Source organism: Enhydra lutris, unplaced genomic scaffold (genome assembly GCF_002288905.1).
Source record: "Enhydra lutris kenyoni isolate GAN:26980312 unplaced genomic scaffold, ASM228890v2 scaffoldscaffold31, whole genome shotgun sequence".
Classification (NCBI taxonomy): domain Eukaryota; kingdom Metazoa; phylum Chordata; class Mammalia; order Carnivora; family Mustelidae; genus Enhydra; species Enhydra lutris.
Genome location: NW_019154115.1, coordinates 5,855,078 through 5,924,486, shown reverse-complemented (window position 1 = coordinate 5,924,486; position 69,409 = coordinate 5,855,078). Strand labels below are relative to the sequence as shown.

Genomic DNA, 69,409 nt, shown 5'->3' with positions numbered 1-69,409 from the left:
AGAGGAAGTGAGCAGAACTGGAAGTGGAACTCCTACCCTCCCATCCCCATACTCTGTCAGGAGCCTACGCAGGCACAGAGGGTGGAGACAGAGAGCTGTGGAAGGGGGTACTCTCAGGCTTACAGAAAGCCATCTCTGCATTTTTTGCAAAATCTCTACTTTATTGCCATGAATCCAGCACTTAATGAGCTCCTACTGTGTGCCCAGCCACTGAGCTGGGTGTAGTTTGTATGTAGGGTTAGAAGGCCAGCCTCTGGTGGAAACAGCCCTGGCATTCGACTAGGAAGATCAGGATCACTGAGTCCTGTTCTGCACTTCTTAATGACCTGACTACCAGCACCCCAGGAAACACTCCAGGCCTCCAAGCATCAACTTTAAAATAGGGTCAGTGGAACGTATTCAAGAGAGCTATAACGTGAAAAGGCCTTGATAAACACTGAGCAAAGGTCAAAGGCTAGAGGGACAGACCCATACATGCCCAGCTAATCATAGGGCAGGACACTCTGGGGTGAGGGCGTCAGACACAATAAGGATGTCACCAGAGCCCAGGTGTGTGTGTGTTTGGTGGTGGTGGGGGGGGGGCTGCTGTCATTCTGACCTAACTGGCTGACAGGAAGGGCTTCGCAGAAGAAAGGACCTTGGAGAACAGGTGGGATTCTATTAGCTCAAACAGAGAAAAAAGGGCATTCCAGGTACTAGGACTCCATGGGCAAAGGCTAGGGGTGTGAAAATATGCTGCCTAGGGCTGCAGGGAGCTATGGAAGGGTATTGAGCAGGGCAGTGGCAGAACCTGATTTGTCTTTGAGGTCACCCTGGCTCCCAGACAGGACTGGAGTGGCCCAGCTGACCAACACACAGAGACTTGAGCCAGCTGCACTCTCCAGAAGAGGGGAACACAGGGCACTGGTCCCCCCCAAGTCCAGTCCAGATCTGGCGGGAAAGGCAGATGGCATGGGAAGTAGTTGGGGAGGGGAGGAGAGGCGGGGAGCCTGGGCCAGGCTAAGTCAGCTGGCTGCCCCTGCCCCTCCCCCCATCCCCCATTCCTCCTCTGTCCCAGCCCAGCCCACCCCCTCCCCCTGGGAGCCCAGAGACCTGTTTGTTTTCCTTGCAAAGAGGGGAGCCCTGCCCTTTTGAGATTTCTGCTGGGGAAGGAGCGAAATGTCTGCTTGTGCTGCTGCCTGGATTTCCAGCTATTGACACAGACTCTGACGAGGAAAGCAAAGGCCTAGAGAGGCCGTGACAAGGTGGCTGATGAAAATGTTCTTCCCGGGGTGCCTCAGCCCTGCCCTGCGGAGGCTGGCTGGAAAACCCGGGCAGGAGCCCGTTCCACCGCCGGAACTGCTGGCCCGGAGAGAGGAGGGACTTTGGATATGGTTGGGGAGGTTCTGAACCCCTTCCCTGGCCCGCTCATCCCCGCACCTAAACCCACTGCTGCTCTGGTTTGATCCTCCCTTAATAACTGGGGCCACTTACACGACTGTTAACTTCTGGGAGACCCAGCTTTATTTCTAAAACAGGACAACGGTAGTGCTCCCTTCCTGGGGCTCCTTATAGGTCACATTCCCCAAAGAAGAGAATCTGAGATGAAGGCCGGTTACAAGATAAGATATAGGACACCCAGTTCGATTTGAATTTTGGATAAACAATGAAGGATTTTTTTTTTTTTTTTAGGAGAAGTATGTCCCAAATATTATATGGGACATAGTTCTCCTAAAAAAAAAAATTATCTATTGTTTAACCAAAATTCAAATTTATTTTTTTAATTTTTTTTAAAGATTTTATTTATTTATTTGACAGACAGAGATCAGAAGTAGGCAGAGAAGCAGGCAGAGAGACAGAGGAGGAAGCAGGCTCCTTGCTGAGTAGAGAGCCCGATGTGGGGCTCTATCCCAGGGTCCTGGGATCATGACCTGAGCTGAAGGCAGAGGCTTTAACCCACTGAGCCACCCAGGCACCCCCAAAATTCAAATTTAAATGGGTGTTCCACGTCTTTACTTGAGACTCTAAAGGGGAGAATGTTCCAGAGTGGTGTGTGTGTGTGTGTGTGTGGACTGAGGACTTCTCTCAGTGTCAAGGAAGCAGGATGGGGCAGAGGGAGAAGGCAGGGTGTGATGCTGTCACATGGAGGTCTCAGCTGACCCGGGGAGTGGGGGAGCGGGACGCCCACTCTGGAGCTTGCCTGGCTTTCAGAGCAGCTCCAGACTGAGGCCAGGTGGGGCTCCAGGCCTTTATACTCCCACTTCCCACTTGTCACTGGATCCCTGCTTTCCTGGAGGGGGTGTGACTCTTGGCCGGCCAGGTGGCTCTAATCTGCTCAGAGGAGGACTCAGCTCAGAGGTGGGGGTACCTGAGCTCTAGGCCTGAGGGGGCATCCGGGCAGCAGCCTATCACCACAATGGTGACCTGGTTGTTACCCAGTTCCAGGAGATGGTTGTGTAAAACAGCTTAGTCTGAACCTGACACTTAGTAGTGACTTCAGGATCCTCTGAATTGAGGGCAGGTCACTTAGCAGGGGCCTTGGAGCCCATTAACCAACCATTCCTGTCCAAATTCCCTGCTGCATCCATCTCCCTCCTTTTAGGACAGTCTTCCCAAATCCAGTCTGTTGATTTAGCATCTGGGGGGAGTGGGGGGGCACACTCACAGTCCCCCCTCGTGGATCCGATGGCCAGATCTGCTCCTGCCCTGAATTCTGCAGATGCCAACCCACGGCATTCACCTCCTATCTCCCTTTCCAAGGATTCCAAGGGCTGTCTGATTACCAATGACCTCTGCCATTCCGGCCCCTGGGCTCCAGCCGCCCTTCTTTCCTTGCCTCCCACTAACATGAGACATATTTCAGTTCTGGGAGCAGAGAATCTGGCTCTAGGAAGAAAGGCGGCTAAGCTTGGAAGTCGGTAAAGAGGCTGGGGCTTCTGAACACATGGAGACACAGTGGCGCACATACCCTCATTCATCGCGAATCACTAAGCAGTCCGGGAAAGCATGCTGCCAACCCTAGTGATCCCACTTAATTTCCACAACCACCCCGCAGAGAGGCATGACTCAGCCCCATTTGACAGATAAGGAAACGGAAGCTTAGCAAAGTGTCTGGCCCAAGGTTCCACAACAACACACACACACAAAAAAAAAAAAAAAAAAAAGAAAAGAAAGAAAGAAAAGAAAAGAAAAGAAGACCAAAAAACCCCCCAAACAACAACAACAACAAAACCAGGAGACTCCGGATACGAACCCAGCTCTGTCTACCACCAACAGCACTTGAGCTCTGAGCAGTAGAGTGTGTTCTTAAGTGTAGTCTGCACAGTCACCTGCTTGTGGTCAGGCTGGATGGCCACGAGTCACTGGATTTTCAGTCACCATTCTCGTGCAACAGGTCAACAGCAAAGAAAGACAAAACACCCCAAAATCCCAAGCCAGCCTGAGATTGGCACCGCCGGGGAAGTTTGCAGGAAGAAGCAGGAGCATACTAGCCAGCAGCGTTCAGGAACAGAAGTCCCTCAAGCTCTGTGACACTGACAACATTCAGTGGAAAGAATGAGCATGGGAGACGCCATTGGGAGACGCCATTGGGAGGGCCAGGGGATAGTGTTGGGGGCTGACTGGTAAGAACCATACCCACAAGTCTCCAGAACTCACTTGCTGGAAGGGCTGCCTCTTTTTTATTTCCACTGTGGTAAAAATCATAGAACATGAACTTTACTGTCAACCATATTGAAGTGTACAGTCAGTAGTGTTAACTACATCCACATTGTTGCACAATGGGCCTCTAGAACTTTCTTATCTTACAAAACTGAAACTCTATACCTATTGAACAACTCTTCATTCCTTCCCCTCCCCACAACCAGCCTCCGGTAGCCACCATTCTTTCTGTTTCTGTGATTTTGACTACTTTACATACCTCCCATAAGTGGAATCCTACGGTATTGTCTTTTTGTGATGGACTTATTTCACTTCGTATAACGTCCTCCAGTTTCCTCTCTATTGTAGCGTATGACAGGATTTCCTTCTTTCTTAAACCCGAGTAATATTCCATTGTATGTATAGTCCCCTTTTTCTCTTTTTCTTTTTTTTTTTTTTTAAGATTTATTTATTTATTTTAGAGAGAGGGCACATGCGTGTTGGTGGGGAAGGAGCAGAGGGAGAGGGAGAGAGAAACTCAAGCCGACTCCACGCCTAGCGTGGACCCTGACCTGGGGCTCGATCCCACGATCCGGAGATCATGACCTGGGCTGAAAACCAAGAGCTGGATGCTTAACCAACTGAGCCACCCAGGTGCCCCAAGACCACATTTTCTTTATCCATTCATCCACAAATAGATACTTGGGTTGCTTCTATCTCTTGGCTGTTGTGAACAATGCTGCAGTGAACATGGGGCAGGGGGCAAATATCTCAAGATCCTGCTTTCAACGTTTTTTGGTGTATGCCCAGACATGAAATCGCCGGATGATACAGAAATTCTATTTTTAATTTCTATCTTTAATTTTTTGGGCAACCTCCACACCGTTTTCCAGACTGGCTTCACCATGTTGCGCTCTCACCAACAGTGCACAAGGGTTCAACTTTTTCCACATCACCACCAACACTTATTTCCTTCATTTTTTTTTTTTTATAATGGCCATCCTAATGGGGTTGAGGTGATATCTTATTGTGGTTTTGATTTCCATTTCTTTAATGATTAATGATATTGAGTATCATTTTATATGCCTGTTAGCCATGTGTGCATCTTCTCTGGAGAAACATTTATTCAATGTTTTTTAATCCAGTTACTTGCTTTTTTTGTTGTTGAGTGGTAGGAGTTCTTTATATAGCTTGGATATTATCCAGTTATCAAATGTGTGATTTTTTTAAAAAGATTTTATTTACTTACTGGAGAGAGAGAGAGCGGGGCGGGGGGGGCGGAAAGCAGAGGAAGAGGGATAAGCAGACTCTGTGCTGAGCACGGAGCCAGAGCCCAGAGCCTGATGTGGGGTTCAATCCCAGGATCCCTCATGACATGAGCCAAAACCAACAATCAGACACTTAACCCTTAACTGACTGCGCTCCTTCCCCACCCTGTACCCCTCCAGATTTAGGATTTACAAATGTTTTCCACCATTCCACAGGATGCCTTTTCACTCTGTTGATTGTTTCCTTTGAAGCGCAGGAGTTTTTAGGTTCGATATGATCCCATTTGTCTATTTTTATTTTTATTGCCTGTACTCTTGGGGTCCTGTCCAATAAATCATTGCCAGATCCAATGTCATGAAGCTTTTCCCCTCCGTTTTCTTCTAGGGGTCTTGGGGAGAGGGCTGCCGTTCTGGCACAGTTAGGAAGATGGGGAAATGACTAACATCAAGAAAACCTGATGTCACCGAGATTCAGAGCTTAGAAAGCGGCACCACCGCACCTTCCCGCCCCGACCACCACAATTTACCCTTGACGTTTATGAAGTCAGTGACTAGACACCGGAACCTGGGTGCAGAGAAACCCACCATGCCTGCAGACACGTCAGCAGTGAGAAGTAACTGGGGTGGGGGGGTGGTCTCTACCATACGTTTGCTTCCCAGTCCTGCTTGGAAGCATCTAATCCTGGAGCCATATTTTTGTTCAGCAGCCAAGGAATCTAAAAGGGTGATGTTGGGCTGTCAGCCTCTGCACTGAAAGCAGAGGCCCAGTAAGGAGGTTGGAACTGTTGAATGGATGATTAACGCCCGGGGGGGGGGGGGGAAGGTAATAAATTAGATGATACAGCGCCAGGCTCCCACTTAGCAGAGAGTGGAGTGTTAGTCTGTACTGCGACTTTCCAGGCGTGAAGGCGCGGTGGGGTTGATGAGGCAGGCTGGTGCTGGGTAGGGCGGCCCCACGGCCCTGGGCACTGATTCTGCACCTGGACAGGGCTGGAGAAGAGTCCCACTTCTATCACGCATGAGCTGGGTGACGCGAGCAGGTCACTGGGTTTTTCTGGATCTCCTTGTTCTCCCCCCTTCTCTGTAAAAGGAGTAGCCCAGAATAACTTGCAGCTCTCTCCTGGGTTGCTGGGCCATTTCTCACTCAGGTCAGCAAGACCTGACTTTTAAGTCTTCCTCCTTGGCCAACCTGCTCTTGGAAGTGAGTGTAGCCCTGGGTCTCTGGCTCCCCTTTTCCCTCTGCGACATCTCTCAAGAGCCAAGGAGACACTGGCTCAGAGCTGCAGGGCCTCCTGAGTGCGATGATGGCATGAGGCCTTCTGCTCTCCGACATTGTCAGGTCTCTCTAGGCCTCCCCTCAGAGCAAGAGAGAATTTTGCAGTCACAGCTGAGAATGGATGGATGGATGCTACGTCATTTAGTAATTCCAAGACTTCTTTCTTGGCCCAAGAACCTCCCCCTCTGGTTCCCCCAAACAAAATATTTTATATAATCTAAACTACAAAACAGATTTAAAAAATTGGAGCCGGTCTGAGTAAAGTGGTGGAGAGGATCCCTGCGGCCCTGTGGAAAGAGCGAACGCCTATGCCAAAAGGCCTAATTCTCTCCCAAACTCGCCGTTATCGGCTTGGGTGGTGGGGCTGGACAAAACCACTTAACTCTCTTTGGTCCTCAGCTCCTTCATATATCAAATGGGGATAATTTCCCTGCTCTCTGTGCTGTCCCTTGTCTCTGAGTCCATAGATAGGAAAGTACTTTAAGCTGAAAACACAGAAGTAAGGGCATGTTGGGTTTTGTTTATAACTTGCTTTGTTCTGCAATTTTTTTTTTTTTTTTTTTTTTTTTTTTTTTTTTTTTTTTTTTTTTTGCAGTGGGGGTTAGTAGTGGCAGAATCAGTTAGACTTCCGGGCTTTCAAGATGAGTCTCTCTTGTAATTCTACTCCAACCTCAAAATCTGAAATGGTCTATCTGCTTGATCTCCTCCTTTCTTACAATGGAAGCCCCCTTCTTCCCCGTCTCTCCATGTTCCCAGAATTCCAGGGTCTACCCGCAGCCTGGACCTCTAGAGTGTCCGATTTCCCCTTCTCCCAGCCCCTTCTTCCCTGCCACCACCCACACTTCTTTGGTTGCCTCAGTCTCCCTCTGGCGGAATCCCCTTTCCAGAAAGGGCACTCCCAAAGAAGCCAAAACATATGCCATTTCTGGGCCACTGAGAACAGAGAAAAAAGAAGAAAAGGACCTGACTACCCTGATAAAAGGGTTGGAGAGAGAGGGGCCGAGCTCCACAGCCCCTCCCTCCCTTCCTGCACACGGGAGATTTTCCTTCTTGTATCTTAGGTTTGCTCGTCTGCAAATGGGGAGGTAGGGAGCCACCATAGTTCTTCAGATTCAAAGACAGTGTTGTCTGCCATCCTCAACCCCAGCACCAGGGACATTTGGAACCAGAGAATTCTCTGCTATGGGAGCTGCTGTGTACACTGTAGGATGTTTGAGAGAGTCCCTGGAGTGTACCCACTAGGTGCCAGGAGTCCCCTGACCCTGAGTTGGGACAGCCAAAAGTGTTTCCAGACAGTGTCCAATGTCCGTCCCCTTGGAAGCAAACCTCCTCTCAGCTGAGAACCACTGGTATAAGTTGAACACACTGGAAAAAAGACACCCTTCATAATACCACCTATATTGTGACCAACACACATTTATAAATTCATCCGCCGAAAGACATAAATCTGAGAGGAGATGTGGAAATGAGCATCAAAGCTGTCAGGCAAAACCCTTCTCTCCTCTTCCCACCCCCACCAGCAAAGACCCAGTATGCTCGGTGTGCTCTGGTGAGAGTCCTACCTTCATCATCCTGGCTGACCCTGAGAACTCCCCTCCATGGGCCCAGATCATTCCCGCAGCATGGACCTCACCCTTGTGAAGTCGAACGCATTAGTACCAGCAAAATATTTCTTAATCTCCTAAACCTCAGCTTTGAATCCTTAAAAAGGAAAGAAAGAAACAGCACAAATCTCTTAATTAGGACGCCCAATCACTTCGATAAATATTTACCCGGTTCCAGCATGAGGCTGGAAACTCCGAGCTGTTAGTCAATAGCACAGTGCACCCTGGGAGCCACCGGATATGGTCCAGCCTGGCTTTGGATGGCGGTTTGGAGGATGCCTCTTTCAGCGACAGGTGAGCAAATACATTCCATGCCTACTCTGCACACCTGCCCCCTGACAAAGCCCCAGGTGGGCATGGGGGGCTCATCATAAATCATTGCCTGGCTTCCTTGGCTTTCTGGAGCGAGGCGGTGGCCTCCTGTGCCAGCTGGGCCACCAAGCCAACCAAACCATCCCCTGCATTCTGTCACGTGTCCTGGCTGAGCACCTTTGCCCCTATCTGGAACTCTCCTCTTCTCCTCCACTTAGCCATGCTACGGGCCACGCTCTACCGGTAACTTCCCTGATTGTCTCCTCCATCCTTTTACCTTCTATCTTCTACCTTCTACCTTCTATCCTCTTTTCCTCCATAGACTCTTTATAGCTGTTAGGGCCTGTACCCAGCCTTGAAGTAAGTAGGAGCTATCCGGCCTTGCTACACTCCAAAGGCGAGGGCTCCCCTTAAATTTTGGTACCTCCAAAGGGGTCTTGCGTAAAGTAGGTTTTCTGTCCATTCTCATCAGGTGAGCAATCAGATGTCACTATTCCGTTCCCATTTTATAGATGTGGAAACTGAGACCCTGAGAGTTTCAGGTCTTGCAGATCCTCAGGCCTCCTGACACAGGTGGGAGCCTTCAGTTGCCACTGGAGCCTGAGATGGAAGTAGGGACTAGGGAGGAGGTCTTCGGGAAGCAATCTTTTAGCTCCCTTCCTTGGAGAGCAAAGACACCTTGTCAGGTGGCAAAACAGAAAGGATCCAAGGAAGGTTCATATTGGACCTTTCCACTCACTGGAACTTCTGTCCATCCTTCTGGACTGAGTTCAAGGTCCACCCTTCCCGGAAGTCCTCTGAGAATCACAGAACCAGACTGCACGTTTATATGCAGGTACTTTTCTCTGAGGCTTGTCTTCTCAGAAAGCTAAAGACTCCACTGCTGTTGCAATAAGACCTCTCTGCCTGGATTCCCCCCAACCCACACACATCTCCCCCCACCCGCCCCGCCCAAGGCGTGGCTTTGAATTGCTCTCCTTGTCCCTCCCTCACAGACCTACCCCTCAGGGGTCCTTGGGCAGTAGGGGTCTCCAAAGTCATCCCAGGGCCTAGATAAAGAATGGGAATTCCAGAGAGGGAGGGGACCACCCACAGATGTCAGGGGAAGGGAACTAGGTGTTCCCACTTGAGTGCGGTTACTGCCTGGTTTACTCCCCCCAGAAGCCCTGACACTAGATCTTCCTGTCTCTGCAGACACCCAGAAAATGCACAAGAACTTGAATCACTCCTGGTTCTGCATCACCATCATGGCCACCATAGCTGACTGTGATTGATTGCTTCACATGCCAGGTTCTGGACTAAGTACATCGCGTGCACGATCTCCATCGAGCCTCAGAACAATCCTTGAGCCTCAGAACAATCTTCCGCAGTAGACAGGATTGTAATCTCCACTTTACAGATGAGGAAATGGAGGCTTAGCAAGATGAAATAAGTCCCCAATATCACAGAACTGGGGACAGCCAGAGAATTAGAAGAGGGGTTGGGAGACCCTGGGAAGTACCCCCCCCCACACACACCTCTCAGAGCTTGGTCCCCTTCCCTGATAAGAAGTGGCTCCCTGATATGCTCTCTAGGGGCTCCCTTTGGGACTTCCTGGGGCCCTCCAGTTTCCTGTGGTGTGTCCTGAAGCCTGATCTGCATTCCCGGGGAAAGCCAAGCTCTCCTAGTGGTGAAGACCTTGGAGCCGAATTGCCTGGGTTCAAGTCTAGCAGCCTGCAGAGTGACCTTAGGCAAGTCACTTTACCACAGTGTGTCAATTGGTCCCCTGTAAGACAGGAGTGACCCTGATAGCACCCACTCCATTCACTGTGAAAGGATTAAGTGTGTTAATATTTGTCAAGTGCTTAGAACGGTGTCTGGCAAAGTAAGCACTATGTAAGAGTTTGTTAAATAAATAAAAATTCTCTTTCCTCTTGCTCTATGGCCAGGTGCTTGCATTCAGAGGAAGGCCTAGAATGACTAGTAGGGGGCGGGGGGGCGGGGGGCGGGCAGGATAGCCTTAGCAGTGGAGCCAAAGGCCAATCATTAGAGGAGCCTTACAGAATCAACCAAAGGGAGAGGGATGAAGATTTCTCTTCCCTCCGGGCAGTCCAAAGGAGAGGTCTTTAAAAAAAAAAAAAAAAAAAATCAAAGTCAGTTGAGGCAGAAGAAGGGATGACAGGGAGAGGTTCAAAACTCCACCCGAAGCACTGGGATTGGTTCCTCAAACAGGAGGCCACAGCCTGGTGGCTGACCTGAGCCAGACCCTTTAATTTCTGAGAAAGGGAGAAAACATATATTAAAACTCTCTCTGAAGTGTTTGGCAATTATTTTGAAAGAAACAGAGCAGCAGCTCTTGGAGCTGGCAAACAGCTGCCCATCAACCACCCTGCACCCCAAATGAGGGGCTGGGGAGACTCGGTTTGGGAAATCCAGGCCGGGCTTTCTGTCTCACCCGGGTGACTTTTTTTTTTTTTTTAATGTGCCAGGAATTCCTCTCCCACGTGGGGTGGACTCCGAGGTACTCAATTAAGCAGCCAATGAAAAGTCAGCTCTCCGGTAGCAAATGACCCTGACACTTCTTGTAACATAAACAGTTGAAACGTTTCCAATTAGAACTGGAGACAGAGACGTTTGAACTCTTTCTCTCCACTCCCCTCCTTCTTTAAAAATAATTGTCAAGCGCTTTGGACATGGTGTTGTATACATGTTTTTTTATTTTCTTTTCTCTTTCTCGAGTATAAAAGAAATGTATATTTCTCCTTGTTCTTTTTTAATTTGTAGGGTGTCGCGCGGGTTAGAGTGGTGGTAAGCCTAAGGGGGTGCTGGCCTGGTTACTTACCTCCGGCCCCTCTTCCTGTTCTGGACTCGGGAGAGTAGGGAGTGATGCTGGGTGTGCATCGAGTAGGATTCCGGAGGCGGGCGAGAGGGGCCTGTGACCCTACAGCTTGACCCTCGGAAAAGGCTGCTAATGAATGAAAGAGTGAATGAATAGGAAAGAATCAATGCCTTTCCTTCAGCAAATGCTTGCACAGATCCTCCCGCAGGCAAAGGAGAGACTGAGGTTGGTTCTTGAGCTGGCTGCCCCCCCCCCCCATTCTAATCTTAACACTTCTGCCCAGCTTGGGGCAAATTGGGAGCTTTCTCTGCCTCTCTTTTATACTCTGTTAAATGGGGCTACCAGCCGGGCAGCTTTCCAGGGGCGTGAGGTGAGGACGGAGAGAGTTCTCGCTTGGGTAACAGCGGCCTGCCTGGTGCATAGTAAGCGCTCTAGGGCCCTAACCATTCTTGACTGCGTGGCGGGCCCTCCAGCTGCGCCCTACAGGAGGCGGCGCTCTGCAAAACCAGGTCGGTCTATGCAGCCGCGCACTCCTTCAAGGTGCTGCGTCCCGCGCGGGGGCTGGTGTTCACAGGTGAACTGGACGGGAGTCCTCCCTGTGGGAGTGTCCAGGCTCCTGGGTTCCCGGAGATCGCGGAGGTCGGGGCAAGAGCCGTGCCTACGCCGGGGACAGAGCTGCTGGGCTCTTCTGTCCGCAATCCGAGTAGACCTGACCTGGGGGCTGGGACTAGTCGGCTGACTGCGGGCGGGCGCCGTCGGAGTCAGTCCGGAATAAGATCGAGAAAGGGAGGCCGGACGAGGCGCATCTTGAAGGCATTGTGTTTAATAAATCCAGGCGAGATGCACACCCGCTACTCCCCCTCCTCTTGGCTCCCAAATCGAGACCTGCTGTGGGATCCCCAGTTTACGGGGTCTTAAAATCCCCTCCACTTTGATTAGCAGCTTCAAAGGGCTCCCTTTAAAGTTTGCCCCCTCCCTGCCCCCACCTTTCCTTTTACAGGCCACCCCTCCCCCATCTCTCCTTTCTAGACTTCTGGACGACAACAACAAAACACAACGCAAGTTTGGGGCGGGATGGGAGGGGAGGGAGAAATCTTCAGGTTTTCTCCTAAACGTGGGCTGTAGAAATTACCTGTTTCGGGCGTGCGCAGGAGTCAGAGAACCGTGGAGTTTAGGGGTTTTTTTTCCTTTCTTTTTCCTTTTTTTTTTTTCTTCCTTTTTTTTTCTTTTTTGGTGTGTGTGTGTGTGTGTTTTACCTTTTATTATTTAAATTGATACGTTTCATTACTAGGGAGAAAAATAAAATATTCCTTTGATACACAAAATCAAATTGATATTTAGCCTCTGCTTACTTTTTTATGCATGGCTCCTTTATACCACATGGTAGTGACAGATTGTTTGAGCTGGAAGGAAAAGCCATTCAAAGCTAATTAAGCAGCCATTCCAAGCACTATTTGCAAGCGGGAGGCTCAGAAGCCTCGGCATTTGTCAGCGCTCCCCCACCCCTCGTGGTTTTGACTGACAGCTCTGGCCGCGGACTGACAGCTCCCTGCAGTTCCGCCAATCAGGAACAAGGAGCCCCCTCGGAGGTCTCTGATTGGTCTTCAGGGTCCTGCTCGGGGGCGGGGTCGACGGCTCCCACGTGGGGGGCTGGAGCGAGAAAGGGGCGGGGCGGTTAGGAAGCGGGTGCGCCCACCCGTGACGTAAGGGGGAGGGCAGAGAAGGGGGAGGGGAAAAGGAAGCTCCAAAGAGGAGCCATTTTGTGTCTAATGAATGCTGCGGCCAGATGCTCGCATCTGTCGAGCTGGGCTTCTCCCTACCCACCCCCTTCGGTGCGCGCCGTAACGATTTATGTTTTTATTTAGGAAAATAAATAAATGAAGAGAGGAGCGCGGTTCAGGGCCAGCGGCCGGAGCGGGCGCTGGAGGTTCAACTCCGAGGCGGGCGCTCACGTGTAACTCCCTGCGCACCGGCCTCCGAGAGCCCGCTCGCTCTCAGCTCCTCATTAAGATGCAAGAGCGAACTCCAGATCCTAATGAGGGGAAAATATAGATCCGGGGGCGCGCGGCCCGCTCGCTCGCGCCCGCCACCGGCCCCGGGGTACGTGCGGTCTCATGGAGATGCCGGGGAGGGACCCGGACCCCCCCTCCCCCCACCGGGGCCGGTCCACCTGGCGGTGCCCGAAGGGGTCCGGGGCAGGGCCGCTTCCCCCCACCCCCTTGGCCCGTCTTCCCTGACGTAACCCCGAGCCGCAGATCGAGGCTACCGGTTTGCGGGCAAACTGGTGCCCGCAGTCTGAGTGGCCTGTGCGACCCCGCGGGGAGTCCCGGGGGCGCGGCGATGGGGGTGCGAGAGGGGCTCACGGGGGCGGGAGAACGTCTGCTCCTCCCGGGGCGTCGAGGCTGGCGGCCGAGACACCCACGGGCCGGCACGCGCGCCCCTCCAGAGGCTTCCGCCGACGCGGTGACACTGCCGCGAGCAGGCCGGCTAAAGCGGGTGGGAACGGGGAGCTCCCGGGCCCGTGCAGGGCAGGGCCGCCTCCCCATCGCCTCCGCCGCTCCCCGGGCCCGGGTGCGCGGTGAGGAGCCGCGAGAAGGAGCCCCGAGTGGGGAAAGCGCTATTGGGCGGGTTGTCCGCCGGCAGCCGGCCCTTCCATCGGCGCTGCCCGCCGAGCATGAGTTCCTCGGACTTCTCGCAGGCAGCCCGCAGCACATCAAAGACGCCGTTTATTTGGCTTTCCGAAAAGAAGGAGGAATGAACAAAGAAGAAAAGCTGGGGGCCCGTGGGGGGGCGGGAGGGGGTGGGCAGGAGAAGGGGTAAAGAAAGGGGCACCCTCAGTTCCCAGCAAATTTTTTAAGGTGGGAGGCAACTTTGGGACCCACCATTTTATCAGTCTTAAATCTTGCGAAGTGAAAACATTAAAGTGACAAAGTGATTCTGTTTGTTTTATAGTATCTAATTGGGCTGCTTTGCAGACCTAATGAGATTCGAGGGAGGAATCGTTCGCCGCCACTGCAGAATAAACTGATACATTACTACCAGCCACAGGTTTTGAGGACCGTACAGCTTGTCTTTTTTTCTTTTGTTGTTATTCCTCTGTTTCCTTTCTTTCCCCCTCCCGCCAAATAATTATTTGCTAGTAGATCGTGGGGGGAGGGGAGGAAAGAGAAGCCGGGGGAGGGGGAGAGTCTAGCAGCCCGGGACTATAATATATATCTATTTATTATATGTCTTTCGGTTAATTCCTGATCTGAGGAGCGCTGTTTTTCACTCCCATGCGAAAGTCACCAGCGGGTAGGGCCTGATTGCTACTTTTCATGCATAGTTTTAGACACAAGAGGGCATTGTGACGTCGCGCCCGGCGGCGCCCAGTCGCAGGCCGAGTCCGGTAGCCCCACGTGGGGACCCCGCACTCCCATTGGCCAGCGCCGGGCGAAGCTGCCACATTATTTTGTTACTTTTCAGTCCCTATTTGGAACTGCTCTCGCGGCAGTTCAGACCTCGTGCTCGTCCCCCTAGCCTGTCTGTGTGTGGTATCCGCAGGTCCGGGGCACTTTTTTGGGTGTGTGTGTGTGTGTGTTTGGGAGTGTGTGTTTGGGGGGTTTGTCGGGGCGCGGAGAGGAGAGCCGGGCCGAGGGGAAGGAAGGAAGCCGCAGAGCTCCCGGGTCTCCGGCTGCGCTCTCCTGCCTGTGCGCTCGGAGGCGGCCGCGGTGGCGGCGCCGAGCGCTCCTCGCCGAGGACGCGGCGCTGGAGCTGGGAACAGCGAGGACCCCTTTGCGGAGGCTTCCTGTGCCCGCTGGAGTTAGGATGCCAGGGCGGCTGATTTGCACCTACTGAGCCTGGAGTTTCTTCCTCGGCCCTGGGAAGGGCTTGCAGCGGCGGCGGCGGCGGCGGCAGTAGCAGACGGAACAGCAGGCTCTCCTCTCCGAGGGGGGGCGTCGAAGCGCCCGCGCCGGGCTCCCGCCCTCACCCTCCGGCGCTCCTGCGGCCCCCAGCCACCACATCGGTGCTTGCCTCCTTCCTCTTCTCCCCGAGCGCCGCCTCTGGGATCGGACCCGCGCGCCCCGGATGCTGGGGCAGCCTCGGCGCGCCCCCCTCGCGGTGCGAGGCGCTGAGTGATCCAGAGGGGGCCCGCAGTCGCCCCAGGAGGGGACCCCGGCCTCGGGACCCCGCGCCGGAGCCACCGGGGAGACGACGATGTCCGCACGGCACTCGGCTCTGAAGCGCTCCACGCAGCTGGGGGAAGGCGGCCGGCCGCAGCCCGCCGAGCCCTAGGCGCACAAAGCCCGCGCCCGCCGCCCGGCCTCGGCGCCCGCAGACGACTTTGCCGCCTGCTCCGCAGCTCTTTGTCTCCACTTGGGGCGAGCGCCCGACTCTGGGATTTCGCTGCGAGAGCGGGCTGGGGGGGCCGGGGGCGAGCTCTCGGTTTCTCGGCCGCCCCCCGCTGGGGCTTGGCTCCCCCCTCCCCCGCACCTCCCCGGCCCGAGCTCTCGGCGCTTCCACGCTCTCGGAATCACGACCCCTCCCTGCCATGTATCCGCAAGGCAGACATCCGGTGAGTAATTGCAACTCGGTTTATTTAAGCATCTATCATGGCAGGGTAAACGAGGCAGTTTATCTGGCACCTCCATTTTGCTTGTTGCTACCTTTATGGGGTGTGTGTGTGTGTGTGTGTGTGTGTGTGCGTGCGCGCGCGCGCGCGCGCGCTCACACAAAGGGGATAGGGATGGGGGGGCGCCGTTGAGAGAGGAGGTTAATTCCGCCCGAGTGGCGTGGGGGGCTGCCCGTGTTCTAGCGGCACTGTTTGTTTTCACGCTGCCCCCCGCCCCCTCTCCCAACTCACCCAGCTGTCTCCCAGTCCCTGTCTTACTTGGCAATGGGAGCCCGTTCGTGCAGGGGATGCGAGCCCCGGCCGCCAATGGGGAGGGATTTGGGGCGTCCACCGCCGCCCCCCACCCCCCCGCCTCGACGGGCAGCTGAGAAACTTGCTAGGAACGTTCTGGCTGTGAGGGTGGCCTCCCGGGTTGGGCGGGGGGAACCGGCAGAAGCCGCCAAGGGGCAGGGGCAGCCCGGAACCCCGTCTGACTCCCCCGCCCCCTCCCCTGTCTTGTCCTCGCGGGCTCCAGGCTCCCCATCAACCCGGGCAGCCGGGATTTAAATTCACGGTGGCTGAGTCTTGTGACAGGATCAAAGACGAATTCCAGTTCCTGCAAGCTCAATATCACAGGTAAGGCGGGTGGGGGCCTCCCCGGGGCCGGCGGGGAGGGTCGTCCCCGCCACGGCTCCTGCCACCCCCCGCGGGGACGGTGGGGGCTCCCGACCCGGGGCGGCGGGGCAGCCCGGGCCTCCGCCTTTTGTTTCCCCTTTCCGAGAGCGCGGCGCCTTAACCCTTTGCTGCCCGCAGCCTCCCGGCTTTCCCGGCCGCCCGCGGGGCCCGCGCGAGGTGAGGATCTGTGTCGCGGGGGGCTCATTCCGGGCTCCAGGGGTCGCGAGCCGGTCCCCCCGCCCCCGTCCCCCGCGGCCTGAAGAAGTCCACGCGCTCGGCCGCGGGAAGTTTCAAGTTGTTCACTCCCCTCCCGGCGGCGGGGAGCAGAGCCCCCTCCGCCCAGAGGCTGCGGGATGATCGGGGTACCCCCGGGGGCGTCAGGAAGTAGGAAAGTGGCTCGCGGAGGCCCTGGCGCTGGAGCCTCGGAGGAGGCTGCGCGGGCTCCAGGCCTGAGCCGGCTCCTCCTGCCCTCGCAGCCTCAAAGTGGAGTACGACAAGCTGGCGAACGAGAAGACGGAGATGCAGCGCCATTACGTGATGGTGAGAGGCGGCCGCGGGCCTGGGCCAGGACCGGGGCGGGCTGGGGGCGGGGGTCCGGGGACCCTGCAGCGGGGTCCCCAGCACGCGGTGGCCAGCCAGCCGCAGGGTAGCTCTGGGAGCCGGGGTCAGCCGCAGTGTACCTCGACCCTCCACTCCTGCCGCCCCCTCCCACCCCCCCCCCCCCCGCCCTTAGCCCGGGCCACTTGCAGGAGGGTGGGTGAGAGGAGGGGCAGAAAGAGAAACCCCACTCCACGCGGGGCGCTTGGACACTACCTCTATGCCCCTTTCATTTGTGTTTTCAAGGTTTCCCAGAGGGCTGCTTGCCCTGTCTTGGCTAGTGAGATAGCATTGGATCAGCCCACGTCGGGATTGGAGGAATCTCTCTTAGAGACCTCCTGGGAGTGTTTGGAAACTTTGCTGCTTTGCAGCCCTGGGATCTGGCCAGAGTGGGACAGAAGCCCTCTCCACCTCCCCCTTGCCTCCCCCTGGGTTTTGTGAGCCTGGAGGAGACTTTGAAAGAGCCCTTTGCCTCCATTCCCCTCCCTCCTCAGGGATACCCCAACTGGAGAATCTGGTCAGCCTTGGGGCAGGAGATTGATTCTCACCCGTTTTCTCACCCGTTTCCCAGTGTCTGTTTCAGTGAGTTTCAATCTTCCGTTTGTGAGAGGACATGGAAGGCACTTAAGTGGCCTCCCTGCACTGCTTTCCACATAAGAGGCCTTCGACACATTGCTAAATAACTCTCAGAGGACAAGAGGGTCCCAGTGTACACACGATTCCCTGTTGAACCCGAACCTTGTATAAACAGGATATATGGCACATGGGATGCTTGTGGGAGGGGTTGGGCTCTGCTCTTCGCACTACTGCATATATAATGTCCTGTAGAGGAGAGAACAGCACTCGCCCACTGTCAGCTCTTAAACCCCTCTCTGTAGCTGGCTTCGGATTTGGACTGAACCCCTTTAGCTGACATATCATAAAAGTATGACTTGGCCAGAAATCTGCCCCAAAAGCTGAGTTTGGAAAGTGAGCAGATCAATGTGTTGCCTGTTAACGGCGATTCTTTTCACTTTTAGTACTACGAGATGTCCTACGGCCTGAACATTGAAATGCACAAGCAGGTAAGTGCTTTTCTTTCTAAAAAATCTGATGATGGTTAAAAACATATAATCCATGGGTTTCTGATAGCCCCTCCTGTTTGAAAATGAGTCTAGTCTTTGTGTTCCTCCTACTTCCCCTTGAAGAGTGAGCGGATCCAGGCGTCGCTGATTTCTTGGACATGCTGAGGTTTTTAGCAATCAAGTTTGTGAAATTAGTCCCAGTCTTGGATCTTGGTGGACGATAAAGGAGCAAAGGGAAAGTTGTACCTTCAGGATCTGCTTTACAAACTCCTGAAACCCAGAGTGGGGATGGCCGGCTGCTTTGAAATGTTTTAATGTAAAATTCTGGAGGGGAAACGCAGGAGGGGTATGTCTGTGTGTGTTTGTGTGCGAAAATTTGATGTTCTACCTTGATAAGATTAAACTTCAAGAGTCTCAAAAGCCAGGCTGAGCTGTCAGAATTTGTGGGCACAAGCCACTAACTGCTGAGAAATAGGAATCCAGGATGAACTACAGCTAAAATGCCTTGCAGTTCCAAGGCCGCTTTCTCCTCTCCATCTTCATTGGAAGGCGGCTGGGTTCCCATTTTACAGAGAAGGAAGCTGAAGCAGAGAGGTGAAGTAACTTGCCCTGGGGCACCCTTGCTGGGGCTGTTGAGATGGCTGGTCCTTGAGCTCAGCTTTGAAATCCTAAAGTCAAACCAGTTTTGCTAGTGTGCTGCTGTTTGATGGATATGTAAACTACCTCGAATTGTCACTCTTCTAATAACAGTATACCTCAAACCTAGCAAATACAAACAGCCTTTATCTCCGTGCATATCAGTAACTAGTCCCCGGCGCTAGGCTGGGCTGTGGGAGAGGCCTGTTTGTGTATTTGTGTTCCAAGGAGAGGCTGCCTGTAATTTGGCTTGGCCAGAGATAAGAAGTGACTTGGCACAAATAAATGGCCCAGGCTGGTTGTTCTTTTTAACAATTGGTGTTCTTGAAATCTCAGAAGGCTGTTGACTCATTCTAGCCTTTGGTGACCGTGACTTGAATGGATTTTCTGCTTCAAATGAACAGTCATTTACAAGGTCTAAATTTTGTTCTTTCTGGGGAGGGGCGCACAGGGACCCAGGCAGGTGAGAAGGGCAGGTGACCCAGGAACGCTTGTAAATTGCCACCTGCTCTAGCGGCTTCCTGTAGAGCTTTTTGAATCTGTGGTTTCCTTTCGGTACTGGAGGAGCCCCAGTGTTGGGTAGAGGGCAGCCAGAAAGGGGCTCGAGTTTCTGGAGCAAGGTGGGAAGCCACTCTGTGGCTTCCTGAGGGATTATGAGCTCCTTAGGAAGGCGCAGGAAGGCTACCAGGGTCTTACTTCTTGAGCCACGGAAATGATAAGCAGACACGGCTTGGTACGTAAGGATATTTCTCTTCAGAAGAATGAGCTGGAGACAGGTTCTATCCAAATTTTAGGTGGGACCAACGGGATCTGACTCGTCCAGTCCGAATGCTTGCAGCAGCCCTGGGTTCTCAGGAGTTCAAGGATCTTGGGGTTTCAGGCAAGGTGCCACCTCCTTCCTTTACTCCACCCCCCTTCTTTTTTCCCCCTCAGTGCTTAGTATCTTGGGTGTGTTTAAAGAGGGTAATTGCACCCAGGTTTAAAATTTATAGCAGCAGTTATTCTAAGAGCTTCGTAATTAAGATGTAATGCGTTGTTGCATGTCGAGGTCTGCATGGGTGGTGTTCCCCAAGTCTGTGAGTGGATGGTTCTTTGGCACAAAGAATCCACCTTGGCCGGTGGAGCAAAGGTGTTCCCGGAGTCCTGGGGAGACTCTGAACTCCGGAAGAGTTAACTGTCAGATCGCCTTCGGTGGTGGGGTTTGCCCCAAGAGCAGCTGTGTGCGTCTGGGACCTCTGGACATTCCCCAGACTGGGCTCTTAGGGAGAGAATGCCTGGGGTTTGGCAACATAGTCTCACAGTCCTCCCAGCTGCTTGAGGCAGACAGATGGGATTCCTTGCGCCCTTTGTAGAGGCCAGGAAACTGAGGCTTCAGGGAGGTCAGTGGGGCAGAGCTGGGACTCCAGGCCACACCTCTGGATTGCCCCACTGAGCACTTTGACCGCACTCCCCGCTCCCCTTTGCCTTCCAGCCCGTTCCCCTTGGCTTCCGAGCATGGACGAGTGTACTCTGAGCGCCGGGGCCTTTGCAGGGTTTAGGGCACAGTCTCGTGGTGGGTGTAATCGCCCTGTGGCTGTGGAGGAGCAAAGAGGCAAGGAGGTGAAGAAACTGGGGCTGAGGAAGGCAGCCCTGACCTAATGAGGCCGGCCACTCCCTAGGCTTGTGAAGGTTCTGCAGAAGAAAGCCCAGCCACTAATTGTAGTGTGGGTCTTGGGTGCATTTGGTGGATGGTGGTTAGGCCTGAGCAAACAAGTTTATCAGCTGACCTGTTCAGCGGTTGACTGGTGTTTTATCTGCACACACAATCGAGTGACTGGGGTGCTTGAATTATTCATGCAGTGTCCTGCCCTCTAGACTTGACTGTTCGTGTGATTACATCTGCCTGGAACAAACACACCGGATTCTTCATCTTCAAGCTCAGCAGTGGGGGCGGGGACTGGGTGTACCTTTACGTAATAGGTGAGGTCTAGAGCCAGCATCTTGGGAAGTGGGGGGGGTCCTCAGCCTGCTCGCTCGCAGCGCCACACCCCCTCTTTCCACCAACCGCCACCCCCCCCCACACGCTTTATTTTTTTTAAAGCTCTCCTTTGCTGTCTCTATGGGAAATGCCTATTGGGGCGCCTGGGTGGCTCAGTTGGTTAAGCGACTGCCTTTGGCTCAGGTCATGATGCCGGAGTCCCGGGATTGAGTCCTGCATCGGGCTCCTAGCTCCACGGGGAGTCTGCTTCTCCCTCTGACCTTCTCCCCTCTCAAATAAATAGATAAAAATCTTAAAAAAAAAAAAAAGAAATGCCTATTAGTTGGGAACTCAGGTTCCGCCAGCTGGGCCGCAGTTATTGACGGAGGGCAGCTAACAAGGTGTGTCCAGCCCATTTTTATTTTACTGAGAGGTAAAACTCACTGGGGCTGGCTCCTTTTCCTGGCTGTTTCTCTGTCTCCTTCTCGCTGTTTCTCCAAGCTGTCAGATCCCAGAGAAGTAATAAATGGGTTTTCCGCCTACTCCTCTGCCTACCTCCCTGAGTATGGCAGAGCAAAGATTACAGAACCACGGGCCAGGCCTCAGGCTTTGAGGGGGTCACCCACCTCCTCCAAGATCCTGCTTCCAGGCAGAATGTCAAGGGTGATAGAGCGAGGCCAGGGAGGCGATGGTGGCTGTCGAGCTCATCGGCTCCCATCCTGTTCCTGCTGAGGCTCTCAGTGCCGGCCACCATTCCCAAAGCCAGCTTAGAAAGCAGCACCCCAGAGCACCTGTTGGGCGCTGGGTTTGAGACCGGAGAAGCTGGGTCAGGCTGTCTTTAACTTCCCCACTCAGCACTGAGGTTTTAAAAGAGGACTTGAGGCATTTGGAACTCTGGGGCAGCTCCATGCCGACACTTAACAGTCTCCTTTTTTCTGTAAGCCCAGAGGAGGAACCCTTCCTCCGAGTTTCTTTTGGCATCCCAGAACTGGGAGAGCCCTTTGGCTTCTCATCCGAACCTTCCATGTTATAGATGAGGAAACTGAGGCACGGGAGGGGAGCTGAGCTTGACCCAGTCACCTAGTCCCGAGTTAGTGCTGGGGCTGCTTCTGCAGCCTTCTGTCCCGTTCCCCGGGTCTCTGTTTAGCAGGACTCGAGAAGTGAAGCATATTTGTTTACTAAGCCATTGCCCTCTGTGGCTGAGTATTTCTGCTTTTCTCTGCCTTATAATCTCAAGAGGCTAAGGCTCAAAGCTGGGTGTACGAAAGTACAAAGTACCCCATTTTGGGTTGTATAACCTTATCAGCTGAACACTTTTTCCCACAGTCCTCTTCCGAATTGCCCACTGTTTGCACAACCAATGACTTGATGTGCGTAATAATAAACCCAGCGCATAACTAGCAGCCCCAGAGGGAAGGTTCGCTGGCAAGGTAAAGTGGTACAACCTGTGAACTTTTTACTGGAGGATACAGAAAACCATGAACACCGGGCTGAAGAAGGAGATGGCAAATCTCCGTCCCCTCCCCTCTCCATCCCCCCAGTAATTAGGGCCTTGGCTGGAAGGTCTCCAGGTACAAGTTGAAGTTCTGTGACCCTCACTTTAGCAGGTGCGGGTGGCCAGAGGGAACCAGCACGTGGCGAGGTTACAGAGTCCTTGCCCAGGAGTGCCAGTCTCTGTGGCATCAGGATTGAGCTAAGAAGAGATCTGGACTAGTGTTTTCTTTTGGCATCCAGGCACCCCTCCTAGGCCCTGGTTTCCACCTAACCTTTCCCGGCTGGTCACTGTCACCTAGGACAGTCTTCTCGAGTCCCACAGGTCCTCTCACTGCCCCGGGGGCCTGCCTTGGTCGGCTTTGGGGTCTGCTGAGCTCCAGCCCCAGAATGCCTTCTACTCCAGTCTTCTCTGGACTCCTGGTCTTCACTGCCGAATGAGCTGTCTGAGCAGGGTTGGTGTGGTTCTCTGGCTCTTTCCCTTCTCATTCTTTTGATCACTGGGATGACCCAGGAGATGGGCACATGGATGGCTCCCCCTCTTACTCAAGGACACTGAGCCTGGGTTAGAAACCTGGCTTCTTAATAAGACTCCTTCAGTGAGCCAGTGGCCCCCGGAGGGCACAGAGCTCTTCTTTCTCTCTTTGGATTCTTCCTCCTCCACTTAGTATAGGAAGGGTCTGATCTGTGTGGAAGGCTCTTCATTGCCATTTTATCCTAGGAGTGTGCCGGTCAAGGAATGAATTCCCTTTTCCCTCCTGCACGGGAAAGTGTTTTTAATCCTAATCTGTTTGTACAATATACTGGGACACGTGGGGCGAAAAGGTAGTCAAGGCCAAATCTCAGTGGGGTTTCCCCCTCTGCTGTGGCACACTCGGGCTGTCCTTTCTCACACTTCATCATCTTGTTTCTGTAGCCATGGAGGAAGCCCCTGGGCTGGGGTCTGTTAACGCGCACTTAGCACGAAATCGGTGCTCAGGAAACACGTTGGTTTTCCTTTACTCCGAATTCTTCGGCTTGTCAGAGGGTGGGATTCCAGATTCCCTGAGCCCCGGCGGGAGGAAGTGAGGGTTTTAATTGTGGGTTGGCCCCCCAGCTCTGCAGGCTTCCTCCTATAGCTCAGCATCCAGTTTCTTCATCAGGAAAATGAGGGGGTTGGATGCCTGCCAGAGCGGTTATTAGGGGCTGGGATGTGCTGGGTTTGAGCTGGGGCCTGTTACACAGCCGAATAAGACACCATCCCCTCGCTTGGGGAGTTGGCATCTCAGGAAGTCATGGAGCGCAGTGAGGGAAGTGCTACTAATATGGCCTAGTGTCCCCGAGGAGCACCCAGGACAGGAGCATCCAGAACCGAACGGAGCACCCCAGGACAGAATGGCTTATTCATTCCCGGAAAGGGGAGTCAAGTCGGGTCCGGGAAGACTACACCGAAGGGCTGTTACCTGAGCCTTAAAGGGGGGGCAGGGGTTAGGAGGAGGCTTCTCGGCTTCTCTCTCTCTCTGTCTCTCTCGGTGACAGCCGCTCTTGGAAAGGCCAGCGGAAGCACAGTCCACAAGTTGGAATGGCGGTGGGGGGGGTGGGTGGGCGTGGGGCTCCACTTGGGGAGTGAGGCGAGGTGGTGACATTTTGCAGCAAAGTGATCTCCCAGGCCTCTCTGCTCTCACACTCCCGCCTCAGCGGCTCCCTCTGTCCCCATATGGCTCTGCAGGGCTGGCCCACGTCCATCTGCCTGGGGCCCACTCAGGGAGGCGGGGAGGCGGTGGGGGGCAGACGCCTAGGGCTGGCGGAGGCCTCTGGGCCCTGCTTCTCCACCCCTGTGTGCCGCTTTGACCTTTCTTCCCCAAAGTGGCATTGCCTCCTTCCCCCGTGTGGGTAATTCTGTAATGACTGGTTCTGACCCGCCCCTCCCCCATATTTAATTCTCATCAGCCAGCTCTCTCCACTTTGCTATTAATGATAGCAGCCAGCGAAATAGCTTTCAACATGCCATTGACAGTCTGGTTTAAGAGAGCACTTGAAGTAGTGCTAGACAGCTGAAAGCACCCATAATTGTGTACCAGAGTGAGAACTGCGTGCTCGAGGGCCTTGTTTTTATATGCTTAAAGGGACAATATCTTGTTTTCAACAAATGCTCTCGCAGACTCCCGGCCAAGATGCTGGCTCCTCTTCGCGCGCCTCCTGTCCCCTGGCTTTTTCTTTCCTCTCTCTCACGACATGTTCCCCCTCAGGTTGGGGGTTGAGGAGAAACTTGGGGAAGGGGTTTTTTTTCCGGAAGGGCTGTTCTCCCCTATTTATGGATATGGAGTTCTTTTGTTGGCTAAGGATGTCACAGCCTGAGGAAGTGGGGGTAGGCTTCCAGGGGGCCCTTTGTGTCCCCAGGATGGGGGGGGACCCCTGTGGGGGCAGGCTCCACTCATTGGAGAAGCACATCAGGGACCGTGGAGGCCTTGGCCCCTTTCAAATCAGATTCAGGGAGGCTGTTCATTGTGCAGAGGCCCCTCTAGAAAGCTCGAAGGTCCGCAGGGCAGGGACTCTTAAGTGGAAGTTCATGCAGGGCTTGGGGGCTTAACCAGGGGTCCCATCTTCTCAGCCCTGGGGATTTTGCCTGAAAACAAAACCTCCCTCCCCTCCACTCCAGCCGACTTCATAACTGTGAAGATGCCACTCAGCCCTTTGGGCAGAAATCCCCCTCACCCCAAAGCTCCCCTTCACCAGTGGCATCCTTGACGGGTGAAGAAAGAGCCAGGTTCCCAGGGGTGGGGCCTAGAGTCTGGCTGTGGCAAAGGCCAGGACTGTGTGTGGATGGGCTTGCCTTGTATGTCCAAAGGGGCGTCCTCCTTCCACCCACCATGTGAGTGACACCACCAGGGGCCTGGGGTCCCGCGGCAGCTTGCCACCACCACCACCAGGTAATTCCAGCCGAGGGCCTTTGTGGAGGACAGAGAGTTTGAAAGTTGTGATCTTCCAAATACTGTAATACTATCGACTCTTGGTATTTCTGTTGCACTTGGTCATTTGCAAAGCAGAGTAGACCTTTTCATCTTAGAGCCCCCGAATAAGAGGCATTCGGGAGCAGGACAAACACACGCTGGGAGGAGAGCATCAGAGTGTGGGGTGTGAGGATGACCTGGGTATATCCGGGGCACTAGAGGGCTGTGTTCTTAAACTGGTTGGGGCAGCAGGGGCTGGGGGGGGGGGGGGGGGGGTGTGCGGAATGCCGTCTTTGTGAGTTCCCTGAGGGGTAGGACCATTTTGTATTCACTGGGGCTCCTGAGCCCTGCGTGATTCTGGGCCCATACTGGGTGCGCAACGTAGGTTTTGTGGGGGACTCAGTGGAGGGCAACGTTCTAGTTAGGGGTTCTCCCCTGACTCTGTAGAGCATTCTGGGAAGGATATAGGTTTTCTCCGGCTTCTAAGAGAGATCTGTTGGCCGCAAAGTTGTCATTGGAGAAAAGAAGCATGAAAGTGTCCTGTTGAGCTTTTGTGTTAATGCATCTTTAATACAGTTTAAGGGTTTTGTCTTGTTTCTGTGTTTTGTCTTGGTCTGTGGGCAGTTCAGTTGTACAAAGGGAAGATAGGAGGTGGTGAGGAAAGAGATAGTGGGGAAGAAGATGATAAAGCAGAGATGGGGGAGGAAGGAATGAGGAAGAGAAAACATGCTGAATTGGGATTCCGAGAAAGAACCGAGTGGCAGGAAGGCGAGAGTCAGTGGCTTGGAGGTAAATGGGTAAACCGTGCCTGGCATGCCTTGGACATCTCTTTGGCCAGGGAGTTCCACGTGCCACGGCCTTATCCTACTGCCCTTTAAATCCTTGCTGAGCACTGTTCACACTCTTCAACTGTTTGTTGTTGTTGTTGTCATTCTTTTAAAAAACGGAACGACATCTAGTCTAGCCCAGTGGCAGAAGTTCCTTTTTTGTTTGCTCCCAAAAGTGACATCTTCCCTCGCAAGGAGACTCAAACGAGCAAGAGTCCTTCCCACAGTCCTGCAGCACTGGGGGTGCCAGGAGCGCCTTGGGGATAGGGGAGGGGTGGGGAAGGGGTCTCCTCCTGGTTGGTTGTGAAGGCTTTGGTTCTGGACTCCTACACCACCCAGCCAGTCTCCGACCGGAAGGTTGGAGGAGGAGGGAGGAGGCCTTCTACCCAGTACCCAAATACTTGCCTAAGGAGAGCCCTCAACAGGTCCCTCCGGACCCTGAGTGTCAAACTGATTGTCGGGTCAAGGGCATGCTTGGTGAACCTGTGGCGATTTCTGCTGGGAAGAGCCGGGCAGTCGGGGAGACCAGTGGGTGAAGGATGGGAGTCCTTGGTCTAGGGTGGGGGGCAGGAAGTCTCCAACTTCCTGTGCAGGAAGAGGTAGGGCAGACTTGGCGAGCCCAAGAGCACAGGTGGTCCCAAGAGGTCTGGAGCAAGGGGCTTGGTGGCCAATGGGAACAGAGTGAGAGCACGAGACCCAGCAGGTGGAGGCCGTGAGTGGGCTGATGGGCCCAAAGGAGCTTTAGCTTCTCCTTAAACCCTTCCCCGTTGCTTTTCCTGGAAGCAGTGCCTTCCTCTGAGCCCCCTCACTCTTGGAGAGAGCAGCAGTCCAGTACTTACCTGGCTTTGCCTCAGGGCAGAAGTCCTAACGGAGCGGTTGGTGTTGCCCGGTACCCTGTGTCCCACCCTCCTCAACCCTGAGGCCCTCGGAGAGCAGGTCTGCCCCTGCTGGAGTCCTCTCACTCTTGGCTTGATGCCAGCCTCTTGTGTGCAGTACACAGCCTGTAGGGACTACTTAAAGGGAGTGGGTACAGTGCTTTCTAGACACCATTCTCTCTCACACTGTTTGAGTTTCTCTGTTCTCTCACCTGTGTCAGACCACATTTCCGCAGGGACCTCCTCTACGTGACCTTCCCTCACTTTCCCCCTGTCCAGGCTCCCCAGTGGGGACTGGGGCCTATCCCTGTTAAGACTTTCTCCTGACATCTTTGTGCCGGTTCTAGATTCCGAGTTTCTCCGTCAGAAGCCACTGGTTTTCAGAGGGGTGTCCTGGCAGTCCTGTGCTGATCACCAGCTGCCAGGAGGTGGTCAGTCCTGGTGGCAAAGCAACAGGCCTACGAGTCAGACAGCCTTGGGTTTGAGTCCCCCATCAAGACCCCCTGGCCGTGTGACCTGGGGCTGACCGTGGGAGCTCTGTGAACTTCAGTTTGTATTGGGGGGAGAACGGGAACCCCTGCCTGCCAGAACAGGGCCGTCCGAGACATGGCTACCGTGCCTGAGGAGCTGAGTTTGACCTTGAGTTGTAACTAACGTCCGCTAGCCCCACATGGCTCATGGCCTCCTCTGTCTGACCCTGCAGTCACAGGCAGCACTAGGAGGAGTGTGTATAGGGTGATGGATATACAGTGACTGTTTCGCACAGTCCCCAGCGTGTAGGAAGGCCTCAGCAGTGTCCTCTCCCAGCAGGATGTAGTGCCACAAGTTGCGAAGGCCTCCAAGAGTGAGGCCGAGATCCTTGGGGCTGTGGGTGTTGTAGGACTTCCTAGAGCCCTCCCACGTGCGGCTGGCTGGCCCCACATGCCAGCCTTGAGCACAGATGTCTGCAGAGGGTCAGGCACTGGCTCGTGGTCCCCGGTAGACCGGGAGCAGGTTCAGAACCAGAAACTCAGTCTGTTTCACTCCTGGCCGGACCGCTTGTCCCCCAGGCCATATCAAGGCATGGTCTCCCCACATGGCTGCCTTCAGGACACGCACCTGAATATGCTTCAGGACTTAGATTCTGGGCCTGGGAAGACCCCGGACAAGGCCTTGAAGAATTGGGTAGGTTGTAGGGCCGCCGTGCACAGATCGGGCTGTCTCAGTCTGGGCATTATTGACATGTGAAGCTGGATAATTCTTTGGGGTGAGGCTTTCCTGTGTTCCCCAAGGTTAGCAGCACCTCTGGCCTCCGCCCACTAGTTCTCAGGAGCACTGCTCTCATTGTGACACCCTTAACTGTTCTCTAGACATCACCAAGGGTCCCTTGGGGGGCAAAATCGCTCCCCAGGTGTGAACCCTTGGTGTCAGGGGAAGAATTCTGGCTGGAGAGCTGCGAGAGTTGGTTGCCACTGTCTGGCTTTGTGACCTAGGGCAGCTCCTTGCCTTCTCTGGGCCCAGCTTTCCTTGTCTGTAAACTGAGATGTTGAATGTGGTAGTGGTGGTTTGGGAGGTGGTCCCATCTGACCCATGAACAAATTTCTAAGTAACCATTTTGATCTTTTTGGCCTATGATCCTGCCATCCTTATCTGGGGGGAGAGACCCTTTCAGTCTAAGAGGGATGGTCTTGCTTATTGGCTGTGAACTCGGTGGTGGGTGGCTAGAATGGGGCTCTGTCTGCCCACAGTCCGCCTGTCCCCTCCCCTGACACCTCATTTTCCTTTCCTGCCATCCGGATTTCCCAGTGAGCCTCTGTCCTTACAGAGTCCTAGCCAATGTTCCATTTGTAGTGCTGACCTTACAGGGAGACCCCCAAAATTTAACGAGCTGCCTCTGCAAGGGTAATGTGACTTTTACAGCCTGTTGAGGGGCAAAGGGAGATTTGCATAATGTTCCAAGGGGGATTAGGTGGCTGGGGGTTGCCATGGCAACCCCACAGGGATGAATTGAGAATTTTTCCTCCTGGCAGGAGTTGGCCAATGGAGTCTGGGAAGGTGGGGGAGGGAGGCAGAGGGTTATCTGAGGGGAGGGAGGGGACCGAGGGCTCTAGGGATGGGGGTGGCGGTTGGTGGCGCCTGGAATGAATGGGCGGTATTGGGGGAAGGTCTAATCGGCAAAGGCTTTCCCTGTTCTGTCTACACAAGCAAGCTCTTTGAGGGCCATCCCCTGGAGTGGGGGTGGGAAGCAAGCAGAGTTTAATGTGTTTGGGAACCAAGAAATTAAAGTGATCAAATATTTAAAGCTTATTGGATCTTGTTAACAGGAAACCCGGTGGATGGAAATTGAGAGTCTGAGAAATGAAAGTCGTGGAGTCTGAGAGCCAGGGAGGGACTCGGCTGTCACCTAGGCCAGGTCCCTCCCGTGGAGTGGTGTCTAACCCTTGTCCCAGTTAGGTGGCCATTGAATGCTCCTAAGGACAGGATGCTCGCTCTCACACACACCTAATTCAGTTTTGAGAGCTCTGATGACTATACTGCACCCCGATCTGCCTCTTTCATGCAGTAGGAACTGAGGCCTGAGTATAGGACAGACCTGGGACTTCGCCTTGCCGACTCTTCTGGGGTCAGTGTCCTAGATGCCTCTTCTCCCGCCCCTCTCCCCACAAGCTCTTTCCCCTTCCTTGCTTGACTTCACCATTCCCAGTTCCCTTACTCCCTAGACTCTTGGAAGAAAGTACCAGAGATTTCTGGTAGGCAGAGGAAGGGAAGGTGGGATTCCGTCCAGGGTGGCACGTGGAGGGTCATGTCCCAAGCTGGGCACCCTGGAGTCTCTTGCCTTTCATCTGTCTTAGCTGGGTGGGGGCAAGTGTGTCGAATGTTCCTTGCCATCCTTACCTGTGTGAGGGGCATGGGGGCTATCGCTGAGTGCCAGGTCCAGGCTGACCACAGCCAGTGTCCTGTCCTGTTCCCTCCCTCAGGAGGCAGATCCTCAGGGTCACACGGGGCTGGGCCTTTTCTTATATCCAGCCCTCCTGGCATAAAGAATTGAGCAGGCTTCCTCAGAAGGCATAAATATTTAATGGCATTGTAGTTATATATAATTTGATCGATATGTCAGTGCTAAAAGGGCCTTTATGGAGGCTCACCTATCATTGAGTGATCCGTGATGGAAACCCTCCCGGCCCTTCCAGAAGCAGGGGCCATTATCTCCCTGGGCTGCTGAGTGGCTCATTTATTTGCCCCCTCCTTTAAGACCCTGGATGCTCCTTTCCCGTAGAGCCTGTGGCGGGGCTGGAGCGGGGCTGGGGAACCCCGTCCCAGTGTTTCCTGGAGGTGTCACCCCTCTTTGTCCCTGGACTTCCTTCCCGCTGGTGATAAAACAGCCACTTGCTTTCTTTCAGAGTTGTCTAAGCTCCGACTGAGGAGAAAGTGCCTGGCAAGGAATTTCATGGTCTAGTCCAATAATTGAGGGCCTATCAATTTAGAATTGCCTGGGACATGCGATGGGATATTTTAAGTTAAAAGTACTCAGGCACATTGTTCCAGAATCTTTCAACATTTGATTGCTTCGTGGTTATGGCACCCGGCTGCCGCGGCCACCGCCTCCCGCCCCTTGTGCCCCTCTGAGTTTAATTCGAGATGAAGCAGACTCATCTGGAATACCCCGGAGCTCGAGTCGGAGGACCTGGTGATACCTGATTAAAATTCAAGAACCGTGGAGTCCCACCCCCCACCCAAACATGCATGTTTCTGGAGGAGAACGTCCCGGGTGAGCAGGATGAGCCCTTCCTACCGTGGCTGCTTGGGACTGACAGATGGCATGTCACTGCTGTCGAACCCTCTGTGCTATGAAGCCTGGTCCTGGGGACTGAACCCCAGGCAGCGGCAGGCCAACCACATCGTGAAGTGGCTCTCTCTCCTTCCTCATCACCCTTTAAATTCTTGCCGTGCTCTCGATTCCTGAGCTGTATGGAGGAAGGACATGTCACAGCGCCCTTCAGGAACCGTTAGCAGGCTGAGACACAGTGACAACTCCCGGATCTTCCAAGTTACCTCTCTGCCGCCCTGTGTTGCAGACAACGCAGTTGGACTCCGGAGGAGGGTAGCGATTTGCCCAAAGCCACACAGCTAGATGGAGGCAGGGCTGGGGGGGTGGGGGGTGGGAGCCAGCTTGGTTCTTCATGGCTGTGGGTCATAACATGCTCTTTAAAGTGCCAGGGTTCTTCCTCGCCTTGTTTTTATGGAGCTGAGGTTACAGTGATGTATGTATTCCCGAAAGCTGGCGGGGACAGACAACAGGGCACTTTGAAATAAATAGCAGGGAGACCGTTGGGTGGAGGTGGCTGCGGACTGGGTTGAGCAGTCCGCTACATTTTCAAGAAAAAGAAAGGTGGGGGGTGCGGCCAAAGCCTGGCCAGCTGCGGAAGCCCAGGAGCAGGAGACTGGGGGGTGAGAACCAAGACCAGATTGAGGCTGGCGTCTTTCGGCGTCCTGGGTCTGGGGCCTGTGGCTGGACTGTGATGGGAGGAGAGGCAGGGCCTGGGGGTGCTGAAGGACCCTCGGTTTCCAGCAAGATGGTTGCAGGTCCTTCTTTCCTGAGATGATCATGGCACGCACGGGAGCTAGGCAGGCTCGCTGAGCAGATTGCTCCTTGGGAAAGTCACTTGCCCCCCACCCCATCTTGTTTTCCATCATTTATTAGCCTAACCATTTCACCGGAGACGCTGGGCAGATGTTACGCCCCGTGCCCAGTTGGGAGCACAGATTCTGAATCTCGCAGGGTCTCTGGGCACGTGTCTCTGAGCTGCTTCTGTCTGTGTCTGCTAGATTAGCTCCTTCCAAGGAACGGTGTTTTCCCACCAGCCAAGCTGCCTTCTTTGAACCACACTTGAAAAGAAACATTCAAAGTCTGTGCCCACCTCCCCAAACACCTCTTTCCAAAGGCAGCGGTCTCCCCGCCGCCGGCACCTACCTTCTCCCAGGTCCGCATCTGAGGACATCACTCAAAGGCGGTGGCTTGGGGCGACCCATGTGGACCACGCGCGGCTGCCTTATTGATAACACAGTGCCTTAGGTTGCCAGGAGGAGTTTTCCAACGTGTGGTCTGGTTCCAGTTTGTGATTTGTGACCTGTCCTAATTGTGGAAGTCACATGTCTTAATTTCTTTTCCCCCCTTTCTTGGAACTGAATGTTTAGGGCTTATTTGTGTTGGACCAAATGCTGTTTTAACAGCTGTTCTAATCGGAAATGCTGTCAATGATTAACCCTGACGGTAGTTTTTCTTTCAAAAATACTTCTCCAAGCTCTCTCAAAATGTCCAAATCAGGCTTCTTGGTAGGAAGTCGTTTAGTGTGGTTGCTTCATTGCTGGGCGGGCCTCAGTTTCCCCATCTGAAACGTGGAGCTGCTCATTGGAAGGGCCTTCCCTGGAGGGTGTTATGAGCTCACATGTGGGAAATGCTTGGGGGCAGCTGGGGTGGTGCATGGTAACGGTCATGATGGTGGTTGTTGTGAAGAGTGGCTCTTTCCGTCCAGCTTACATTTCTAGGAGCTTCCCCTCTGGGATCACCACCCTCCAAAAAATCAGTGTTAAGGAAAAGTCCTTGAGGAGGATAGTCCTGTCCATTCTTCGCGCACCGGTGTGCCGAGCCCATTCCCAGGGGTGAGGCAATCACAGAGAGATGGGTAAGGTTTACTCCCTGCTTCTGCCGTTTGGGGAGGCCAGCAGGGGAGTGTCACTCCAAGGCAGGGGATCACCCTGCAGTGACAGCTGGGAGGGATGGAATGGGTATGGAAAGCCCACCCCAGGCCCGGACCCAGGGACAGGGAAGCCCTGGTTTACTATAAACACTGGCCAAGTGTGCTTCCCCTACCCCAACCCATCCACTCTCTGCCCACCTCCCAACCCTGTTTCATTCTGTCTTATGAAGCTAGGCCTTCCTGGAGTTTGGGCCCAGGAAAGGGCCCGAATGCCCGTATCCCAAGGCTCCAGAAGGTTCCCCGTCTGTGTGGAGCGGTTCTGATGTTTGTGGTCTTGGGAGGTGGGCAAAGGAGGCAGGACCTGCTTCTAGTGGGGGTGGAAGGGTGACACTGGGAACTTGCTCAGAGCTACCTGGTGGCCTGGGAGGCCAAGGCTGGAGCTGGGCACAGCTACGGGAAATCTCAGCAGGTCCCTTTTCCTTATAACTGAAAGATGCTGGACTCCCAACCAAACCCTGCAGGAAGATTCCACCTGGGCAAAAGCTGTGGCCACATGTTTGCTGAAGGGTATGGGGAAGGGGAAGGCCAGCTCCTTTTCATATTTTGCCTGGAACTTCCAAGACCCTGACACTTGACCTATATGCTAGCGGAAGTAAGCAACAGATGGGAAACCCGTTGATAACCACCTGCCCCAGAGGTTGTGTGAGAGTTGGAGCTGCTGTGTAGGCCAGAGTAACTGGGAAGGTTCAGATCCTGCCTGTTCCCCGCCTTCCTGTCTTGGGGTTGGGAGGGCAGCAGCCAGAGACCCATGGGGATGGCTGTGCCTCACCCTGTTGGTGAAGGGCGTCTGCCTGCCCCGCCTCCCACTTGTATGTCAGCAATCCGTCCGCTGCCACCCTGGCCGCAGATGTCGCCCACCAGGGGCCAGGCCCAGATCTGCAGCCAGGGGGGCCTTGGAAAATCAATGCAGGGAGGCTAGTGATACTCTTTTTGGCTAAGTATTTATCAAGCACCTACTGTGTGCCGGGCGCTGCTATGCTGGTTGTTGGTGGTAAGAGGCCTTTGGACCAGTGAGCCTGGTTGGTCTAATTTATGTCTGTTTCCCGTTTTTAATGTGTCCTCCTGTTCTGATGGGGCACATGGACATCTGATAGTTGAAGGACCGTGTTACCCTATGCAATTTTGGACTGAGATGTAGGGGATTGTTCTAGAACTCCTGCCAGACACAACCTTGATCCTGTTTCCTTCCCTTTCCCCACTGTCAATCAAGGGAGGGATGAACAGAAATGAGGAAGCATCCTGTTTGGAAGAGAAGATACTGTTGGAGAGAAGAACTCTTCCCACTTTCTTAGATTAATAATTTATACAGTAATTACTTAGTTATCTTCTTAGATTCCTTACAATATAAATGATGGGTATCTAGTGGGTCAAGCTCAGAGATGGTGCAAAGAACAGCTCCGTACAGCAGAGAAGTATCTGGCCTCAATGTCAACAGCACTGAGGCTGAGAAGCCCTGGTGTCCAGTGTCCTTACTGGAGCGTACCCAAACGGCAAATGGGGTGGTAAGGCCGAGAGGTCGTAGCTAGGGGAACGCTCTCTATCCACCCTGGAATTTGGAAGTGGGACCCATTACTGGCATTCAGTGGGTCATTCGGTCCTTTGCAACAAAGATTTGTTCCACCCCAGATGCCCACAGGGGGCAACTCTGGCCCTGTCCTGAGGATCGGAGTGTTCCAGGAGAGAGGACCAGTTCCTGGACCCCACCCAGGACGCCCCTATGGGGTAGACAGACTGTCCCCGTGTTGGAGCCTGCCTCCTGTGGCCGGCAGCCCCAGGATGTAGGGCCACGCTAGCCCATTCCCTGTCTTCGCACTTCCCCAACCAGATGGGTCCTCCTTAGTGGCCAGGGGTTAGAGGGAGGTGGGGGGTGCTAACCCCAGGAATTCTCCCAAGGTCCACACTCTGTAAGCCTTCAGACAGCGTTGTTTTTATTTTAAGTGCACCAGATTTCTCATTGAGAGCCATTTGACATGCAGATGATCAGAGATCTTTAAAGGCTGTTGTCATGGTTTTGTTTCTGGAAGATTGCTGTGTGCTGATAAGAGCTTTGAAGCCTCGGGATTCAGCAGGAGCTGAGGAAGGCGGTCTGTCCTGAGCCCTGTCTGTCAGGCTAGTCCTTCCCGTCTGGACACAGTTAACCATTGGGCTCTATTTTATTTTCCCAAACTGCTCTGGATCCGAGATCGGGGGTTCACATAGGACAGGAGTGGGAGAAGCAGTTGGTACTTACTAAATATGATCTTGGCTGGCATGTTGGGGGTGGAGCAGAGAAGGGCTCAGCTCATGATCTACTTCTAGGAAGGATTGGGGTTCCAACAACTTACCCGTGAGCAGCTGCTACAAGAAGGCATGTTGTAACCCTAAGATGGGGAGGCACTCACAGTGGGATTTCAGGGTGGGCTGCATGGGGGAGGGATCTGTCTGGTTGGGGAGAGGCCAAGAGAGAAGTGGAGAGGGCTGAAGGAGACCCTCGAAGGCACCTGTGGCCCTGGGGACTTCTGGTCACCTGCTTCGTCTGAGCCGGAGAACCTGTCTAGCTGTTGCCATTGGGCACAACCAAGTCCTCACCACAGTGCACTTAACTAAAATAATAGGTTTTACTGGGGTGTACGGCGGAGGGCAGCGGGGGGTGGGGGTGGTTCTTGTTTTATTTATTTTTTTATTTTTATTTGTTTTTAATTAGGGCTTCCATCCAGAGCCGGCAGATTCTCTGGTCTAAGCCAAACATGGAGACCCCTCTCTGATAGGAAATTGGAGCTCCCCAAAGCCGAGGCAGCCCGGCTGGGGGAGGGCCACGGATTCAGCAAGGCCTCCTGGCAGGGGGCCTGATGAGGGGGTCTGTGGCTTTAGGGGAGTGTGTGTTGACCCCTGTGTAACATTTCGGTGACTCGATGTATCTGCTTGTACTTCACACCATCTCTCTTCTTTTGCAGACAGAGATTGCAAAGAGATTGAACACGATTTTAGCACAGATCATGCCTTTTCTGTCACAAGAGGTAAGACCTTCTTTCCCTGCATCTTTCTCGTCTTTCGAGTGCAATGCCTCCCGGTGTCGCCTGGGTCCCCCTGGAGCCCCAGCCCCTATTCATTCATAGGGACTGAAGTTAGCAACCTGGGGTTTTAGAGAAAATACTCCAGCACAGCAGAGGGAGTGTTTGCTCGTTCTTCTGGTAGAATTGGTTCTCTGCCACTTCCAAGACCAAGGAGGAGGATCCCAGCCTGTGATGGGACTAGCAATGGGCAGTGGTTGCCCTCTTTGCCTCCCGTCCCCCATCCAAGTGGGCATTCCTAAATGCCTCTGCATCTCTCTGTCCCATCTCCAACACCTGAAAACATCTAGGAGCAAGACGCCTGGCCACATAGTGCGAAGGGGCACACCCTATAAAGGGAATGAGTACCAAGGGGGCCCCAGCCCCTAGGACAGAGGGTCCTCCCTGGAGGCATGGCCAGTCAATCCTACTACCTTCTAAGCATGCCTTCCAGGAGACCGCCACCTGAGGCCTGGATGGGGCTAGTGGGTGAGACGAGGGAAGCGTCTCCAAGGAGGCCCCTTGGGCCAGGTCAGACAGGTGAGCTGTCTGTCCAGCATAGCTCACTCCAGCTGGGGCAGGCCCCGGCCATCCCCTCAGCATCCTTCCAGACTCCTAGGTTTCTTGAGTCAGAGCAGCAACCCATAAATGATGGAGTCCAAAACATGATACAGTGATGGCCTAGAGCTCACAGCCCAGTAGGGGAGACAGGTGCACACGAAGCAGATGTTATCCCAAGGCCAAAGGGAATGAATGCACCAAAAAAAATAACGTATTTTTCAGAGTGGTTTTAGGTTCACAGCAGCCCATGGGTAGAAGGTACAGAGCTGTCCCCGTTCCCAACATCCTGCCCCAGAGTGGTGTATTTATTACACTTGATGAGCCCGCATGGACCCATCATGACCGTCCCCAGTCCCTGCTTGATTTAAGGGTTCATCATGCCACTTTTTCTCTCTCTCTCTCCAGCCACATCTTTATTTTCCTCTTTACTTGGCTAGGGATTGCATATCTGTAAATTCACATACCTCACTTCTGAACTCCTTGAACGTAGAGTGCCAGTCTCCTGACTTGGCAGGCACTCTAGCTGCGTCTCCTAAAAAATGGGAACACCCTTCTATGTGACAAACGCTGTTCCCACATTTAGAACATTAATGAGGGCTAGCCTCTCCCACCCGGCTCCCATTCGAAGGCACGGAAGGACATTTTTTTTGTACGTGTGGTGAGGGGAGGCGGGTGACTGACAGCCGTGTTTGGGCTCATTTCTGTTGAAACTTAAAACAATGTACAGGAAGTGGGGCTTGAACACGCGCTCTTTAAAAAGCATTTAAAACAGAAGGTAGAAAGGCCCCACCTGTTTCACTGGCCTCCTCTGCCTCATGTGGGGGCCACATCCCTGGCCTGGCCCCAGCGGTCCTCCCTGTGCTCCCTTCGGTTGGGAAGACAGTGCAGCTCACCCCTTCCCTGTTCCTCCAGCACCAGCAGCAGGTGGCCCAGGCGGTGGAGCGTGCCAAGCAGGTCACCATGACGGAGCTAAACGCCATCATCGGGGTACGTGGACTCCCCAATCTGCCTCTCACCGTGTGTATAGCCCTTTTATTCCTCTCATTTACCATAACCAGAGATCGACCCTGACCTTAGCTGGCCTCAAAGGATGGCAGGCCCAGGGCTCCGGCTTCCCGTGGCTTAGACCCATCTGGGGCTCTCACCCCATGAGCTCCCCAAGTGGACGGCTTGTTTGACATGCCTCAGATCCACCTCTAAACTCTCCAGCCCCAACCTCCCCCAGCTTTTGGTGCCCCCCCCCCCATGGTTGCGGGGGGCAGGCTCTGAGATAACCGTCAGACCCAGCTGCTCCTCAGGCCTCCCCAGGGGGCCCTGTCTGCCCTGTGTCCCCCTCCCTGGCAAAGGTCTGCCCTACTTTGGCCAGCTGAGATCAGAATTATCTCTGTTGTACTGTGGATCTGAAATGTGCTGTGGAATTTGGGTTGGGGCCTTCCTGTGCCATGCACTGAGCTGCCTGACTGAGTGTGATTGGTGCGCCCTTGTGAATTCCAGCCGGGATATTCTGGGAGTCCTGTCTCTCCGGGAGTGGGAAAAATACCCAGGACCGCTTTGTGAGGTCCACTTCTGGTCGGACCCCTCCATGGAAGAAGGAAGCCGGATCTTTCTTCTTCTGGATCCCTTTCTGGCTTGCATCTTGAATGCATTTCGTGGATTCACAGAGCATCTCTCTCCTGCTTTGGTGTGAGGCTAGGGATATTTAAGAGAAGCAGCTGAGGACAAACAGTTTTTGCATGTCCCTCTGGGCAAAACTCTTAGCCTCAGGTGTTTTCTCCACCTTTTGTCCCTAAAATGAAGGAGGGTCAGGGGGCTTCTGAGTGATATAAATTCCAGAACACGCACCCTGGAGCTCTTTTCCATAGGTCTGGGGGTGGGGCTGGGAATGTGTGTTTCTAAAGTTTTCCAGATTTTTGTGAAGCAGTGGCCCAAATGACTGACGTCTGGGACCCTGCTTGGTCCTCATTTCTCTTTTGTTCTCGCATGAGGTCATGATTTCAAGGTGGAACCGATAGTCCCAGAATGTTCTGCTTGGTGGGATAAAGGATAACTCTTGGGTTTTCGGTCTGGGGCAGAAACTGCGAGACATACATTCTAGTTAAGGTTCTTTCCTGTGTGACCTCGGCAGGTCCTGTCTCTTCCCAGGCCTCAGTTTCTGCATCTGTTAAAGGAGGGAGTGGACCATCTTCTGGGGCCACATGTGCAGGGAGGCTGGGGGCAGAGGGACAGAGGGATGCTGGTGGCTTCCGCTGCTCCGTCGTCCTGCTGTGGGGACCTATGACGGTGACCAGTTTCTGTCCTGGTCTCAGCCCCGTGGCGGCTGCTGAATGCTGCCGTGAGAGGGCATGGAAGCATTCGCCTGGTCTGAAGCCTGGCAATGCTCGGGGGGGAGCAGAGCAGAGTCTGGAAAGAGGACTATGAGTAAGTGGTTTGTGTCTTTAGCCATTGGGCTGGGGGGCGGCACCCTGATGGGGAAACTGTGCTTTCGTAAAGTTTATTGTCCCTGAGATCAGCCGGCCTGAGCTTTTTCAGCCTTGACACTGTCAAGTTTGGGGCCAGATGCTTTGTTGTGGGGCCTTGTTCTGTGCACTGTAGGATGTCTAGCAGCAATGCTGGCTTCTACCCACTGGATGCCACTGGAACCCAAAAATGTCTCCAGATGTCAGCCAAATGTCCCTGAGGGGTGGGGCCTCCGTGGTTCATGGATCTTGCCAGTGCCCTCATTTCACAGAGAGGGGCAGTGATTCAAGGATGGGCACAAAGTCAGCCAGAAGCCTGAGGGCTGACTCCCAGCTCCGGGCTCCTCCCCGCCCCACTCACTGGTCAGCCCGCCTGGGGCCCCTGGGGGCCCCGGTCTCAGGGACCAGTTCACGGCTGGCGTGGTGGCAGTGTGGCGGCTCTCCAGCAGCAGTGGAAAGAGGCCTCAGGGCGGGAAGTGCGCCGTGGGTTCTGTCCTCCGAAATTCCTCCTCTTCCAGGTCCTCGTCCCGGTCCCCTTTCCAGGCCAAGCCCTCCCGTCCGCGCAGTGGCCCCGGTAGGTGCCCCCTCTCCCACTCCTGCCTCCCTCTTTGGAATTAAAATCCTCTTATGAAAATAACTTTTTTCTAAATTCTAAGAAAAGAGTGCGATTGGGGAGGAAGTGCAGCTTGGATTAGCTCCACTTCCTTTAAGTAGTATTTAGGAAGCTACAAGTTAGGTCAAGGCAACTCGAGGCAGATATTGGAATTCAATTAAAGCCAACGAGTGGGGCCTGTGACCCCCATTTCCAAGGTAATTGCTTCTCCAGCTCTGAGTGAATGCAGCCGTCGGCCTGTCATTAAGCAGGAGGCCGTCTCCTCGCCGCGCCTGACAGAGCCTCACAAGGCAGGAATTCTGGACAGCTGAGGCCTGCGCGCCGGGGACCCGGGCCTGACTGCACTCTGGGAAGCAGGGACGGCTCTGCTCCCTGGGAGGAGTGGGGCGAGCGGGCTGGCTGCCGACAGCTGACTGGGGAAGGTGGGGTGGAGGTGGAGGGCGGGGGGTGCACCGCAGGGCCGGGGTTCTGGCCCCAGCGGTAAAGCGCGGTGCAGGGACGGGCCCCGGAGGCTCTCAGTAGCAACTGGTGGCTTCTCCCCTCACCCCATGGTGGTGTTGGAGAAGTAGCCTGGTCTCCTGGTCCGGGAACTAGGATGGTTTTGGGCAAGGCCGTCCAGAGTTCCTCCAGGCCTCAGTTTCTCCGGTTGTGACCAGACGGAGGAGGGCTGGGTAAGTTTTCTAGAGAGTGCCTGCTTCAGTCGGGTGTTTCTGGCTGTCTTGGGCATAGGGTTGAAGGACTCTGAGGTCATGTCTTGGTTCCATAGTGCAGCGTATCTGGTGTGGGCACCTGTCCTGGCTTATTTATCACACGAAGTAGAGTATTTCTAGGGTATCCTGGGGCGGAAGATTCAGAACCACCATCAGGCTGGTGTGAAGGGAGCGGGGGACAAAGGGGCAGATGGGGGGAGCCCAGGCTTGCTGGCCCAGCATTCCCCCCTCTCTGGGGAACTCGGGTATTCCCCATGGGCCCAAAGATCTGTTACTGTCGACACCATACTGTGCTAGGGCCCTGTTTCTTGGATCCACATTATTATGACAGGGGTCCTCAAAGAGCCAAGGTACCTGTGCATGGGGGCGGCGCGCGGGGAGGCTTGTCCCTGGAGCAGCATCTAGCGGAAGGCATCCCTAGGCCGATTATAGACCCTGTGAGCTGACCTAGCAACCATTTCCAGAATCCTCCTTTTCCATCGCTCTGTGCTGGCCCAAGGTTGTTGAACCTGACGGGCGGCGTGGCCTTTACCCCACCCGCCCACTGACAGTCTGGTCTGTATTCCCTTGGAGATTTGTTAGTGGAAGACATGTTCTAAAGTGTTGATTTGATGGGGCGGGGCTGGGGGTGAGGGGGAGGAAGAGGGAGATCGTAGCTTGTCACAGACACTCGGTATTCTGAAGCCCTTCCTGAGGGTTTTGCATTCACTCCGGGATGTAGATGGGCAGGATTCACTTGACAGAGTTTTCCAGGAGGAAGGGGGAGAAGGGCATGCTTCGGAATGCATCAGTTTCTTTTCAGGCCGGCGGCGTGGAGGGGAGAGGGCGTGCTGGCTCTCAGTCCGGGCTGTGCTTGCCTCCCCGAGCCAGTCCCCATCTCCGAAATAGGATAGCAGGCGTTGTTGGGAGCTCTCAAAGCTCTCTCTGCACGGAAGCGCGGTCCAGTGCGGAGCTGTGGGGGGGGGGGGCAGCCATGCAAGGTAGCAGGAACAGGGAAGGCCCAGGGATGCTCCCCCCGTCCTGGGGGATCCGTAAGTGTCCATTTTATGCAGACAGAATTCTGGGTTTCCTCTGGTGGGTATCCTTAGTGGGTCTGGGCTTTGGAAATGCTTAGACAACTTTACTAAGTTTAACCCAAATCATGAACCTGAGAAGTGAAGCATTAAATCAGCCAGCAAAGGCATTAAAGCATGATGTGCATAATCCAATTACCCGTACTCGGGGAGGAAGCTCTTCCCCATCAGCCTCTCCTGTAAGGGGCCCTATCCTCTGAGCCCAGGGCATTGGCACTTGATACACGCGCGAAGACAGGCACATACTTAGGGCCTGTGGGCCGCCTGCTTCGACATGCTTGTGTTCTGGCATGAAATACTACAGGAGGGATGAGTCCTCCAGAGCGGGCTCAGTTCCAGGCACTTAGCCAGTCTTGGGGGGTTGGCGGTGGATGGGGGCATGCTGGTGACTTCCTCTCCCATCCCGGTATTGGAAGTAGTAGCAACTGGAAACAGGCTACAGCGAAGTGGTGAGCTCTATCCCTTCTTGGATGGCGGACTCAATTCCATGTCTCCCCGCTTGTCACCCCCCCCCCCCCCCCCCCCCCCCCCCCCCCCCCCCCCCCATGGCACTGTATTGCAGCGCAAAGTCCTCTGAGGTCAGGGCGGGCCACAGGGGATTGAAGTGCAGCCTGAGGCCAGCCGGCCGCACCCTGTCTGCCTGTGGAGGGACTGGGGCGGTGACACAGAACAGCAAGGCAGGTGCATCATTGCCAGCCAGCAACCCCTGCCTCGCTGGGGAGAAACTTTTGTTTCACTCTCTTTTTTGCAACCAAGACTGTGATGAGCAGACCCCACCCACGCCCAGTAAGCGCTAGCATCTGCCCTCGCCCCAAGAGATAAGCCTTGGAGGCCAGGGCTTCCCTCCTTGCTTCCTGAAGCCTGCCGGGCCACTCCCGACTCTGCCTTCAAACTGGGCAAAGGACACCTCAGGGGACTTTTTGGCTGCACGGGGGGTGCTTTTGTACTTGAAGATGAGAAGTATAGGGAAATTTCCTGTCCTCTGTTGCAAAGAGAACACTGATGTCCAACACGCTATGGCAGGATATCACCCTCCCAGGCTTGGACACGCAGCAGCTTTGAAAAGCCTCTGTTCTCCGAACAGCCACCACAGCCTTTGTTCCAGATTTCTGATGCTTGCTGACGGGTTCAGGTTTCCAGGAAGCAGGACACGCTCCACGGAAGCTCCTTGTCCCCATGAACTGTTCTAGCTGTATTTCAGTGGGCCTCGGAGAGGAGGCGCAGATCTGGGAGGTGGATGGCCCTTTTCAGACAGAGTCACTGTGCGGACTTACTTCCCAGCCTCTCATGTCTGCCTTTTGCAACATTATCACTTACTTACCCAGCAAGTGCACACTGAGCAAACAAACCAGGCACCATTAGAGGTGCTGGGATGGATAGAGCAAGGTCCTGTCTTCCTGAAACTCACAGGTCAGCAAGCATCCCATAAAGATGAAGGAAATGGTTATAGCTGTAATCCATTCATAGCTTTTGCTAACATGAACTGAGCACCTGCTCTGCCTTGATGTGTAGTATCACGTGTGTGGTCCTTGCACAGGGAGAAAACGGAGGCCCAGAGAGGTCCACTGATTCCTCTAAGGTCTTACGGCTGATAAAGGGTAGAGCTGCACGTCTGCCTTAGGCTGTCTGGCCCCGGTGTCAGAAGGGAGACCTCTGTGCTGACCAGGCTGGAGGGGAGGGCTCCTGGAGGAGGAGGCATTTGAACTGGGCAGGGAGCCGAAAAGGTTGGGTAAAGAGGACAGAGCTTACCCAGAGAGGTAAGAATTGGGGTATTTGGACTTAACTCAGCCGCGTCTCTCCCTGGGCAGGAATCTGCAGTCAGCTCTTTCTCTAGCAACGGAATTGTTCATGGAGGGAGCCAGCCTTGGACCCATGCAGCTGCTCCCCAGAAGCCCTTCTCCTCTCCTCCCCTCGCCTTTCCTCCCCTCTCCCTGCAGCAATTCACTGGCTGTGCCCTGTGAAAAAGTAGATTAAATCCCTCACTCCTTGCTTTCTGGGATTTTACTAAATAGTTAACACTGGCAAAATTAAATGGCCTGCCAGCAACCGGTCTAAAAGCACAGGGCTGCTGGCGGAGACCCATTTTAAGACCGCACGTGTAGGTGCAGTTGGATGGTTGGCCCACACCGAGGAGTGACGGGTAGCCATTGGAAAGGACGTGTTGATTGGTACAGAACAGTCTTCAACTAAAACCCAGTTGTGTAGCAGTAGCAGTTGTAGTGAGGTTGGCAAGAGCCTATTGATTTAGGAATACATTTACAATATGTAGATTTTCATAAAGGAAAATTCTAGAGAGAGGAACAGTGGACTCTTCTACAGAGTGGGATTGAAGAGTAATTTTTTAAGGACAACTTTTTAATCCATACTTATTTTACGTGTCTTCTGACTGCATATATTTTTTTTCTTGTAATAAGACCTAACAATTATAATTTCTTTGAAAAAAAAGAATAGGGGAGCTCTGCTATAAGCTCCTGTGTCCCAGGAAGAGCCTGAGTGCAGGCTGGGTTGGGTGGGGTTTCTGCGTGGGGCCCTCTGCCGGGGTTTTGTTTCGTATCAGGGACCGATGCCCACTAGTAATTGCCCTAAATCATCCAACAGTAGATGTTTCAGCTCTGAGTAATGGCCACTGGTCCCAGCCTTTGACCCAGAGCTGATAAAAAAAAGCACCCCCCCTTTTGGGGGGGGCAGGAGTGTGGTGGTGGCCGGGGTCCCCCCATTGACTTCCAGATGAGCCAGATTTGCAGTTTGCTGTGTCGTGGTTGTGGGAGAGCAGGGTTGTGGGAGAGCAGGGCCCTTCACCCCGATTGCAAACACTTCCTGCCTCTGAGAGCCTCCCCTCCCACCAGACTGCAGACTATCCCCCCGTGTTCTGTTGTCTGCCAGCCTGGCCCAAAAGCCAAGTTTACATCAGCAGGCAAGCTTGTCACCCCCACCAAGCTCTTCGGACTTGAGGAGTCATGGTGGGGTGGGGGGCTCTCCTTAGGGACACTCGTTGGATAAGATCGATGGTTGACAGATTTGAGTCCAGGTCTCACCTACTAGTGGTTGGACCTGGCTAATTACTGGCCACCCATTCCAGCCCCCTCAGTGTCCGTTTGCCATCTGTAAAATGGGCACAAACCCTCCTTTGCCACCCAGGCCGGAAGGGTCAGAGAGAATATTTGGAAAGTGCCACGCGTAAATGTCGGTCCCTTTCTCTTGTGTTCCTGGAGAAGATGCCAGCATAGGTGGCTGTCAGCATACCCAAGGCCCTGGCCACTCCTCAGAGGTATTTGGCGGGGGTGTAGCCTGCCCCACAATTCCTGTGGTTCTTGGCACAAAGTTAGGAATGGTAAGATAAAGGCTATTTGTAGTGGCTGCTGGGGAGAGGACCTGGCTGTCCAGAGGGTGTAGGGTATGGAGGGGAAAGAGAACACTCTGGGGCTAATCTGGGTAGGGGTTCCTTGTTAGCTGTTGTTGTGAGATCACTTAATGAGTCATCTGCCTGAGGACACACAGGAAGCACCACAGCCAGGATTGGGATCCTGGTCCATCTAGTTCCAAACCCCACTCCTGTTACTCTGGTATCCGCTCTGTTCTCCGCTCTGAGGTCCAGCGACGTCAGCTCTCATTCCACTGGCCCCAAGGTCCTCTTGATCTCGGGAATTTTCTTCTGTGGCCTGGCCCTGGCTCAGCCAGCCAGCCTGGAGTTCCTGAGAATTAGGGAGGCTTCCCAGGATATGGGCTCAGGGTGGGAACCACCGGCTGTGAATGTCTGAAGGCATGCAAGCATGAGCAAGTGTGACTGCTGGCTTAAAAACGGGCCCCCCTCAACCGAGAGGGAGCCCCGATGATTCTTTGGTCCTGAGATGCATGCTTTATTTATCTGGGGCTTGGAAATGGACACTGAGGAATTGTGTCCCAAAACTGGGGTGGGGGGATGGGTGGAGAGTTTGGAGACAAGTCTGGTGCCTAAACTACCGTCGGTTAACAGGCTTCCTTCAGCCAGACAGCATGTGGAATGAGCTGGGGGGGGGGTAAGGGTTTTGGAGGGCATACCCCTCCTGCCCCCCAGTAGCCTCCCCGCCGTCCCTGCTCAGCTGTGCTCACCACCCACTTCATTGCAGCAACAGCAGCTCCAGGCCCAGCACCTCTCCCACGCCACGCATGGCCCCCCGGTCCAGTTGCCTCCCCACCCGTCAGGCCTGCAGCCTCCAGGGATCCCCCCAGTGACTGGGAGCAGCTCGGGGCTGCTGGCGCTTGGTGCCCTGGGCAGCCAGGCCCACCTGACGGTAAAGGACGAGAAGAACCACCATGAGCTGGACCACAGAGGTGCGGCCCAGAGCTGGGGCAGAGGGCAGGGCTGGGCTGGGGGCGGGGGTCCTGTAGGTAGGTCCCACTGCGAGGGGACACAGCAGGGGTTGTCACCCTGGGGCCAGCAAAAGATGGGGAGCCGTCTGTCAGATTTCTGGTACACGGAAGCCAGAGCCCCACCCTCCATGACTACCCCTCCATCCCTGCTGTGAACCTGGAGTTCTCTGGTCTGGAATGCCTCTTGTGCAGCCTCCATCATCCCAGCTACAAGCTGCCTATCTTTAAAGGGCCCATTCCTTTAAGATGCCTTCCAGTCTGCGCTGGCAGCTTTTTTCCAGGAGAGTTGAAGAGCTGGGTTCCCAAGAAGGAGCCCTTGGTTGCTGTCCTCTTGTAGCCTGCCCCTAGAGAGTGTTTTGTCCTCACCCAAGAGCATCAGTCCTTCAAGAACAGGGTCCACATTCCAGGCTTTTAACTTAGCTTATGTGTCTCACCAACGCAGGTGCCTTGGAAAAGGTACACAGTTGGCACTCAAGTAAAGACTTACAAGTCGACTGTCTTTAAGCAGAGATCGTGATTGCTGGGGAAGGAACAGTCATGGCTCCCTGGCAGGCCCTTTTTCAAAAGTTGCTATGTCGTGTGGTCTGCCCTTAGACATTTTTTCCCCCGTTTTATTGAGATAGAATTGACCTGCAGAAATTGTGCGAGTGGAAGGTGTGCACCAGAATCTTATTGGCCCTTGGCTATTGCCCAGGACATCTGGCCCAGGCCAGAGCACCAGGGCAGCAGCAGAGTGTGGGAAACAGAGACTGAGTTGTGTGTCCCTGCAGAGGGCTGGCACACTAGGCAGTGGAGAGGGTGTCCTTACAGCAGAGAGGAGAGTCAGGGAGCTTATGCTTGGCCACGCAGAATGATAGAAGCTTCTCTGCAAAGACACAGTGTGGTGTTAGTTAAAAAAAAAAAAAACAACAACAAAAACCAATCCCACAGTTCCTTTATTTGTTTGTTTCTTTGAAACAATAACATGCTCAGTACCCAGATCCTTTGCAAACGGGTAGCTTTAAAAAGTGCTGACCAGGGATCTGGGTCCCCTTGTTGGCATGTCAGGGAGAGCAGGGCCACGGCCCTTGCCCCACTCGGGACTGGTGGCCAGGGAGAGAGCATGGGGAATGGAGGCGGTTAACTTGCAAAGTGGGAAATGTCACCTAATGACCCTGCCTTGGCTGACCCACAGTGACTCAGAGAGCTAGGTCTGCTGCCCATTTTAAAACCCATCAACGAGCAAAGCATAAAAGCCAGCTGCATAAGACTGACCTTTTTTTTTTTTTTTTTTTTTTTTGTCTTTTTCTCTTGGGGGGCCTGACCCTCCTCCTGTCCGGGCCTTCCATCCCCAAAGAAAGAGAATCCAGTGCGGTAAGTGTCAGCCCTCTGGAGCCTGTGGAGTGTGGGGTGCTGGTGGGGGGAGAAGAAAGGGGGACCATGTGGGATCCTGGGGTGGTTGGGGGGGGTCTTGCCAACCTTTCCACCCATCATTTGGCCAATGAGTAGCTTTAAGTGAGCTCTAACCCTCTTTTTTATGAGTGGTGATTAACCAGAGAGGTCAGCTGACCAGTTCGTGGAGTCCCCAGGCCCCCACAAGCAGCCTGGAGGTCTGGTGTCCTGGGCGGGGTCGCTTCCCTCCTCCCAAGTTGGCTGCCCCTGTCTGATCCTGTATCCTCCTCCCTTCCTCCCAACGCCTGAGGTTTGTCCGTGTTCTGGGCTTAAACTCGGTTTAAGAAGGGGCTAGCAAGCGAGCATCAGGGCCAGGCATTCTGCGCGTCTGCCAGCTCTCAGATTTGTCGTAAATCTTTCTGATCACACTGAGGCTCAGAGGTTCTGTTTCAAGTGAATAAGCCTTCTGAATAAGCGCAGTGGAGTCTGGATAAAAAAAAAAATCCTCCAGCGATTAGCAAAGCTATTTTATTCCTCATCGCTGTCCTTGTATCTGGGGCCATCTAATCTGCAAGGATGGCTTTGGTTATTACCTCGTGTTAAGTAGGACTTGGAGGGTCAGGCAGTTAACTAACCATCTAGACGGCAACTTCCTTGGGCAGCTCCCTCCCGACCCCCTTCCCTCCTCCCGGCCCTCCACCAGGCTGACTTTTTAAACCTCCCAATTAGCAACAGCGCTCTCGCCCCCCTCTTGACTTGCCGACGTGCTCAGAAATCTGGGTGCACGTTGGGGCCCAGCAACGGCTAGGGTATATCCGAAAGGGAAGCTGAAAGTCCATTTTGATTGCTTGAGCGTTGATCTCCAGAAAGTGGCATTTTTGGAGAGTTGGGCTGGCCTAGATAGGAGTTGGGGGCTGGACTGGACCCCTCCAGGCCTGGGTCTGGTCCCGGCTTCATGGGACACCGGGTGGCTCTCTCGGCCTCCCTGAGCTGCAGTTTCTTGGTCTGTGCCACAGGCATATTCCTGTGCAGCCAAGCCTCTCCGCTTAGGAGACCCCCTCACTGCAGCGCCCAGCCTCCAGGAGATGACCTGGTTAACACGACCTGCTGCTGAGTGACATGAGGGTTTGACGCCCGACGCCCTCTGTCTTCACGTCCTCCTCCCTGTTGCTGTTTGCATTTGGCTTTGTGCCCCTGTCTGTGAAAGCTTTCTGCTCCAAGAATCCCCTGGGGAACCCCCCAAGAGCTGAGCTCCTCACTCCGCAGTGCTGGTCCACACCCGTGCTTGGCAGACTCCAAGAGAGGGGGCCCCCTTCGGGCTCCCGGACTATTGGGAGCGGGGTTGGGGGGGTGAGGAGTCAAGCCTCGGTCCTGCAGCCTGCCGGGAGCAGCCCTTTGCAAAGCAGGTTGTCAACAGATGAGGCCCCCGCAGGAAGGACAGGGCTGAGGCTGAGGGGGAGGGGGCCGGCTGGGCGGGCTGGAAGCTGTCCCGGAGGGGTTAGTCTGGAGTCCAATTAGAGGTAGCTTCATTCATATTTCCTTGCCTCGCCGAAGCAATAAAAAATACTTAGTTTTCTGGCTGCCTGCCAGCCAGAGGCGGGCTGGATCGATGCCGCTAAATGCTTGACATGACTCTCTCCAGTAGCGGCGAGAGTTTTCAGCCTGACTGCAGGAGAAGAAAGGGCTCGCTGTTCCCCGAGCCATGGACCGGGTCGCAGGGAGAAAGCCGAGCAGCCGCGCGCCCCCTCTGCCCCGCTCCCCGCCTGCCCGCCCGCCTGGGAGCCTCGCTGCCCAGCGCGGGGTGGCCGCTGCCGTGGGAGGAAATGAAATGCCGCTGGTTTCTGGGTCAGGCTCGCAGCAGCTAATTGAATTGCGGTGTGCGCGCCTCGCTGCCGCTCCCGCTTGGCGCTGGGGAAGGCTGAGCTGCACTTCCATTAGGACCTCCGTTTTTTCTTCAAGGCTTGATAACTCTGCCATTTTAATTTGCTTCAGGCAGAAACTTGGCAGGGAAGGGCTGCGCAGGAACCGGCTTAGGAAAGGAAATGAAGTTCTGCGGTTCCCACACCGTCCCTCCCCTCCAGACACCAGCACTGGCCTCCAGGAGAGTGGGGGAGATGGGAGGTAGAGGCTTATTCCCTACCCGCCCCTCCCCCCCCCCCCGCTGTCCTCTGCCCGCGTCTCTCTGGGTTCCCTGCATGGCCATGTCCAGCACGTCTACACTCCCGGGGGACGTGGCCAGACCGGCCTTGCCCGGCCCTGCAGTCCAGCTCTGCGCCCCAGGAGAGCAGGGGCTGTGTTTGGCTCCTTCCTCCATCCCTGGCACCCAGTCTCTGGCCTGATCTAGGGTGGGTGTTTAGGAGAGGCGGGGGATGAGTGGTGAGTGATGAAGGAAGGTGTAGTTTGGTTTCTTAGAAAGGAATAGATCTCAGCGGCCCCCTGGAGGGGCATCGGTTCTGATACCGTCCTGGCCCGGGTCTGGAGGGCACAGGCTGGCTGGCAGGTACTGTGGCCAGTAGCTCCTCCCTCCCTGCTCCCCAGCCCGGTGCTGCCGGCCACCATGTGGGCCGTTCCTGGCCCCCGTCAGGGCCCCAAGCCAGCTGGACTCCATCCTCTGTGGGATGCTCTCCGCCTGCCTGTGCTGGTCCAGCTTGGTCTGCCGGCCCTGACCCGCTCTTCCCAGGCCTTGGATTCCAAACTGTTGCTGGGCTTGCCTGCTTTGGAGTTTGAAGGGGGAACTCATTGAGCCCTTCCAGGCCCCACTCAGGTTTCCTTCATGTTGCCCCCCATGGGGGGTTTTGGGCACGTCTCCCAACCTCTCAGGACACGATTCCATCTGCCCTTTCGCCTTTCCCTGCCTTGCAGAGGGAAAGGCTTCATGAAGTTGGAATTCTTGTTTCTTTCTAACACTTTCTCTGAAGTGGCTCAAGGCCTGGCATGGGGTGGGGGCGGGGGGGGGTAGAATGTTTACACAAAATGCCAAGTTGCCCTCCCATATGTAGAGAAGGCTTATTGGCAACCCGACATCCTCCCTCCCTGTCCGTCTCCCCATTCCAGTTGAGCTAGGCAGTGTTGGATGCGGTTCCCCGTGTGTCCGCTGAGACCCATCTTTCAAGACTCAGTGCAAATTTCTCTTGTCCCTTCTTTGAGCAAATACACAGGGCCAGCCCAAGGTGGGGAGTGAAGGAGGGGTGATCCAGCTCTCAGAATGGAAGATCCCACAGGCTGGGAAGCAGAGAGCTCAGCACAAGCCTGTTTATGTAACAGCTGCGTCATGGCTGCAAAAGAGAATGGTGCCCCCAGGGCTCCCCCCACCACAGAGACCCCGTCTGGGGAGCTGGGAAGGCTTCCCTGGCGAAGATCCCGTGGGGGGAGGATGACAGGACACACACAACACCTCCACTGACCTCGAGACCCCTGCGCCTAGCTGTGTCTCGGGGTGCACGAAATGTTCACACTGACTCTCCTCCTGGTTTCCAGAATAACTCCGTGTCGCCCTCAGAAAGCCTCCGGGCCAGTGAAAAGCACCGGGGCTCCGCGGACTACAGCATGGAAGCCAAGAAGCGGAAAGCCGAGGAGAAGGATAGTCTGAGCCGATACGTACGTCTAGTGGGCGCCACGAGGCCGGGGCTGGGGGCTGGGGCGTGGGAGCACCTACAGGCCTGATTCGTGGGTGAGTCAGAGGCATGGGGTGGGGGTTGCTGGGTTGCCTGGTCGGGGGGTCAGGATCATACACACACTCTGAGCACATGGGCCATGGCCAGGACAGGGAGTAACTGAGGGGAGCTGTGGGTGCCCCCCCAACACAGGCCAGGGCACCCCATGCTGCCATGATGGCCCTCCCACAATCCTGGTCTGCCCCAGGGGGCTGTCCCCGGTGCCCCCGTGCTTTGAGCCTACCCTGCGGTCACAGGGTCTGCTGTGGGCCGGGCTGTTAGGATAAGAACTGAGACCAGGGGGAAGGCCATGCTTTGCTGCTTGTGGCTCTGGGCGTGTCACCCGAGGGCCTCGGCTGCGTTTCTGGGAGACGAGGCAGGTCACCCCTCCCACACACAGTGGCGGAAGCGATGACATGAGGCTAGCACGCTTCCTCGTCTGTGATGGTGGCTGCGAAGCCGCTGGAAGGAGCCAAGTATAATGGGGCAGGTGTGGGTGAGGCCAGTGAGCGTGGAGTGCAGTGACCCAGACGAGGGCCAGGGGCTGGGCAAGCAGACCGCTGATGTCGGTGGGCCAGAGGGGAGAATGTGCGGATGGTGGGGTTTGGCCCCGGGTTCAGACTCAGTGCTAGAAGCGGGGTGCTTCAGGTTCGGCGTGGGTGGGAGTGGCCCCCCAACGGGCTTCTTTCTTGGTTGCAGGACAGTGACGGGGACAAGAGTGACGACCTGGTGGTGGATGTTTCCAACGAGGTGAGCACAGACAGGCCTGGGTTGCGGAGTGCTCTGCTTGGGGTGGTTCTAGGCGGCCCGTCCCCTGGCTGGGATCTGTGTGTCTCTGGTGCTGCTCCAGTGTGGCTGGCAGCCTGAGCAGGGCAGCGAGGCCTCTGGTGTTGGGGCCTTGGGCTGCTCAGGAGGAGGAGGACAGGGCTTGGCTTGCATGGTGGCCTGGGTTCCTAGGACAGGAGCCCAGGGGAGGGAGCGCAAGCATGCCTCAGAGGTCCCAGGCAAGGGCCGGCTCCTGTTCCCCATGGTCTTCCAGGTCAGCTCTGTTCTTCCCTCCCATCCCCCCACCCCAGCATCTTGAGGGTAGGGGTCATGAGCCCCTTGGGACCTGCTTCAGCAGGGAAGGAGGACCTGGAGAGAGCTGCACGAGGCCAAGAGGCCCCACTACCCAGATTTGAGTCCTGAACTTGTGTCTGGTCCTGGGCTGGTCACCGTCCCCCACCCCCCACCAGGCCCCAGTCTCCCCATCTGTGGGATAAAGGGGTGAGACCAGACCCCCCACTTTGGGGGCTCCGGTCTCTCAGCCCAGGCCCCTCCCTGGCAGCCGTTGCGCTCCCGCCCCGTCCCTGGCACAGGGAAGACTCCTGGCTGGTTGTGGCTGTCAGTGCATCTCTGCATCCCTTGTGCTTTTAGGACCCCGCGACGCCCCGGGTCAGCCCGGCACACTCCCCTCCTGAAAATGGGCTGGACAAGGCCCGCGGCCTGAAAAAGGACGCCCCCACTAGCCCCGCCTCCGTAGCCTCCTCCAGCAGCACACCTTCCTCCAAGACCAAAGACCTTGGTCATGTATGTGGGGTCTGTCGCTGGTGCCACAGAAGCAGAGGGCTGGGGCAGGTTGGGGTGGAGGGAGAAGGTTCTGGAAAAGGGACAGGCTGGAATGGTTATAATTGGAGGGTAGAGGGGTGGAGTATGAAGAACATGGATTGGGATTTGGCCCCAGTTCAAACACTGGCTTTCCCACTTACTGGCTGGGCCCTGTGCTACCAGTGAAATGTTCCCGAGCCTTGGTTACTGCATCTGTAAAATGGGAACAATTGCCACAGTCCAAGCCAAATAAGGTTGGGCAAGAATTGAGGGGCTGTTGGGCAGAAGATTCAGAACTGGGGCTGGCACTGGGTAGTGTGGCCAGTTCCAGATGCCCGCCTCTTGAGAGAAAGGAATCTTGGTGTCTTCCCTGTTCAGAACGACAAGTCCTCCACCCCTGGGCTCAAGTCCAACACGCCTACTCCAAGGAACGATGCCCCGACTCCAGGCACCAGCACGACCCCAGGGCTCCGGTCGATGCCGGGCAAACCTCCAGGCATGGACCCGATAGGTATAATGGGTAGGCACGCTGGGGCTGGGGCGACCGCGCTGGAGGGTTGGGGTCTGCCCAGGCCAGGGCTGGAGCTGCACGGCTAGGCCAGAGCTCTGAGCACTATGTGGGAGTTGGGGCTCTCCCGGGACCTGCCTCCAGGGGGACTCCACGGTCAGGTTTGAAGAGGACATGGACACCTGGTGGGTCAACACTGATGTCAAGGGCTCACTGAGGCCACTGTTGGACTCGGCGTGTGCAAGGCGCTTCAGATAGGTCAGGACACCTGTAGTCTATCCCCAACTGTGTCATTAGTTCTGTGACACTCTGAGCAACTCCCTTCTCTGGGCCTCCATGTCCTGCTCTGTAAGAAGAAGTGGACACGTCTCTCGGCTTGAACCTTTCGGACTGCGAGGACCAGGATCCCAGTTAAATGGGGTCAGTCCAAGAGGACGGCCTGGAGCAGGCAGCTTTTTGAGTGCAGGAAGGATTGCTGCGGGGCTGGGAGGCATCCTGGTGGCCCGAGCTTTGTCCTGGAAGGAGGGGTGGGCCCGCTTCCCCTGGTGCCCCCCACCCCCCAGCTGACACCTGCCTCCTTGCAGCCTCGGCCTTGCGCACGCCCATCTCCATTACCAGCTCCTACGCGGCCCCCTTTGCCATGATGAGCCACCACGAGATGAACGGCTCGCTCACCAGCCCGAGCGCCTATGCCAGCCTCCACAACATCCCACCGCAGATGAGCGCGGCTGCTGCTGCTGCCGCTGCTGCCTATGGCCGATCACCAATGGTGAGCTTTGGAGCTGTACGTAGACCTTTTGGCTCCTTTTGTGCGGGGGGGGGGGGGGGGGAGCGGCGGGGGTGGGTACTGGGAAAGGAGTAGGGAGTTGGTGGGGGTTGTCAGGCAGCTGCCTCTGGGGCAGAGTGTTTATTAGAAAAAGAAAGGAACAAAGCTTTGGGGTCAGCAGACCTACCCCCATTTGGCTTGTTAGTTGTCAAAAGACCTTATGCAACTCAGGCCCGCCCCTCCCCCTGCCCAGGCCATCTTTTTCCATCTGGAAAGTGGGACTGCTCTCTTTTTCTGGGCTCCATGGGGATGGGAATCCCAAAAGGAGTCCCGTGACTTCCACATAGCCTGGGTTTGGTAAATGAGGCTGCTTCCCATACCAAGAATGAGTTTGGATTTGGGTCGGCAGGGAGGGGTTCTTTCTCAGGAGATGGTTTCTCTCCTGGGTGGCCTCCTCTCCCTGTGACGGGCCCACCGGACACCAGGGGAGAGAAGGAAGTGGGGCCGGGTCAGCTCTGCCTGGTGGGACAGGGAGCGCTGGGGGTGTGGGGCTCAAGGGTACTGGCTCACAGTTGGTGGGTCTGGACTGCCACCCTGTCCCTCCCACTGTCCTGGGCAAGACACCTGGCCTGCTGGACCTGTTTTCCCTCTGAGACCATAGGCTGTGCTCTGTCTTCTGGGTTTTGAAGAGGGAGCACTGTGCTCAGGACGTAGGAAATGGTGAAGGAAGAGGCTGGGGGTAGGGACTGCAAGGCGGCCCCCCTCACTAAGGGCTGGCCTTGTCTTGCCTTACAGGTTGGTTTTGACCCTCACCCCCCCATGCGGGCCACCGGCCTTCCCTCAAGCCTTGCCTCCATTCCTGGCGGGAAACCGTAAGTTCTGGCTGGCTCACTGCATGCTCGTTGGGGAAGGCACACAAACCCCTACCCCTCTCCCTGACCTTGGCCTTGGCCTTGATAAGGTGTCTGCACCCTAGAGGTACCCTAGAGACCAGGTTGGAGCCGCAGGAAACAGCTGCCTGGCCACACTCCTGATCGGCCCTGGGGCTCCTGCTGAGTGGGGAACTGAGAGGGGGCTGGGGAGCACCTCCATTGATGGGGCCTCCCTAGCCCAATGATGTGAGCACCCCGGCCTCAGGAGCTCCTCTGGGTTTGAGCTATGGGAAGCACCCCTAGCTAGCACCCACAGTGGCCTAAAACAGCAGGCAGCCCATGCTGGCTCACCTCTGGCTCCGACATGTACTCCCATGATGCATCCTGGAGGGCACACCTCTTTCCCTCCCTGTTAACCCCTGGGCTTGCAAAGGAAGAGGTGACCTTCAAGCCGAACCCTTTCCACAGGGATTTAGAGATGGTAGGAAAGGGCATTCTGCGGCCCATGTGGGGCCAATGACGTGGTCTAGAGCCAAGGGTCTGGGGGCAGGAGCAGAAGTCAAGGCTGGGTTGTTAAGCAGCCCCCTACCTTGTAGAGCCAGGCCAAGGAGGTTGGGGGGCCTGGGTTCCCTAAGATTTGGGGAGGGGGGTGCAGAGGTGGACCAGTCAGGGTGGTGCCATCTGACCTGGGTTGGACTCGTGGGAACTGAGAGGATTGGGGATGACGGAAGGGACGGGTTCTCCCTTTTAGGGCGTACTCTTTCCACGTGAGTGCTGACGGGCAGATGCAGCCTGTGCCCTTCCCCCATGACGCCTTGGCCGGTCCCGGCATCCCCCGCCATGCCCGGCAGATCAACACACTGAGCCACGGGGAGGTGGTGTGTGCTGTGACCATCAGCAACCCCACGCGGCACGTCTACACGGGTGGCAAGGGCTGCGTGAAGATCTGGGACATCAGCCAGCCGGGCAGCAAGAGCCCGATCTCCCAGCTGGACTGCCTGGTGAGAGGCCCCAGGACCTCAGACATTTCCTCTGGCTGGTGAAGGGGCACCCTGGCTGGGCAGCGAGCTGGCTGGTGGACCCCTGAGCCCTGGGTTTACCATCCTTAAGTGGAGATGATACTGAGCTTGCCAGGGTTGGTGAAGACATGCACGAAAGATTGAAGGGTTGTGGGTGGGGGAGGGGACGGCCTCCGGAGGACACTCAGTGTCGCTGGGTGGGATTCTTCTGGTCCCTGGGAGGAGGGGTGGCCAGAGCTCAATGTTGCCCCTTCTCCCTCCAGAACAGGGACAACTACATCCGCTCGTGCAAGCTGCTCCCCGACGGGCGCACGCTCATTGTGGGTGGCGAGGCCAGCACACTCACCATCTGGGACCTGGCCTCGCCCACGCCCCGCATCAAGGCCGAGCTGACGTCCTCAGCCCCTGCCTGCTACGCCCTGGCCATCAGCCCTGACGCCAAAGTCTGCTTCTCCTGCTGCAGCGACGGCAACATCGCCGTGTGGGACCTGCACAACCAGACCCTGGTCAGGTGCGGCTGCACCAGGGGGCAGGGGAGCTTTGTTCTCGGGAAGGTCGCGCTGGTCATAACAGGGTCCTGCCTAGGGTGCTTTGGCTGTGGGGTGGTCACATCAGAGTGGCCCGGCTGAGGGGCGGCCATGTGTCAGGTGATTGGTGTGGGTGGGGACAGAGGGCGCCTTTGCAGAGGGCTCTGAGGAGGGGGACCGTAGAATCCAGAGCACTGGAGACAAGCAGAGGGAGGGAACTGAGGAAGGAGGGCATCGGCACCCGGGTGGTTGGAGCAGTGTCACTTGGTGGTTGTTGTGGGGCCTCAGGCGTGGCGGCCCCATGCGAATCCCGCCTCCATTATGACCCCGTCCCGGGGGAGGAGACCCAGCTCTATTGCAAGCTCACCGGATGGCCGTGGGTGCATGGTCCACCCCCTTCTCGGCCTAAGTTTCCTCTTCTGCTTAGACACAGCTGGCCTTGGTGGTCAGTGGGTCCGGAGGGCTCACTCCCTCTCTCTGCTTGGCCTCCATAGGCAGTTCCAGGGTCACACAGATGGGGCCAGCTGCATAGACATCTCCCATGATGGCACCAAGCTGTGGACCGGAGGCCTGGACAATACCGTGCGCTCCTGGGACCTGCGCGAGGGCCGGCAGCTGCAGCAGCATGACTTCACCTCCCAGGTGTGCACGCTCCTCCCCTCCCCCAGGACAGCGTGTGCCCTTCCCTTAGGGGGTCCCAGTGGCTGGGTCAGGGGACAAGGGAGCCCTCACAGGTGGTCATTGCAAATGGACCTGTGACCAACTTGAGCCACCTCGGAGGGCTTCCTGGAGGAGGCAGCAATAGAATAGAATGGAGAAAGAAGGCCCTGGACTTGGATGTACTTGACCCAGCTGCTGTGATTGGATTCTTAGCTCCTTTGTTGTTGAGCACTTTGGCCCCAGTTTTTTCTTCCTTCGTGGGATGGGCACAGTAGTAGCTATGTTGTAGGTGTGGTGTGAGCATCTGAAGTGGTCCCTCTAAAAGCCTTCGCCACAGTCCGGCTCGTAGAGGATGTTCTGTGGACGTCGGGTAGCCTTATTTTCCGTTACGGCTTGTGTTACTCGTTTAAATGTTCTAACCATACGTAGTTAGTATTTTAGCGTTTCTATTCACTTTTTTCCTTAAGGAAAGGCTAAAGTCGCAGGAACAGAGTAACTTTGAAAGTGAAACGCTTGTGCCACCTCTGAGTTGGAATGCTGGCTCTCTACCACTTACTTTTTAGAGTCTGCGACCTCTCTGAGCCCCTATGTCCTGGCCCCTAAAAGGCATTCCAGGGCTGAGGGAGAGGAGAGGGGCTTTGCCTTGCAGGTGGAGATGCGATGGGAAGGGGAGCAGTGGGCCCGGGGTCCCTGAGCGGGGCCTTCGAGGAGCCCCTGGGGCCCCAGGTGGAGGGTGGGGGGATAGAGGAGCTGAGTCCGGTCTGCTGCCTCCTGCAGATCTTCTCACTGGGCTACTGCCCCACTGGGGAGTGGCTGGCTGTGGGCATGGAGAGCAGCAACGTGGAGGTCCTGCACCACACCAAGCCGGACAAGTACCAGCTGCACTTGCACGAGAGCTGCGTGCTGTCACTGAAGTTTGCCTACTGCGGTGAGCCTCAGGGGGCAGGGAACCCCGGGCAGCCTGGCCTGCCCTCTGCGCAAAGGGGGGCCCAAAGCTGAGAGCAAGGCAGAGCCTCTGCGCCAGCCATGTCCTGGAATCCAGCCTCCCGATCCCGACTGCTGTCATTCATGTTCAGCGTCCGCGCCCCTCCCCGCCATCCTTGTCCCTTGGATGCAGATACGGCCACGGTACCAGGCACTCCTGGCAGCAGGCTGACTGTGGGGGTGGCAGACAGCCCCAGGTTGGATCCGCTTCTCCCTGGTCTGGCTGCGCAGCCTCCGCTCTCCCCATCGTCTCCGCCTGCCAGGGGTTCTTTCTCCGAAGCGGCCCGGGGCCCCCGTGCGACTTTGGGGAGCAGCAGCGCATTAGCACAGGCAGAGCCCTGCAGAACCCGAGCACCGGCCCATCTCTGCCTGCGGCTGGCTGGGTCTCCAGACCTCAGGGCTCTGCCATTTCTAGCACTTTCTGCCACCTTCCAGTTGTAAAACTGAGAAGGGTCACTCAGCTGGTGGCTTTAAAAAGAATCTTTTGGGGAAGGGCAATGACTCTGATGAAGTGCAAATCCTACTGTTCTCCATCCTGGCTGTGCCCACCGCCCCCCGCCCCCACCCGGGACTGCAGAGAGTTCGTTCTGGGAGGGTCTGTGAGTCCGTTACAGGTCTCCCTTACGAAATGCCCCCCACCAGCCGAGAGTCCAGCTGTGGCCCACACCACCTCTCCATGGCAGCCAGCCGTGTCTGGGGTGGGTCTTGCTTTCCAAGGCAGCGAGCCATGAGCTGACGTTCCCTTTGCCACCCGCCTGCAGGCAAGTGGTTCGTGAGCACTGGGAAAGACAATCTCCTCAATGCCTGGAGGACGCCATACGGAGCCAGCATATTCCAGGTACCGCCCGGGGGCCCCCAGCTCCTGCCCCAGGTCTGGGCCTCCCCCTGGGGATGGGGATAGCCCCTTCCAGCCCTTACGGGCTGGGGGTCCGGGATGGGTCCCCCGGAGCCAAGTCCTGGGACGCATCAGCGGGCCACACACTGCTGCTCATGGCCTCTGACCCATGGGGCGAGGGCTTTTAAGCGGGGATTCTACAGGATTTCTAGAGCAGGGAGTTAAGTCATGTTCTTGGTTCTGGCCGGAGCACTGAGCACTCACGAGTGGTGCACTGGACAGCTCTTTCCAGAGTAGTGTTGCCTGATACTCAAGTAAGGTTGTGTTTCGACACCTCAGGGTAAGGAGTGAGGTGAGGCAGGAGAGGATGGTCTGGAAAGATGTGGGAGAGCAGGGAGAGGCTTTTGGTGATTTTTCAAGATCTGGGTTCCGACATACAGCTCTCACTCACACACAGTCTTGACCACACACACGCACGTGTATGCGTGCACACACAGTGTGCTCCCAGCCTACAAGACGCTTTCGGGACCTGTGCTGGGACTGTATGGCATCCAGAGTGTCCCATGTGTAACCCCCAGAGTCTCCCTAGTCACATGGGACGCTACGGGTCGGGCGTAGGTCCCCTTCCTAGCTCGGCCCAGTGGCTGCCCACACCCTGATCTGAAGTGCTCAGTCCTGTCTGTAAACTCCGGGGAGAAGCTCGTGCTCCCATGCTCTTTCGGGCCATACAACTCCAGGATCCCCCTGGACCCTGCTCGTGAGCCTTTCCCAGTGGGAAAGCCGGAGGACAGGGCATCTGTTCCCGAAAGTGCCTCTTCGGGTGGTGCTGGGTGTGCTCGGGGTTGGAGCTCTGGGGCTGGCAGGTGGGGCGTGACACACACAGCACAGAAGTCATGCTGAGTACCAGGAAAGTGAGTTTCTGCCCTTTTTTCTCCCCCCACCCTCCTGCCTGTCCTCGCCTTCCTCCTGCAGTCCAAGGAATCCTCATCTGTCTTGAGTTGTGACATTTCGGCGGATGACAAATATATTGTAACAGGCTCTGGTGACAAGAAGGCCACGGTTTATGAGGTCATCTACTAAACAAGGACTCTGGGCTGTCAGACTCTGGGAGAGACAGACTCGGCGGTGACAGGGCGACCCCGCGAGGGGCCCCGAGGCTGGCAGAGGCTGGTGGCGGGCAGCCGAGTGGTCCAGGGCTGCGCTCCGGCAGGCCGAGAGGGCACGCCTGCCACAGTCTGGACCCCTGGGCATGGACCCCCGTGTCTCATGGACTCTGATGGATGTCTCTCCTCCTCCCCGTCCACAACCCTGGCAGATGCTACAAGTAGATCTCTTTGGAGGGTTGGGGCTCCAACCCCCCAACAGACGCCCTCGTGAATCTCCATCTTTCCTTCCCCTCTGTTTTGCTCTGTGCCCCTGCCCCGGGGCGGGGATGCCGGAGTGGACCACGTGCTTGTGCTGGGGGAGGGGGGGAATCTCATTTTCCCGATTGTGCAGCGCACAATGTTTGTGAAAAATGTAAATAACAGACTCCTCTATCTCGGACTGGTCAGTGGGGGAGGAGGCTCCTTCCCACCGAAAACGCTAGCCGTGTACTTCGCCTGCTGTATTTGTAACCCACTCGTGGTGGTGGCTTTTTTTTTTTTTTTTTTTTTTTTTTTTTTTTTTTTTAAAGGGACATCCCCATCTGGGAAGGGGAGGCCGGGAGGGGGAGCCAAATGGAGAGGGCGTGGAGGGGGCAGAGGAAGGGAGCCGCAGCCAGTGACCAGACTGACTAGGAAGTGGGGTCCCTGGGATGAGCGTACCTCCCCGTGGACTCGGGAACAGCCTGAGGCCTGTCAGGACCCTGGCAAGGCTTGCTTGGTGGCCAGCTGGGCTGACGAAGGTCGGACTTCTTGTGGCCACCTGCGCTTGCCTCCCTCTGTCTCAGGGGTCTGACTCTTGCTCTCTCTTTCCTTCTTGCCTCCCTCACTCTCTCTCTCTCTCTCTCTCTCTTTGGTGCACACTCCGTTATGGTGAGGAGAGGTGGAGGCGTAAAGGAACTCCATCTCTGGCCCTTCTTGATCTTCGGATACAACCTTCAAAGGACAGAAAGAGGAAAGCATAGCAACTCAGCTCAGGGAGCTACCAGAGAAAAATAGCAAAACTGATGTGGGTGCTTTTTTTTTTTTTTTTTTTTTTTTTTAATAAAAAGAGTTAGAATCGATGTCCTTTATAAAATGCCTTCTCCCCCTTTCCTGTTTCAGACCCCCTCCTCTCTCCCTAGAGGGGAAAAGCGTAATCAACCTATAAGAGTTGGGAGTCCGAAGGGATACTCTCCCCTCCCCAACCCGGGCCCACCCCAGGGGGCACAGCAGGGCTGAAGGACCCGGGGTTGGGTGGGGACCCCGGTCCTGGCACTGTGGCGATTTCTTGTAGCTTTCAGTCTTTCCTTGGAGCCCAAACAGTTTACAGGTAGAAAAATCGTCTCCTGTAGGTGCCACTTTTTGGTACCAAAATGTTCTGAGGTATTAGGATTTGGCTTGTTTTTTTGTTTTTGTTTTTGTTTTCCTCCCTTCTTCTTGTTCTTTTTTTTCTTTTTTTTTTTTTTTTTTCTTTTAAGGAAAAGCTAAAGGCCGATGTGAGTCCTGGTGATGGGCTCTCCATGGATGTAGCATATGGAAGATAATTTTGATACTGCATTTTTATGGATTATTTTATAATGTGTGATTCTGTCTGGTGAGAAGGAAGGAAGGGGCCCCAGTGGAAACTGCCGGTCTTCAGTGATCTTGCTCCAGGCGAGCAGCTCCCGTGACGTGACCCAGAGACTGTGGAGACTGGCTGGGTGCCCTGTACCTTTCGGAGGGTGGGGAGGGGCCGTCTGGAGAATTTCTCTCTCTCTCTCTCTGGGTCCCAGGTATGCCTCTGCCATGTCTTGTTAAAGGCTCCAGCCACAAGGGAGGGTGAGGGTAGAAGAAAGTTGATTCCTGAAGAAAAAAAATGAAAAGTCATTGTAATGAGCTGTTTTTATATTTTTAAAAGTTGCTATTTAAAGGTTGGCTTGATTGTTGTCTTAATTGCCTCTACCTGTCCCTCCTACCTGTTTGTCAGACCTCCCCCCAAAAGAGAGGGAGGCCATTGTCATCCGCACGCCCTGGATTCTGGGTGATTTCCCTTGTCATCCCTAAACAGAAGCTCTTCTGATCTCAAAGCACTTCCCCGCACTGCCCCCAAACCCTAAAAGTCTGATCTCGCAGGACAGTGAGGGGTGGGCCCTGTCCCTGACATCCCCAGGCCGCCTTCCAGCAGGCCAGGGAATGGTGTGTGGGAGCCGGGATTTCCTCTGGGTGCCTGCTCAGGATAAAGTTCCCGGAAGGGAGGACCGCAGATTTATACCAGAGTCTAATTAAACAGCCGTTCATGCTAAATGTTTTGGCAAAAAATGAAACACAAAGAACTTCAAGTGTAAAGTGTCTGTGAACGTCTGGGCTCTGAAAGCCTTCACCATCTCAAGTTTCAAGTTAGATGTCACGCGGGGGACCACAGTCTCTAGTTCACAAAGCTGTGCATGAAGGCTTTCAGAGGGGGTATTTTGCAGAAAGGGGAGCAGGGTAGGAAATGCAGGCCAGTGCCCGGAGGGAAGCAGGGCTAGGCTGCTTCTGAGGCTCTGGGATTTCCTGCACCCAGTAGAGAAAGCTTTCCTAAAGCTGGGGACTAACGTGGTTTCCAACTCCTTACTTGGCCAAAATCCTTTTAAATCACAGTTGCGCACTGTCGTTTTACACAAAAAGGGAGTAATGTAACGTTTTTAAAAAGGGGTTACAGTTAGGATAAAGCACAGTCTTGATTAGCCTAGAAAGGACAGCTGGACTACATGCGCAGAGAGCTTGTCCAGCTGGAGAGGCTTCTAGAGAAGCTTCCAGCAGGTAGAGCAGGTCGGAGGAGGAATGCTGAGGCCACGTGTGGCCAACAGCTCTGTATTGATCTCATGGACTTGAGTAGACCGGCACACTGTGTTGATGCACCGAAGCAGAGGGCCAGATGGTGGGCTCTGGCCAGAAGATTCTAAGATTCTGCGTATGCCCAGGACTGGCCTGGGGATTGTCCACCAGTGCTAAGATAGGATTGGCCTTGCAGGCCTCAAGGAGAGGACAAGCAGCGCACCTGTCTGAGAAGGGGAAGCAACCTGTGGAAGGCTGTTGTAACCAGATGTCTTGGGCGCTGTCCAGGGCGTAGAGCCGACCATGGATGCTCACAGTCGATGGTGGCGAGCTCATACAGCCCCGGGTTTGACTGTGTACATGCTGCTGGCAACACCGCCCAGGCCCCAGCTGCAATCACCTTGCCTCCCACCTGTTGTCACGGCCACTGTCCCTTACACAGGCTCGCCAAGCCTCCATGAAGATGGTCCCATCTCCTGCCTCTTCCTCGGCGCCTCATCCCGCGCTCTGCTCCGCTTCCCACCCAGCTTGTTAGAAACCTGGAACCCCGGGTCCTGCTGCAGCTGACTCTGCATTTTAACGGCCCCTCTGTGATCCCTCGGCCCCTGTACGTTTGTGAGGGTCTCTTCTAGTCCAAGGTGAGGGGCCTACTCGCAGTGAACGATATGCCTCCCTTCCTCAGTACCCCCAGGTCACTCCTGCCTCCTCCCCAATGGGGGCAGAAGACCTTGACACTATTTTCAAAGTCACCCCTAACCTTTCCCTGCCGAAACCCAGGCCCAGTCAATCCTAGCATTGGCCACCTGTCATCGCACCTGTCTGTCTGCCCAGCTAGACGAGCTTCCCCGGAAGGCAGCATCCAGGACTTCAGGACGGTCCTGGTGAAGAAATGATGAACTTTCCCCAGCTGGGGGTTATCCTATCTCTCTGGGAAGCCAGGCGTGTGGATGCTTGGAAACGAAGCAGAGAAGTGGCCTGCCTTCCGGAATCTTTCAGCTCTGCCATTGCTCAAGGCTAGCAGATCTGTTTTTAAAAATGGGGAGGGCACGGCTGTGAGAAGGCTGCTTTCCTGCTTTTAGTCCACATTGGGTCATGTGCAAGTGTCCGGGTCATCCCAAGCCACAGCCGACCAGGCCGCACGCCTGCTGGCCTCTCTCTGAGTCACTGCCCATCCCCTCTCCCCACCCCTCAGCTGTTCAACCCCAGCCCAGGCAGAGACTCCTAATTTTTAGCATCTGTGAGAAGGTACAGAGACAAGCATCTCTGGATACAGTAGCTGGACAGATCCTTAGCAAGACTGCCAAATGGTATAACCTGGCCATCGAATATTTCTTGATGATAGAGTGTACTTTTTTTCCCCCCCAGAACACAGTGCTTGAAAATGAACATTATTTTTAATGTAAAGTACGGCTAACAAGCATGATTTATCTTTAAAAAATTTGCGCGGTTCTGCACCATTTTATTTTTCTTCACGATAGCGACAGAAAACACACTCAATGCCAGTACCAGGGCAGCATTTTTAAACCTTTAAAATTGGACCTTTTGTATTTGAAGAGGTAGCTCGACTGAGCCCTTGGTTTTAAGAATGGGACAGTTAGGCCCAGAAAGGGCAAGAGACATTGAGTCAACCAAATCACATCTCCCTTTCCTCAGTTCCCTTTCAGGAAGGCCAGGATTGATGTTTGGAGGATTAGAATCCAGAGGATGAGGGCTCCTGCCCCTTCAGCAAACAGTACAGGTGAAAAAATTCCTCATGGAAATAGGCAAGAAAAGTCATGGAAACCAGCCGCCTCCTTTGAGAACCTAGAACTCACCCACTCATCCATCCATCCCCCTACCCACTCACCCATCCACCCATCTGTCGAACTATCCTTGTATCCACCCATCCATCCAGCCGACATTTATGTAATGAGTATTAATATGATAGGCATGGTTCTAGGTGCTAGAATGCAAAGATCAATAAGACATAATGCTTATTCTTACAGAACTTTCTCCGCCAGAGGTGGGAAAGAGCTGATCCCAGGCAGAGGAGATCCGTGATCTCGAAGTGAAGAGCGTAGGAGGGAAAGTGAAAGAAAAGAAGCCCCCTTCCCAACTCCAACCCTGCCCAGCTCAGGCCTCCCGTGTGTCCACTAGGGCACCAGTAGTCAGCACCCAGAAGACTCCAATGTGCTTGCCCTGACCCCGACTCCGCTCTCTCCCAGGCAGATCAGACAGGGCAGGGTTGATGGCTCAGAAGTAGGCTCTTGGGACCTCCTGGACTGTGGAGACCGGATGAAAGTCAGATGAGGCTCGGGCCTTTGTCTCACCTTGATACTGTAGCTGTCCAGTGCAAGCGTTTGCTGACAATAGGTTACATGGTTTGAAAAAAGGAGGTCTGGATTTTTTAATTCTGGCAAATGAAACAGCAGGCTAGTAAGATTTCCCTTTAACCATGTGGACACTGAGACATGATGGATAAAATTAAGCTAGAAAAATTTTAGTAGCTTACCTAGAAAGAAAAAGAAGGGAGGGAAGGAAGGAGGGAGGAAGGAAGGAAGGAAGGAAAGGGAATCCTTTAATATAAATTTAAAAACTTTAAAGGCAGAATAGGGAGCTCCCAAACTCGGAATAATACCCCAAACTACATAGAGCAAAAATTGACAAAATTACAAAGAGGAACAGGAGTCTTTAACATCCCACTAACAGGAACTGGTAGATCAAGCCAAGAGTATAAGGATGTAGAAGATTTGAGTAGCATAACTTGCAAGCTTGAGCCATCGAACCCTACAACCAACTACTGAAGAACAGAGGTTATTTTCCAGAACACCCGAAACAGTTTTACCAATCAAAGGAGCAGATGAGGCATTTTACAAAATTCAATCCCCAGTCATGATTCTTCCTAAAGTACCGAACTAGGAATAAAAGAAAATGTCTTTAATCTGATAATGAATAACTAAACCAGACCAGTGGTCTGATAATAGATAGTGGTTAAGTTTTAGGAGTATTGGTTTAAAGTCAGCAAAAAACCAAGAGTGATCATTATTACCGCTTCTATTTAACATAGTTCTGGGGACTTTAGCCAATGTAAAAAGACAAAATAAAAGAATAAGGTACAATGAATGAAATGAAAAAAAAAAGTTGTAATTATTTGTTGCAGATAATATGGCTGTATACATAGAAAATATAAAAAACAAAACAAATAGGAGAGTTTAGTCAAGTTGCTGGATCCAAGTTCAACATTTTTCAATCAACAACATTCCTATTCATAAACAATAACCAATTAGAAAAAATAATAAATAAATGCATTAAATAAAGAAAATAAAAAATGCATTTACATAGCAATAAAACCTACCCACAAATAGATCTTAGCAAAGCTACACAAGACGTTTATGAAGAAAAATACAAAATTTTATTGAAGGAAATATTTTTAAAAGATCTACATGGATCCTATATTTTACATAGGTATACATACATTATACATATATACGTTATGCACACACACACACATATATGTATATGAATATATATATATTCATTGATGAGAAAATCCAATTTTATTTCAAATGCTGTCTTTTCCAGAAACCTGTAATGGAATGTTAAACAAAATCCAGCTGGGATGTTTCCTATATAATTTGATATGCTGACACTAAAATTTATCTGAACAGTAAAGGACCAAAAAATAGCAAGTATAATTTTGAAGAGGAGTAAGAAAGGAGGCCTTGTCCTCCAGAAGCCAAGACTTACTGTGAAGCTACACAGTCAAACAGACCAGTGGGACAGAATGAAGTCCATGAAGAGACCCCCGTGTAAATAAGAATCCGACTATGACCCATGTGGCATTATGTGTCATCAGCAGATAGTTCGAGGACAGTAGGCCACCTTTATGAAGGGAAGATGGATCCCTACCTCACGCACTACACAAAAATAAACTCTAGTGGGATTAAAGTCTTTAAACTTGCAGGATAAAATATTGGAGAACAGCCTCAGTGGTGTGAAGAAGGAAAGGATTATGGAACAGGACACAAGAAGCGAAAGCTATAATGAAGAAAAAGAAAGATCGACTTGATTACATTAAAATTTTAAACATCTGCATAGCAAGAGATGAAAAACAAGACATGAAAAGATATGCATGTAGGATGCACAACTGACAAGTGATATTTGGAATACGTAATAAGTTCTCCCAAGTCAATACATGAGAGCAAACAACTCAGGGAAATGAGTAGTGGACAGAAACAAGCAATTCTCAGGGGCGTCTGGGTGGCTCAGTGGGTTAAGCCTCTGCCTTAGACTCAGGTCATGATCTCAGGGTCCTGAGATTGAGCCCCACATCGGGCTCCTACTTCTCTTTCTCCCTCTGCCACTCCCCCTGTTTGCTCACTCTATCTCTCTCTCTCAAATAAATAAATAAAATCTTGAAAAAAAAAAAAAAAGAGGGAAACAAGCAATTCATTCCCATTGGATCAGCAGGTCTTTGATGAGTTTCCTAATATGAAGCTTCCACCAGGACGGGGAATGAGCAGCCCCGTCTATTACAGCTTGTGGAGCATACTCGAGTCACCCAGTTTACGAACACTGGGCAATCTTGTCAAAGTAGAAGCAACACAACCCTATGACCTGGTAATTTGACATCCAGGTGTATACCCTGGAGAAGCTCTTAAACACAAGTACAAAGAGATGTACATGGAGGTTTTCATCACCCCACTATTCGAAGTAGCAGAAATGACTGGAAATAACCTGTCCATTATCGGGGGAATGGATAAAGAAAAATAATCTATGCACTTCCCTATAATGAAATTATATGTGGGCATTAAAATACATGAGCTAGATCTTTATGTATCAGCTTGGATAAATCTCAAAAACACAATGTTGGGTGAAAAGAGCAAGTTGCAAAAGGAAATAGATGATATGATACTACTTATGTCAAATATAAATATAAAACACTTCTAAATTTCAAGTATATATATCAAAATATAAAAACATGAGTGAAAAGAACACAGCTTGCCCCCCAGGACAGTGGTTATCTGTGGGAAAAGAAGGAAGGAAGGAAGGAAGGGAGGGAGGGAGGGAGGGAGGGAGGAAACTGAGGGTCAGCTGGGAGTCTAGCTATACCTATCACATTTTATTACCTTTAAAAAATATGGAGAAAAGTTAAAATGTTCACATTTTAAAAATCTGTGTAGTGACTTTTCAGTAGTGTCATATTATTTTCTGATCTTTTCCGCGTGTTTGGAGTATTTCACAATTAAGGATCAAATGAGGAAAGCCAGACGACTCAGGATCTGATAAGAAACCACCATTCATAGGGCAAAAGTGGGGGAGGGGGCTGGGGCTGGGGGTGCGCATGCCCAGTGACAGAGGAGCAAAGCCCTCAGGTCACTGCATCATCTCAGCAGGATCACTGGGCCTCTCCAGAACTTGGTCTTCCCATCTACGGACTGATGCTTGAAGGCTAGATAAGCCATCCTTGGCTCCTTTCCAGCCTAGATGTTTGTGATTCTAATGATTTTGTAGAGATGCAAGGGCAACTATGTCACACAGAGACAACATGAATTAAATTAGTTTAGCTTCTCATTGTGAGACATGCCGAACAGAGAGAGAACAGTATAGCAAATCTCCCTGTGCCCATTAGTCAAGCTTCAATAGTTACCAACTCAGGGCCCATCTTGTTTGATCTTACCCCACCCATTTCTACTGGCCACCACCGCCAGTGGGGTATCACACAGCAAATCCCAGATTGCTCAACATTTAATTAGTAAATATTTAAGTATCTCCAGTTAAGATCTTATTAAGTTATATAAGATCTTAAGATCTATTTTAAAAATATAACCAATACTATGATCCCCCTCTAAAAAACGAATAATAATTTCCAGTGCCATCCAATACCTAATCAATACTCAACTTTTTGCAATTGTCTCATAATTTTTTAAAAAAATGTTTATTTGAATTAGGATCCAAATAAGGTCCATACAAGGCAAGTGTAGTTGTTACGTCTTTTAGGTTCCTCTTTCATGTCTTATTTTCTCTCTCTCTCTCTCTCTTTCTCACACACACACACACACACACACACACACATTTATTAAGAAAGAAAATTATTTGGTCTTAGAGTGTCTCACAGTCTGAATTTGGCTGATTGCTAAATTTTTAGATCTTGGAGCTTGATTACCTCAAGGCTTGATTTTGGGGGGTTGGGGGTTCAAGAATACTTCATGGATCCATGAGGAAACACATGCTATACTGATGTTTCTCCATTTGTGTATTAGCTGTCACTGATGATAACATTTAGATTCATGAATTCACTAAGGGCTACAAAATGGTGACATTTTAATTCTGTCACTCCTCCGTCTACTTGCCTGAATGCTTCTGTAAAGAGAAACTGCTCCTCCTCAACCATAGGATTGTCTTAACGTATAGTTTAAATGCAGGATTAATGTTTGGTTCATTTGCTTTATTTGGCAATTTTTAAAGTGTAAGTTAGTATCTTCAACAGCTGACCAATATGGGGTTTTCTTTTTTAAAGACAAGATTATGAAATTGTGGATTTAAGCATATTTTACATGCTCCAGTCAAGTGGAGTTATCCTTATCGTTTCTCAAATCATCCTCTTCAAGATGCCTCCTGAGGCTTTTTGATATGACTTTGGTAGTCGTTGATAACTTTATTGCTTTCTGATATAAGACAATGTTCCTGACTCCTCTTGTACATTTTCTGTCCTGGACCTGGAGTCGGCCATGTCTCCAAATCCTTTTAGTGGGAAGTGGTATTTAGAGACCATAATCTGGGGGCGAGGAGTGCTTGGTCATTGTTTTTAGATCCCTTCAGTAGCGAGCTAAGAAGTGTGTGTGTGTGTGTGTGTGTGTGTGTGTGTGTGTGTGTGTGTGCATTTATTAAAGATAAAACACATCATGAAATCTATTGACACTTCTAATTCAAATTCAGGGTTGCATGTTTCCACATCACCTCTTTGATCCTCTATCTGAATTTTCTTACAAAGTGGGTTAAATTCTGAGTGGCTTACAGCTAAGAGACAATGACGTTCAAAAGTTTCTCTTGTTGTTATCCATTTGCTGTTTGCCTTATTCTCCAACCTGATGGTGAACTTCCTGAGGGAAGAGATCAAGTTTGATTCATTCTGCATTCCTGGCTCCTAACAGAATAACTGTCACCGGCTAGGTGCTTAATAAATAACTACTGGATGCCTAAAAGAATGAGGCTTTCAAGGAAAACAAGGAATCTGAAAACTAGCTCCGAAATTGAAGCCGAAACTATTCACCCATCCATGAATTCAACAGAAATAGACAGAGCATCCCCACTGTTGGAGGCCAGGGACAGGGGATATAGATCAGACGAGATCGGGTGCGTTCAGGGTGGTATGGCCGTATACAGGACAAGGGATATAAAGATAAACGGTCCATGCCCTCAAGCAATGCACCCAAGTGGGGAAAACAAACTCAAATTATCAGAACAATGATAAAATACTGCAATTAATAAATAGTGGCCTGGAGAGCAGGTTTCAAGGGTTATGAGAAGGTTGGATGGGGCAACTTTTACAAGGGGAAAAGGGAGCTACCCATGAAGGCTTTCAGAAATCAGGTTTGTCCTGGCTGTTTAAGGATGCGTGGGATTTGCAGGTTGAGAAAAGAAAAGGTGTTTTAGACA

At 53.8% G+C, this 69,409-nt stretch overlaps 1 protein-coding gene across 12 annotated transcripts; it reads left to right on the top strand.

The window, feature by feature from the left end:
• The first annotated feature begins 14,471 nt into the window (after positions 1-14,471).
• On the top strand, positions 14,472-60,419 carry LOC111153164 (transducin like enhancer of split 3). Of its 12 annotated transcripts, none has more exons than XM_022511988.1 (20): positions 14,472-15,451; positions 16,023-16,123; positions 16,639-16,702; positions 17,779-17,823; positions 35,211-35,273; positions 36,780-36,854; positions 44,826-45,030; positions 46,406-46,422; positions 49,918-50,037; positions 50,793-50,843; positions 51,510-51,662; positions 52,059-52,164; positions 52,773-52,972; positions 53,750-53,826; positions 54,578-54,827; positions 55,109-55,356; positions 55,867-56,014; positions 56,810-56,960; positions 57,778-57,854; positions 58,824-60,419. In XM_022511988.1, the coding sequence occupies exons 1-20, from the start codon at positions 15,428-15,430 to the stop codon at positions 58,929-58,931; spliced, it is 2,283 nt and encodes a 760-aa protein (XP_022367696.1). In that variant the 5' UTR covers positions 14,472-15,427; the 3' UTR covers positions 58,932-60,419. The 12 variants fall into 12 exon arrangements, with proteins under 12 accessions (XP_022367696.1, XP_022367694.1, XP_022367692.1 ...); XM_022511986.1 differs by having other exon boundaries at positions 52,059-52,191; positions 52,773-52,957; XM_022511984.1 differs by having other exon boundaries at positions 52,059-52,191.
• Positions 60,420-69,409: the final 8,990 nt, after the last annotated feature.

What these genes read in the sequence shown, in the direction of transcription:
- LOC111153164 (XM_022511983.1), top strand. Translation starts at nt 15,428, where the DNA reads ATGTATCCGCAAGGCAGACATCCG. An exon ending in ACATTGAAATGCACAAGCAG is followed by an intron (nt 17,824 to 35,210) that starts GTAAGTGCTTTT and finishes CTTCTTTTGCAG; the next exon opens with ACAGAGATTGCAAAGAGATT. An exon ending in AGGATAGTCTGAGCCGATAC is followed by an intron (nt 50,038 to 50,792) that starts GTACGTCTAGTG and finishes TCTTGGTTGCAG; the next exon opens with GACAGTGACGGGGACAAGAG.